The sequence below is a fragment of the Nymphaea colorata genome, chromosome 9 (assembly GCF_008831285.2).
Source record: "Nymphaea colorata isolate Beijing-Zhang1983 chromosome 9, ASM883128v2, whole genome shotgun sequence".
NCBI classification, from domain to species: domain Eukaryota; kingdom Viridiplantae; phylum Streptophyta; class Magnoliopsida; order Nymphaeales; family Nymphaeaceae; genus Nymphaea; species Nymphaea colorata.
This window is the reverse complement of record NC_045146.1, coordinates 3,404,538-3,476,626: the sequence shown is the minus strand read 5'-3', so window position 1 is coordinate 3,476,626 and position 72,089 is coordinate 3,404,538. Positions and strand designations below refer to the sequence as shown.

Genomic DNA, 72,089 nt, shown 5'->3' with positions numbered 1-72,089 from the left:
ATGGATTAGACCCAAATCCAGATCAAAGACTTGCTAGAAATATTTGAACTACCTTTTTAATTTGCCCCAAAGGGCATGGTATAGCAAATCGACCAGAATATCACACAAACGACGCGTCTTTAATTCAAGTCTTATGTGTGACAGATACATGTGCGACACTGGAGTTGAAAGATATACTATATAACCACTCAAGTTACAAAGCAGCCTTTTAACTCTAAAAGACAAAGAGAAAAGGAAAAAGGGAGGATGGCTTCGCCTCTGGCATACCACCATTTACTTTTCTTATTCAAAATTAGTTGGAACTTTTGGGTCCATGATTATGGTGAAATGGGTTGGACCCTTTTGGATGCAGATATCCAACTCCAGCTTAACATTCGTTCTATATCAATCAGAACGGGATCCATCTGCCCCGAGATCCAACCGGTGTTTATGACCCCAGGAATGATACGAATCGTATCGGGTCCATTTCTTCATTTTCTGCACATGATGCCCCGTTTTTGGGTTTTTCAGTTTAATTGGTGGACTTGGTTTGTTCAGAAAACAAGCCGACCCACTTTCGGTATTTCTGCCCCTTGCTTTACGAGTACGATCTTGACTTCAACTTTCCAAAAAGGGAATTTTGGTACCCAATTTTTTTATTATTTTCCTATTGACACATACAAGAAGTGTAAAATAACTGGAAGCATGCAACATTAAGCAACTTGGGATATGCTTATATGAATGGTGAATGAAAGCAATTCTCCACAACTGCCTAGATGAATCGATATAGATACCAGGCAACCCGACCCTCTTAGTTATCAAGTTGGTTTCGGACCGTCAACTTCATATTTGTCAAACACCCAATTTGATGTATGCCTTCATTTGAAACCTTTAATATTTTATTTTTTAGTATGTCAAAAACCATCAATGACATGAGTTTTTAAGAAGCATCGGCAACGCAAGAAAAGTTTTTAATGGAGCCATCGACCAGATGAAAAGAATTTCTAAATGAGTCGACTCTCGCGCATGCCAAGAGCTTTTTTTTCATCAAGTCAAGCCAGCCCAAGTGTCAAGTAACCAGCTTAAAGCTTAACGGCCTGTTTAGCTGGAGGGAAAGGGAGGAATTGAGCAATCCCTTCTTTGTTTGTTTGGCTAATTAAAAAGAAGAGAAAAAAAAGAAAAGAGACAAAGTGTGTTTGGCTGTGAGGGGAGGGAAAAAAAAAGGAAGGAAAAGTAAATGATAGATTAGCGTAAAATCCAATCCCTCCCAAATCGGACGGATTGGAAGGAAAAGAAAAGGAAATGAAGATGAAAAGTCTTTTTTTTCCCATAATACCCATAAGGACCCACGTTTAGAAGAAAAAACAAAAGAAGATTTTAGTCTCTTCTTTCATTTCCATTCCTTTTTATCCAAATAACATTTTTAATCACTTTTTTTCTTTCCATTTCATTCTTTTCCTTTCCCTTTCCCTTTCATGTCTTTTCCTTTCCCTTTCCCTTTCTTTCTGTCCCTTCCTTTCCGTCCAACCAAACAGGGTGTAGTCTGTCCATCACGAGCTGGATACCCACTATCCATTCGATTCGATATCCATATCCTTACTGATAGCCCTCTTAACTTTTTCTTATTTATATATAAGTGTCTCTCAAAAATGAAAAATTTAAACTATTTGTTGCCCCTTAACAAGAAATTGCTAGGCTACCGGTAGAGAGAAAAGGGATAGGAAGAGGGATGTATTAATAATCTTTTGGTAAAATTTTGCTTCTTAAAAAAAAAAAAACAAAAGATCCAACGATATATGTGCAGACATAGAACCTAAGAACAAGAGGAATTTCAAATTGGAAAAAGAAGAGCCGCGAAAATTTGTGATTCTTTTTCTTACCAATTTCATAGTATTTTGTGTGTTCTTACTGTCAAACACCCCTATAATCGGTGACCCGCTTTCCATGATGTGACAAAGGTCTTTCCATAATCGAGGATGCGAAATATGTAGGAATATTTTAAATTGACAACATGGTCAAGAGGGCGCTTTTGGTATTATGTCATTGCACATGCGGAAACGGCTAAACATATAACCTTCTCACGAATGTCAATGGATATTGGGATCCGAAAAGAATTAGAAAAATTTCCAATACATTAGAAAAGTCCAGTGGGATTCCTATAACTAATTGAGTTCGAAGCATGAATTTGGGACATGTGGGATGCTGTGATCTGTTTGAAGGAGTTGAAAAACGGTCATTTAATTTCTCATGCTTGTAATGGTGGAGCAAAGGAGTCAAGTCTTCCGTACGTTAAGTTCCCCAAGATGCTTTTCTTTCATTGCCTTCGGTAGAAAAAATTTTGTCCAAGCTTTGCAATTCCACACTTCTTTCCATGCTTTATTGGAATAAATTTTTATGTCTGACCACTATGATTTTCTTTAAATATGCATACATCTATGTTTTTCAAATGGGCATAGCATAGTTGGTCAGTTTGAGTGTCGCACTAACTAGGCATCCTAGTTCGATTCTCGTGAGTGTTACTTTGAACTACAAATGGTACTTACACATCACTTATCACTTGAGTTGAAGGGTGTTTGGATTAGGAGTCTGATACCTTCAGTCTGCGTCCTACCAGAGTCTTTTCATCCTCATATTATACCTAATTTTTTGTTATTAACAAAAAACACGGCTAACCTTTTTGCTTCGTTTATAAAAGAGTTGGTTCCCGTCAACTTAAACTGGGGTGTCGAAATATCTACTAATAAATAAGTTACTTCCGTCTTAATCTTTCATCAATCACTTGAACTGTACATAAGGTATTAATGTATATTGACTATATCCACGTTATTTATATATACTTTCAGCAACGTAGGTAAGCCTTTTCATCATGTTAAAAATCTCGGTACAATTTTCAACGGCTAACAAACACTAGAGCGTGCACTTTTTTAAGTTTCCCTCCAACTGAGCTGTAGTTTGAAACTTACTCAATCTAGATTATTTAAAGAGAAAAATAAATCTCGGGAACGTTTTTTTATCGAGTGTGAAAACTTTGTCGTGTGTTTTAATAATAGCCAAAGTTAGGTGGTCTTTTTATTATTGGCAACTTTACACATATATCTTCTAATTCCTTTTTTCCCCAACGAACCGATACGCTTCAAATACCGGATCACTTTGGTAGTATTGCAACTCGGTATGGAACGCCCTCAGCCACCAAACTATTTACACCTCATTACTACAGGAATGTCAACCGAAACGGTTCCTAGCTGACATACTTTGTCACTCGCTCAAGGAAGAAAACTAAACCTGCAACTTGTTCCCTGCCCGCTGGTCCTAACATGTGTCCGTTTTTACAAGTAGCCTGCGCCACTAAAATTTCAAACTAGTGACTGACTGCCTACCAACTTCGGCCCAACTAGTGGTGTCACATCCTCCAGTAAAAATGCTCAAGAGCCGAGTTTGATTGGAGCTAGGCCAGCCCAAGCTTAGCTCAAATCTCAAGACTCAAACTTAATCTCAGCCCGAGGTCGAGTTGACGAGATCGAGCTCGGTTTGGCTCTGACAACGCAGATTGACTAGCTCGAGCTTAGCTTGGGCTCGGTTCGAGCTTACCCAAGCGAATACATTGAAGGGAGACGAGGGAACTCAAATTTTGAACCTGGAGTTACTCACCAAGAAAACCATTAGAACAACTTCCATTTTTTAAGCCATGTAAAACAATTTTAACTTGGTCTTTTATCATGAGTTTTGATGAATATAAACAAGCTGAGCCTTCCAACTCATGCACGACTCCTTTGTTTAAGCAAGTTCATTTGTTAACTTAAACTTAACTTGTTTATTAAATGAGTCAAGCTTCAGTTAAGCTTAGCCGAGCAAGTTGAAGTCGAGCCCGAATTGGTTCAAGTGACTAAACATCCCAAGTCTCGGCCAAGTAAACTTGATATAAGGCTACTCAACTACATCACTAACTGTTCTAGCTAAGATCCAAGTGGCTAAGCAGAGCAAGTGGAGGCCTCAAGTAAATTAACTTGTCCAGATGTGTTTGTACATAAAGTTTGTCGTGTTCCATTAGCAGAATATTCCTTTTCCATCTATTATCTAGCAACACAAACCTACATGTAACTTTTAGAAAAATGCATTAAGCGTGTATAGAGATTTAAAAAAATTATATTTTGACCTCTATCAAAATTTTAAAACTATAATTCGGCTTTAGATAAAATATTCTTATCTCCCACATTTATATATCTTGTCCTCTTGCCTATAGGTCATTTTCACTATCGTTTGCAAGCTCTCCCTCTCTTTCTCTCTCTTGATTCATTCATTTATGCAAAGCATGTGCTTCTCAATTTTATATTAACTGTTATCCTACGTACGTTTTATAGTGTGACAGAGAGACACCGTTAGTTGTCAGACGAGCAGTCATGAGTCATATTATTGTCCCACAAACTGAAACATGAAACGGACAAACACAAAGAATTTTAGTGTTGCAGTTTCCTTTCATTTTTTTCTTCCAATGTTACAAAGATCTGAATTCAAACTCAAGGGCCAGGCTACAAATTTTTCATGAGGAGGCCAAATTAAAGTTTTTAAGTTTTAATTCAGATCAAAATATCATTTTTTAAAATTTTTATATAAAACAAGTGAAAATTTTCAAAATTTACATGTAACTTTTTTTTTAAAAAAAAATGAAGTGGGGCCAGGGCCCTACCTTGCCTCCGCCCCTGTTCAGACTCGACTTTTGACCAAACTGCTTCAAAAAGGTTGGACATGAAGAAAAATTTAACATTCCATTGGAAAATTTGATTAGGTTTGGATTTAAGAAATGAAATTCAATCAGTTTGAAATTGAGACTCGGTTTTAAATGACTACCCAATTGGATTTAGATCCAAATTCAGGTTTAAACAAATATTCTACACCTCATATTCATATATTCTGAAAGTGGGTTTTAACATATCATAATGCAGTTCGGATTTGGCTTTATGGAATTGGGATTGTGAATAAAAATAAAATTCGGTTTATTAATCGTATTCAAATGCGAATTTGAATTTTAGTATGTGAACATATGATAAGTCATTCATAATGAAAGGGCACATCCAATCTGAATATGACTAGTTTGTTGAATTCCTACCAAATTTCATATTTTTTCAACACTTTAAAGGCATAATCTTTTTCAGACAAGTTCAATGTCATTCCAAAATTAAAGAGACACATTTGACCAAAAGAGTCATTCAGTTGCTTATTGTTATGTATTGATAAGGATCAAAATGAGTTAGATTTTCACCAGGACTGGATCCAGATCCAAGTGCTAATGCACAGTCCGGGCCTACAGCCCATTGCATAAACTATATAAATTTTATGTAATGTTTAATTTAATCTTTAGGTATCTTAACTAAAATTCAAACAGAAGTTGAGTTTGATAGGAAATCTCATCAACCATACCCTAATTCTCATAAATTGGATACCATTAATCATGTCTCAAATTTGGACACATAAATAAAGATGTCAATGGATTGGATTTGAATCAAATATACACTTAATGTTTCTATTTTTTGGATATTCACATATTCGAATTCAGGTTCAAATATGAATAAAAAAAGTTATATCTGAATCTGATTTTTACATTCATATCCGAGTCCAAATCCAAATTTTGAACTGAATTTTACCAATTTTCAAAATGTAAGAGCATTACATATAAGATATTTGTATAAAAATAAATCCAATCTAAATCCATATCTGAATCCGATCAAATCTTTATATATATCAGAATCCAATCAGATGTCATTTCTTAAGTCCAAATCTGATCGGATGTCAATTCTTAAATCTGAATCCAATTCAATTTCTTAATCAAATATTAAATTTTTTTCTTTATCATATTTTTGGGATCGGTTTGGTTAGATATCTGATTCAAATCGGATATATTGACATTTCTACCCTGAAATAAAGACACTTTATGTTTTGATGGTAGCATTGGATAGCATGTTCCCACATTTTACTATAAAGATATTTTGGTATTTTTACAAGGTTAAATATTTTTCAAATTCCATTTTTGCCCTTATATGGGGCAGGAACTTTAATTCAACCAGTAGTAGTATTTTGTTCATTTCAAGCCCATAATATATGGTCCCTTGTTAGGGGCCATAACTTGTAACCTACTCTGTCAGTAAATAACTTTTATGTTCTTAATGAATACAAGGGTTTAAGTGACATAGGTGTGAAGTTTGAGGGGATTCATTATGTAACCAGATTTTGGATTCGAGTATGACTTTTTCTTGTTCAAATCTGAACAAGTGAGTAGTCATAAAAATCGATATGATTAAGAGTATATCTAATTCCAATCTGTTATGTGAGATGAACTTTATTGCCCATCCCTCTTTAAGTCTTTCTTTCTTATGGTCTCCACATAACCTCCTTCCTAGAATCACGACTCATTGAGAAAATATAAAATTGTAGGCCACTTTTAAAATCACACATAAAAATTTAGTCGCTGATCAGAAATATTCCATGATATGCTTCGAAGTGGGAATATAAGCGCGCATGTTTTGTTCTCAATTGCAGAAAGGGGCTTTTAATTGGTGTATTTGTGGACACATGGATTCCAATTATGCAATGTCGTTCTTCCGCTTTATTCCGAACTTTATCAAACACACTTTCTTTGAACACGCAGAGGGAACCAAAGGCACAAGAATCAATAAAGTCGTACTAAATAATAGGACTAAATGTAAAACATCCATAGGAAAAGGAAGATGCCATACGACCTGTCTCCGTTCCCACGCTACAAACTAACACTGTTCAATTTTAATCAAGGTAAAGTTATCCTTTCAATATATATATATATCAGATCCAAATAAGTGGATCAGTAATTGGATATAACCGATTCATTAAGATCTCAAGGATGGTTCCACACCCCTTAAAAGAAAGGGGAAAGGACAAGATGGCACAGTTGCCCCCGATAATGCTTTTCTAAAGGAAAAGCGTCGGACCATAAATGCATTGGATCTTTCTATGTGACATTCTCTTTATTTTACTTTTCTCCTTATTCAGACAAGTTCTGCCTGATCAGGCAGATGTAGGGATCTGAACAGCTCGGGGCCGACCTTTATTGAGTCCGTGGTATGATCAGTTCAGTTAATTCGGACGACCCGGCGTTTTATGACCAAGCACAGGTCTGACTTTTTGATACTAGGATTGTACACAACAAGCCGAGTCAAACATGAGCTCAAACAGGGTTAGGCTATTATTTCCCACAGCTCGAGCTCGAATCAAGCATTAGAATGTTAACCCGACTTTTACATGATCGATTGAGTCATGTTTAAGTCGTTTAATTTGTTTGTTCTTTTGATGGAGGTGGAGCTAAGGTAGGGTCTACATGGGCCCTGGCTCCATCACAAAAAAAATTAAAAATAAAAATTTACATATAAATTTTAAAAAATTTCACTTGCTTTATATAAAAATGATACTTCGGCCCTAATCAAGAAATTTTAATTCGGCTCTTCCTCATGAAAAATTTTTGGCTCTGCCCTTACATCTGCTGCTATAGTCTATGACGAACATGGCAACCGAGGGCGGGAGGCTGCTACAGAAAGATAGGGGCAGGGGGCCATAGACCTATTTCAAAAAAAAAAAAAAAAAAATCTGCATGTAATTTATAAAAAAAATCATTTACTCTATATAAAAATTTTTGAAAAAATTATATTTTGGTAACGTCAAAAATTTTGAAATTACAGTTCGGCCTTTCTAATGAATTTTTCATTGCTCCTTCCCTGGTTCTGAAAAAAAATTATATTTTGGTGACGTCAAAAATTTTGAAATTACAGTTCTTTCTTTCTAATGAATTTTTCATTCCTCCTCCCTTGACAACCACAACCAATATGCAAGTCTCTGATTTCATTTGTCTCACCAAGAAATCCATAAGGGCCGGACAATTGGGGAGTCGACATAAGTTATCTACGCAGAATCTAAGGCTTCCACTTCCCCTGTTCAGTCCCAAGTTGTACATTTCGGGTGTCAACCTACAAGGTCTTCAGAAAGCCGTATTTGGGCAGTCTATGATTGATTTTCTTGATGAAAAAAAATTTCTTAAAACGGAGTAACAATTATTTGAAATTGACTTATGAGAAAGGACCTTAAATATATGTCTCCTGTGTCTCCTAAGGCCCTCAACATGTGGTTTTTTAGGAGAAATAAGTAGGAGCAGGAGGGCGGGTCAAACGGCCCAACGAACTGCAACGAAGGGTTGAATTCGAGTAGGGTGAAACTGAACCCAAATCCAAAAAATATACAAACACAACAAAATATTTTTAATTTTTTAATGTAATTTTTTTTCTCAATTGGTTGAGATAGGGCCATGGCCTAGGCAGCCCCACCCCTCGGCCCCTAACAAACTCTATCACAACTGCAGTCAGTTGGGCCGGGCGGCATGTGATAGGTACATCCCTCATCTTGATACCGCTGAGAGATGTTGGTATTGGGTTGCCGGGTATTTATTATGATTGAAGGAACTGGATGTTTGTCCCCCTCTCTTCTCTCCCTTCTTTTTCTTTTCTTTCTTTTTCCATAGCATTGAGAGATGTTGGTATTAGGTTAAAAGGTATTTATTATTTCTCTCTCATCCCATTAATTGCGGTCCAAATTGTGTTGCACCTACTGCAATTAAGTGCGCCTTTATCCTTCTATGTCACTCCTTATATGATTGGTGGCATGGAGTTAAGTGGCAAATATCCAAGCTTTCCAAAGCATTCTATTGGTTTTTAAAAGCATGGGCTGCAAAGGGAGAACCTGTGCGGTAGGAAATTAAAGCATGACTTCTTTATTGACAAGCTAGGGCAAAGCAGACCCTCATCAAATTACTTTATGAGGTATTAAACTCTTGTTGGACCAATTATTTAGCCGAAATTGGAGTGCAAGGACTTGGTGGCAGTGACGATGAAGATGAAATATAATACCCATACTTAACTATGATGGTCATAATAGGAAACTGACTTTATTGTCGTATTGGCAATTCAAGGAGAGATCGTAACCGCAGTGCAGCGCATCCATTGATTGCAGTCTAAATGAGTAGCACCCACGACAATCAAACTTAAGACCGAGCATCTTAACCAGCTATTGTGTATTATCTCGAGAACATGAAAAGAAGGGAAGTCACAAGGGAATATCTTTTCATTGGCAGATAGTTTTCCGTCCATGTCCCTTAAATGTGTAAATAGTTTTTATGTTTTTTTTTTAATATCTTTATTTTTTATCGTTATAATGGTATCAAAGCATGATTTAACACTTCCCCTGGGATCCCACACGTGCTCACACATGTGCCTTAAGGAGAATAGATTGTAATACCTCAAAAATTTAGTCATGTATTAAAGATTGTGAGTGATCTTCAATGGCTAATAAAGAGGGTTGTTAAATAGTTAGTTCTTTTGGTTCTTAGCCTTTTTGTAGCCGGAGTTGAAACTGCGAGGGGTGGGTTGCGAGCCGGACCAGGGGTTTGAGCTCAAGTGTTGGTCGGGTTGTTACACATGCACATTAAACCATTGTTTAGCCCAAATGCAATGAGAAAGCATATCCCTACAATATCTAATAAAACATACATTGCTACAGTGTAAGTACTTTACATGCACTACTGCATATATTATCATGAAATTATTAGCTGAATGTATATGAGGCTAGAAAAATCAGAAAACCTTTATGTGCTGCATTGCCGGAAAATCGAAAAACCTTTAGGGGGTGTTTGTGTGACATTTCAAAGCTTGGTTCCAAAAACCAGGTCTTTGGAGTGTTTGGGCGCCAAAACCCAGTTTTGATGAAACTTGGTATTGTAAAAGGGAGTGAAAAACTTGGTTTCCTTTTAGGTTATTCAAAAACCAGGTTTTGGACGTATCACCAAAAAAAAAAAAAAAATCCAAAACTCATTAAAAAGCTTGGTTTTCATAAAAACTTAGTTTTTAGAAAACTGGAATTAGAGGAAAGGGTCATCCAAGCAGCTCCTTAGCGTTCGCTTGCAAATAACCACTTACTAGTGGAAGCGCCATAGTGGTATAACGTATAGGTCGTGATCTGGTGGTCCTGTGTTATGCACTTCACCAACCTAAAAAAGCTAATGATAATAAATGCGATTTAGATATGATGTCTGGAAAAAAATGAAACAAATTTTGACATCCGCTTAAGAATTATGAATGAATTTGAATATAAGAAATGACATCTGATCAGATTTAGATTCAAATTTAAGTAAATATTGGCTGGATTCAGGTTTAGATCAGACATAGTTTTAAATAAATATCTTACACTCAATGCCCTATAATATGATAATCTAAAATCAGATTCAGATCAAATTCAGATTATGAATTCAGATTTCGGATTCAGATAAGACAAATTTTTATTTTCATCTAAATTCAAATACCAAATTGAACCCAAATATATAAATATTAGTCCGGCGTCAGCCTAATAACTTCAAGTTAAAGGAAGTAATTAAAGAGTTCAATAACCATGACACGCCCTTATTAATTATTATGTGATGAGGATTTATATTCTATCAAGCCTTAAAAGAAAGAAGAGGAAATGTTCCAGCTGGTTAGCTGAACTTTGGTAGTTCTGCATGAAAAAGGTCAAAGGAGGACATGCATGCGAGTTTCATTTTTTCCTCCATTCAAATAAATGCTAAACAATAGCACCTCAGTCTCCTATGAAATTTTGATATCATCTTATCCTAATTGCAATTCGTACTTATATATATATATATATATATATATATCTATATATGTATATATATATATATATGTGGACCTGTGAGTTACTACCAGTAACGATTCTGATCTTTCTCTTGTCGCTATTACCTTATTAATGGAGATGTCAATAGATCGGATGTGATTACAATATACTCTCAACTGTATTAACTTTTTCGTATATTGAAATATTCAGATTCGAATTTGGGTTCAAATACAAATGGAGAAAGTCATATCCAAATCTGAATTTGAAATCTGATTTCGTAATCTGTAACCTGAATCCAATTTTTGCATTGACATACAAACCCAACAGATTTTGAAAATGTAAGGGCATTGAATATAAAACATTCATTTAAAACTAAATCCAAATCCGAATGTGCATCTGATCAAATATTTATGTATATCTGAATCTAAATCCAGTATGATGAAATGGTTTTCTTAATAGATTTTTTTTTTCATATCTAATTTTCTAGGAATGGTTGGGTGGGAGGACATCCCAACTTATCCGGCAGTAGAAACGGAAAAAGAAAAGGAACGCCTTTGATTCTCCGCCCTTCCAGTGGAAGAAAGCGAGGCTTACTTTACCTCAAGATATTTTTCTCTTTCGTTTTCTGCAGAAGGATAGCCTCAACCTGAAGAAAGGTATCTTATCATCCCCCTTTTGCTCTATCCAATAAATTGATAAGGACCATGTTCTTCCCTTTCTTCGCCAGCGCTTCGCTGCCTCTTTGGTAATTAGTGGAATTGGCACTAACATACTCCCAGTCTATCTTTTATGCTTTCTGTTGCCATGGTGACTCGACTGCCATTGTTTTTCTAGCTTTAAAACACCTGGATTGCGCAGTTCCAAGTCGAACTCCATTCCATGTAAAGCTTCCACAGTTAGAAAGATGCATAGGGTGACAGCTACAAGGCCAAAATGATAGATGGCCGGCGAAATTTTATGGGCAATGGAGAGTAGCTCTTAGAGTTCTGCAACAATTCGGTCAATTGAAGCCGCGCATGGTGCAAGAAGTGGGTTGTGTTTGTTTCACCACAAATCTGAGGTCGGTGGTGATATGAAATCTGAGATCCTTAGGACCTTAGATCCATGGATTTAAGGTCGACACCACCCCCACCCACCCCTTACCCTCCCCCTCCCTCCAATCTGATTTTAAATCCATAGTTTTTAATTATGTAGCATATATTTAAGGTCCATGCTACTGAGATACTCAATTTGGTTTAGATTGAGAATCTCGCAAACACAGCTTTTTAAGAAATCAGATCGGATTCATATTTCATCCAATCGATTTGAATTTAGATATACATCACTATCCGACTGGATTCGGATTTAGATAATATTTAGTTTTAAACATGTATCTTATATCCAACGCACTTGTATATTCAAAATTGGATAGATTTGGTTCAAAATTCAGATTCCGATGTGAACGTAAAAATCAGATGCGGATCTGATTCGTACTGTGAAATCAGATTTCGGATTCAGATTAGGATATGACTTTATGGATTTCTGTTGTGATACAGAAAAAAGACAAATCTCTAAAATATTTTCAGTTGCACCAGCTCAAGCATTTAGAAAATAAATAGCCGTGCCTATTCTGCTTCTGAATTAAACATTCTTCATTTTTTCTTTTTCATTTTCCTTCATCATGTCAATATAAAGTTTTTACAGGAGCTCCATTCGTTTAAACTCAACTTCGCTTATGTCTTCCTCGCTTGTTAATCTTCAGGGGCATTTTAACATCCATTTGTGGTTTCCATTTTCATTTAAAGAAAAAAAAAATGTGAATCAAGTGACATGAGTTTAAACTAGTTGAACTTGAGTCCGAGTTTGGTTTACTGAGTTCAACTCGAGCCGAGCAATATGTGGCTCGAGCTGAGCTCCAGCTCAGGTCACTCATTGTACATTCCTAATAAGTAGGCCTCTGTGGCCAGATGCCCACAATATTGATATTGCTGACTAAAAGCACATGCATCTCCAATCTGGCCACAAGCATTACAACCTTTTGTCAGGAAGGTGGAGCCATTCTGGGCCAATAATGAAAACTTTTGTCAAGTTAGAATAGATTCCATTCTCCTATTAATTCTGGACGACCGAGACTTCATGGCACAGTCTGTATATGTAAAATAACCACATCATCTTTACCTTACATAACTTTGACAAAGAGAATGAAAAGATGGAGAAGAAAGGCAGAAGCATCTTTTTCTTTCTTAAAAAGCTGAATTGGAGATTTCTCTAGATACGAAAGTGTTTAAAACATTTACCAGGATTGCTTTTAATTCTCTTCAAGTTTCTGTGATTATTATACTGCAGGCATTAGATTTTCTTATGTTTTCTGAGTCTGAAGTATTTGACCAAAATTTTACTTGAGTTTAGCATGTATAGATGACTTCTTGTCGCTTATTGGTACAGACTGCTTTCATTAGATACGTCCTGTAAGGATCTCTTGCTTGTGGTTTTTCACTTTATTTGCACAATTTTAGATGCATTCACTAATTCTCATGGCTTACACAGACTTTCTTTGATTTAAATACGACCAATTAATACCTCGGTTTTATTTAATCAAGATTTCGCAATAATATGGGCCGTCGACTGTTCTTGATTGTTCGAAGGACGGGTTATTTAATTTATAGATCAACCTTGGAGTGATCTTAAGGAAAAGATTCTGACGCACATATGTTGTTCAAAGGAAGAATATGTAATTTGTTCGTATTTGTCTGTAACCATGAAATAGTTAGTAAATTAGAACTTAATGTAAATTGAAGTGGTCATAATCACTTGCATGTTAAATTGCAGAATAGAAAAAGTACAGTAATATTGTGCCAAAGGCATGTCCAGAGGCGGAGCCAGAAATTTCTGGTTAAGAGGGTACTAGTAACAAATTTTTAAATTTTAAAGGAGCATCAATATGTAAATGAGAAAAATTGCTTTGATGTATCAATATGAAAATAAGTACTTTGTGTTTGTGGACAATTGCTCACACCTGCCTCAGCCCGTCGCCTTGATACTTTGTGTAATATGGAGTCGCAATTATGGGTGAAGAAGATATATTGCCTCCCATGAAATGAATTTTGGTGCCAAGAATATATGCAATTCTCCTCACACTCTCTCTAGTGGATCTGTGGGTCATAGCGTCTCAACTTCTCAAGCACAATGCAATGTTATGATGAGGAAGCCCTTCAGTTAGTGCATCAGCCATCAGCACAACTTTCTCCTCGTTGAATACTCTCAATCGATGAAGCAATAGTCTGATCCAATTTATATGCCCAACTTACAATTCATTCCTATGTGAAAGTCTATCTTCATTCAAAGCCCTGTGGTATAAATTGGACTCAGGTGAACTCTCAAAATGCTTTCGTGGATCAGTATTTACATTTTTCACATGAACAGTAGAACGCATGGTGATAGTTTCTTCCATGAAATGAGATTATGACCTGTTGGGTAGTTCAGTTTCTTGGTCAACTTTTGATCTATACTTATTGAGTTGAACTCACTTCCCGTCTGCAACTTAACCTGCATTTCTCTCTTGTATTGACGGCAGAAATAAAGATGCAAATTCCTTTCCTCAAAGCAAGTGATTTCAATGTTGAGGAAGTATATATTTTGAGCCTTAATGTCGAACAACTTATGTAGGTATTCCCTTGTCCATTTATTGGTCATCATTGCTAGTGGCTATAACGTTGTACATATATATCAGGATGATTATACTTTTTCTAGATGTATATGTGAAAGCCTTTCTTTTCCATGGCTTGACTAGGGCTGACGTACCATGGTTTTTTGAGCTTACAAATGTTCTGTGAATCTCTTTCTCAAGGATGAGCAAGTTCATATCTACTTCTTTGCCTAAGTCACATGCCAACAAGAAAGCGTTTTAATGTCGAGTTGGACATTGATTTCAGCTGTAGTTGCATATGAGAGAAATAATGTCCCTCAGGATGTTCATTATGGTGAAGGATGCAAAAGTTTTTTGCATAATCAATTTCTTGTCTTTGAGTGTAAACCTCTACTAACAGACAAGCATTGTTCATCTCAATAGATCTTTTAGGGTGTATTGATAGCCTTCCATGTTAGATCCAATTTTGATCTAGGAACCTTTTTATGTGCATGGGATCTGCAGTGTAAACAAACACCAGATTTTATCACTATGTGAAAACGAGGATTTGAGATCCTCGCTTTATCGCCAAAACTTCAGATTTGATACTGGACAGGAGGAGGCCTGACCTTAAAGTAATGGATTTGAATTTCCCAATGGTCTTAAAACACAATAGTTTTTTTAACCCAAGGCTATCAAACGACCCCTTTGGTTTTTACTTGGTCTTATAATCCACCTATACACATGGTTTTTCCCTTCCAAAAGTTTGAACATCCCTCAGGTGTTAATTTTATGCAGGCATTGAGTTTTTCATTCATGGCATGACTGTAAACTTGGTGTGATCCATTGTCTTCCTTGTACATGGTAGGATCATGACAAGAAGAGAGAGACCTCTAGGAAGTGATATCATTTGGAGAGATACCCTTTCAAGTTATATGGTTTGTCCCTGGTTTAGTCGATGGAGACATGCATAGGTGACAAAACCATCAAGACTGCTAGATAGACAAGTCCCATGATTAGATCTCCTTATATGCTATCCTCATTTAACTTGTTGGTATAGTTTGTGAGTTTAATAGATCAGTGACATTATCAAGTTAACCAGACTTTTGGTTGGTCAGGTTGTGAGTTTAATGGATGTGGCATTATTCTCAATACAGTTTTTTGAGGTCTATAGTAATGAAGATGATATCTTCTATGGAGCTTATGATTGTGAAGCAATACTAATGTGATTTTCATGTATAGTCTCCTCCTCTTCACTAGTCCTTAGGTGGTTCTTGAAAATAAAATGTGCTGTCACTGACAATATTGATGCATCTTCAGGTGCCTAGTCTCCTATTTCTAACATTATAGAAAACTGTAATATTTCTTGCATGGGAGTAATTACCCAGGGAATAAGCCGCCTAGCTATGTGAGGTTCAGTTTGTCAATAACATCAGTGTTCTGCAACCAAATCCTTATGCTTGAAAACTCAACCATTCCCTTCCCCCTTCATAATTTCCAGGGATTTGTTTTTGGTTGCCTCTGGTCTTGGATGTGAGGTTATTAGGTTAGCTTAAAGGTTTTTACATCAAAGGTTAACTGTTTTTCTCCATTTGAGATGCATGGTGAGAATTTTCAAGGGGCAGTTTCTCTTTATTTCCTCCTCCATCCTTTTGAGGGAGGTAGCGCATGGGGAACACACCGATGCTCAAGGGCAGAAGTTGCACGCAGATGAAGAGGGAGGTTGTCAAAGGATGTCGAGGCAAAGGGGCACACACACACACGCACAATATATATATATATATATATATATATATAAAGAGCTTAAAGCCTTTTTTCTAGCCAAAGCTTCCATCTTGTTGGCCAGTTGTGTGTGCCTGTTTGAGAGAGAGAGAGAGAGAGATGCGGAGCTGCTAGACAAGGCGAAGATGTCAATCAACAGCCACCATGGCAGACGGAGCTGCGGTTAATTTGTTCCCTCTATGACTTCCTGCAAGGATCTTAGATCCACACAAGAATCTGAGGTCTATGTATCCAACCTCCTTCATGGATCTCTAATATGTGGATCTTAGATCTGGCTTTTGTTACATCCTCAGAGCTCCCTACAGATCCACGTTTGAATATGAGATATGGAGCTAACAAACAGTCCCTAAGTTAGTTACTTTGAGTCCTTTGCATGGGAACCTATCAATCAACCAACATGATATGGTCACATCACTCAATAAAGCTTTTGGAACATTCACTCGAAAGAGTAAACCATAGGCCATCTCAAGGTGATGTCTAGCTACTTTCTTGTTCATTAATGATGTACTTTTCTTAAGGCATGCAAACACATATAGATTGGTGATCAATGCTATGTTCAGTTTCAATAGCCTTAAAGAGCTGCTTTCAAACTTAATGCCACTTTTAGTCTTCAAACTTTATTTTGGTGATAAATTGGGCTTCAGAGAAAAACTTTTACTTTTGTAAATGCTTCATGTTCTGCTTCCAACATAGAAACCCAAGTCCCTTTTGAAGTGTTATATATGAAAGCTAAAAAAATTACTAGAACTTAGTGTACTATATACGGGGGTAGGGCCCCATCCATCCAAGTTCAATACATCAAACATGTTAAAACATGTACTGTTAGATAGAGGAAGAGGTGGTCTAGATAGATAATTTAAACATGTTTCTAAGCATCACAATTTTCACATTTAAATACATGTCAAAGAAACAACTTGTCTAAAGCATAATTGAAGGCATCATTATGCCTGCATCGAAGCAAAACATATCAATCATTTTTTAATCTGATTGATCAATAAGCTCCTACCTTTTTGTTTGAGCATGTATAGACTAGGTACTTGGATGCCTAACAAATCCATGTCCAAGTATTCGAATCATGAAATTTAAGGGGAAAAGATAATATTGGAATTCAATTATTCAAAAAATTTCCCCACTAGTAATAGTTTTAGAGTCAAGATCAGGTAAAATTTTCAGGACATTATTGATCAAGTGGGTTGCTGCACCATTATCAATAACTAGGTGGTAGTCGAACAGCCCTTTCAGCATCCTTTTTTCCAGCAAGAGTTGGAGAATATGAGAGAGTTAAAGCTGTCAAGCGTGGAATTATAAGAGGGGTTGGGAGCATGGATTGCCTCAGCCTTGCTCATGCTGTGAAGGAATTTAGTCAATTTCTCTACTGCCTAAATGTTTTATGCTTTCAGTTCATTGTTTATAAATTATTATTTGATTGACATATAATCTTATATTAGTCTCTCCATATATTTAGCTGGCTATTCAAATCCAACTTGCACGTCGACACACCTAGATGTGACAAAGGGATGCAATAACAAATGAAAATCCTATGTAGGAGGTCCCAATATCTTACCTTGGCTTCCTTTTATTTGAAGGAGGCCTTCAAAAAAGCTTATGCAAAAGCTCCTCTTCAAATTCGAAAAGAAGTTGGTCCAATGGGTGTCTAATTTGTTGACATATGCAAGCATAATATGTTCAATCATAACTCGGCATTCATCCCTATATGTGATGCACATGTTATCCATTGTTACATCTATCTCCTAAAAGTTGAAATTCTGTGTCGAGATTTTTCTAGACAAATGGGGACAATGATAGAAACTTGCACTTGATGGCACAAAAAACCTATGTAGACCAAGTGAATAAGAAGAATGGGTATGGAAAATGTAAGGACATATTGGCAGACTGATTATATTGCATTGTCAGTGGAGACTCTTTACTACTCAGTTTTATCAAAGGTATATCATACTCCAAAAGCCATTGGATTCTAAAGATGATAAGCTTGGAGATAGATGCTAATTGAAAACAAGTGATCAGATAGATAGGGAACTATTGGAAGGCCAAATCTTGGGTGCATTTGAGGTTAAGATTATGGTAGTTTTGGTTATGATCTCTGATTAAATTTATCAAAGCCAAGAAGAAATTATAATGAGACATTTCCACTTGCTAGGGAGGCCATTAAAGATACTCATTTCAGGGTTTGGCCCATCCAAGCTACATGTCCTTGTCTAGATGTCTAAATAGATGAAAGAGTTTAGAGGAGGGGAGATTTGGGAAAACATTATATTGACAAAAAGATTCATAACTTGGATCCATATAACTCATATTGAAATTTGATTTAGAAAGCTGATTTAATACGGTGTGATTTGCATTGACGTAATAGGCTGCTAAAGTATATGCATAACATTTCATGATATTCTTTGTTACTATTTCTTACTACTTCTTCTACCATTGTAGAAACTTTTGTTGAGCTCAACCTGTGATATATAAAGTTGAGCTTGTGTTGTATTTTGATGTTACTCAAGAAAGGTAAGTTTTTCTTTTTGTCAAAGCCTTTTTATAGCATCAGAATTGAGCCCTTTTCATAGCATCCTCCCTATATCCTCTGTTACCCAAGTTGCCATACTCATCCACTCTCATTGTAACAACATCGTACCAATAAAACTAACTAAAAATAATTTTTTTTTGTTGTGGAAGACACAAATTTTTAGTTTAATAAAAACCCAAAACCTACAAGTCTTCATTAATAAAGAGGTGTTGATGCCTGACCAAAATGTTGTGGTTGGAGATAAAAGAGAGATAAACCAAGAATATACAAAATGAAGGAGGTTGAATAAGCTTCTATGTGGTTGGATTATAGATGCTCTCAAAGGATGTTTTGGGCTTGGTGGTTGGATTGGATAGGCTGAACAAGCATGGAAAACCCTCCAAGAGTTTTATGCCATAGATTCACAAGAGCGTGGATGCTGTTTACTGAAAAAATTGTATATTCATAAGAAGAGAATCTTGAGTACGGGAGAATATATTAGAGTTGTAAAAATTACGTGTGACAGACTGGTTGCAATTGGGAAGCTGGTAAATGACCACACAAAGGTCTTTCTCTTGTTGAATTGCTTGGGAATAAGGTATCAATCCTTTGTAATATCCATATTAAACCCTCACATTCCATTGTACAAGGGAATCATTCAATTGTTACAAAGTCATCAAACCTCAACAACATTGAATCACAACAACCATGAAGTTCAATATCATATTGCCTTTTATGCTAGAAGACAAGTTTTCAATAATAACCAAAGGGGCATAGGAGATCAATCCTTTTCATCTTAAGCAGGAGGTTTTATCTTTATATCATGGTAACCATGCTAGTCAAGCAAAATACTTTAAACTTTAAAGAAGAAGTCTAGAAGGCAAGTAGCAAAAACAATTAACAAAAACAAAGGGCAGCCCCAGATTCGTTTTAAGTCAAACCACACTGTATTGAAATGATGGCATAGGTTCAACAATGCATATAAGACAAAGGATAGAGCCAAAGCACTTGCAGTAGTTTTTGTCATTATGCATCAAGCATGGTTTCCAAACTTCGGGTGCAACATCCCACATAACATCTGATTCAGGTAAGCTCTCAAATTTATCCAAATATAAAGACCTAAGAAAATCATGCATGGTAGGAAGTGGAAGACTACTTGATATCACATATGTTGGTAATGTAGAGACTAACATAAATGATAGAATCTTAATATTAAAAGATGTTTTGGTAGTACAAAAAATTAAGAAAAACTTAATATCAATTAGTCAGGTAATAGTGGACTCACTGTTTGATTTTTGTTTTACTTGTGATTGGTTTCAAATAAAGAACATGGACAATCACCTAGTTGTAGCTGAAGGAAAACAAAGGGGGGCTTATACGTGTTTCAGTGGAGCAATATTAAGGAGGTGAATTTTTCAAATCGGCAAAGAATAGCCAGTCTAGATACTTGGCATCGTCATTTGGCTCATATTAACTATGATGGCTAGAACTATTTGATCAGAAATAGGTAAATGCATATTGTATCAAATAAGACCAAGAGCATCTACGATGAATGTGCCTTAGCAAAAGATTTATGTTTACCCTTTGTAGCTTCAAATAGTGAAACTACAAAACTTGACAAACTACTTGTAATTTATGGGGAGGGGCTTCCCTAGTGGATTCAGTGAAAGGGATGAGATACTATTACTTTTATAGATGATCATGCAAGGTATTGTTGGTTGTTTTCATTAAAAGAGAAATCAAATTTTGATGGCCATTTTAAAACTTTATCATTTTTTTCCCAAGAACCAATTCAACAAGACGATCAAAATTTTCACTTTGATGGAGGCACTGAGTTCGATAACAATAAGATAAAAGAAGTATTAGAAACACGTGGAATTCACCATGTACGTCTTGTCAATATGCTCCACAATAGAATGAACAAGTTGGACACAAACATAGATTTATTACAATATAAAGATTGTCAATGATGTTTTATGCTCACTTGCCACATGATATGGGGTTAAAGATTTCAATGTTGTAGTATGGAAACGAAACAAGACTTTTGACACTCATATTAAACATGGAAATCACCATATGAGAAGTTATTTGGGTGCAAGCTAGAGTATTTTTGTATAAGAACTTTCATGTGCAAATCTAATATGTATCTGCATGATTATGAAAAGAGAAATATAAAGCCACTTCTTTTCATGTTCCTAGGCTACAACTCCTCACATGAAGGGTGTAGATGTCTTCATAGCCCAATAGGGCAACTATACATATCATGACATTACATTTTTGACGAAGAATCTTTTCCATTTAATGTACTATATGTACAAACACCAAGTTCAAATGTGCCACAATATGAAGTTTGGTTTCCAATGAAGAAAATGAGAAGAAAAATTCATAGATTAAAAAGAAAAATTTAGAGGTTCGCCATGAACAGTTTACACCCACTAATGATTTTTACACTCAAATGCATAACACAAATGATATTGTGAATACTAATAATGATAACAATGCTGTTAGAAGTGTTCATATACCTACTACTGAAAGTGAATAGAATCAGGCAGAAAATTGGTTGAAAATATAGGTGCACCACTAGCACAAGGAGGATTGAGATAAGATTCATGCATGGAATTATCAAAGCAAACCCCTGGTACCTGCTATCGTGTTCTCTTTCACCATAAGAATCCACCCCAATAAAGAGGTTATTTCCCATGTAGGTTGGACGTCTGCCATGTGAAAATAAATGAATCCACTTGCCTTTATGCAACTTGGCGTTATGTCAGAGAACGAATGGAAATGTTGAGAACTTTTCAGAAGAGACCTAAGCCCCCGCACGTTAGAGATCAGTCGGCTCTTGTTGGATGATGGCCACCGGTTACCAAAAAAGGGTAGGCTGCTGCCAAGGAAGCTGCCGACTAGCTCTTGGGCAGAAGTTGTGAACATTTCACCGATGGAAGTTGAAGAGGAAATATTGATAGTGGAGGCTAAGAAGCAAGAGTTAACGCCTGTGGTGGTTACTACATGAACAACTATGCAAAAGTTGAAATAGCCATATTCCTGGACCCTATCAGTTGCTTTATTGGTGATTCTCAAAAACGTAATATGCAATACATGTTTATAATGGAGGGTTTGGAATGACAATAGATAGAGATAAAGGACCCGGGTTTTCTTTCTTGGAGAAGGACTCTTTTTTAGATTGTGTAGACAATGAAAACGAACTCAACTTCATAACCAAGAATGGTGTGTGGAAGCTGGGGTGAAGATTCTTAGTCGGTTAAGTTTGTGGCAATTACATCCACCACTCATAGTTTACCTAGATAACTACTCATGGTTTTAGTTGTGCCTGTTACTTGCAAGAGCCACAACTACTTGTGCATTAGCCATGGAAAAGCCATGACCATTAATAACTATGTTGCCTTTTGTTATATATATCTATATTGAATCATGGTTTTGTCCAATTTTGTGTCAAATGAAAAACTCATTAGAGTCATCCAATCTTTTGATCGGACGGTCCAAGTGCTGCCCATTTTATATTTTTATTTTTTTAGAACTTTCACTCCCAGGCACCCTCCCTCCTTGGGCTTACTTTCCACCCTCTCCCATGGTGCCCCTCCCTCCCACTACTGTTCTCACTCTCCCGCTCGTCGGCGGCTCTACTCGGCACCGGCCATAGCCAAGGAACAACGCCATTCACCAGCTGGCCAGCCGGTGTCAGGTAGAATTGTCAGCGGGGGATGAAAGCAGTAGAGGGATAGGGGTCACTACGAAAGAGGCAGGGGTGTGGGGGGTGACATGAGAGAGAGAGAGAGAGAGAGAGATCCATTAAAATAAAGAAAAAAAAAGTTTTGGACTATCCAATAAAAAATCGGACGGCTCTGATGAACTGTCCATTTGACACAAAGATGGATAGAGTCATGATTCAGTTTATATATATATATATATATATATATATATATATATATATATATATATATATATATATAGAGAGAGAGAGAGAGAGAGAGAGAGAGAGAAATAAGTAATTGTAGTATAAAAAATATTGTTTACACTTTTTTAAAATTAGAAATATTAAAAGTATGAGAGCACTCCTCTGTTCTCATCAAAAAGGTTGTTACATATCTAGAAATTTTTTTGGGGCAACAACTGCCACTAAGAACCCATTAGCCTTTCAACTTCCACAATCTGCAAAGAAACGAAAGAAATATACTTCCAATCACTTCAGAATCAACTGAGGTCTCTAAACTTGTCAGTTCCTTCACCTTTTGAGATGTAGCAAACCTTAGTCATTTTTGTCTCCTTTTTCACTGGTGCACCTTTCTTTCTGAGAGTTTCTCATACTGTGCTTAATATCAACTGGTCCCTACAACCCCCTCCATACCTTCGTAGGGAAGATTGCTTGCACAGTTGAACAGGAGACCGCAATAAACACAACCACAGTAGATGTAATTTCAACGCCAATGCAACATGCTAGCAATCAATTCAATGCACCAACCCGAGTTGGTTACAAATGGTTGGAAAGAAAACACACCCATACACATGTATACAAGCATGGAATAAAGGGAAAGTAGATGGCCTATATCCTGCAGATTAGATTTTCATGTCTAGTCTAAATTAGATTTTCATGAATAAATATGTTGAGTAAAGGAACAAAAAGCTGAATAGTTGTTCAGTAGCAACCAGGATTAGCAATGAAGTAGGCATTTCTGTTGTCCTCCCTTGAAATCTATTAATCCATATGTAGATTCTTTCTGGCAAAGTTAAAAATGTGACTGCAGCAACAAGATAAAACAAGGAGAATATGAGTAGCTCTATTGGCAACATAACTAGCCATACAAATTAACCAAGAATTTTTTTCCAAATAGGCAAAATGCAAAGATTAGAATGATGAATATGTGGTATAATTAAATGTAGAATACTCGATGCAAAATAGAAAGGTTTAGCATGTTAACTAGGTGATCATGTATGAAGTTTTACTTCATTAAAACTATTTACATGGAAACATGTTCTTCGGTAACATAGATAAATAAATAAGCATATCAAATTGGTTATTTGCCTGTGTTAACTAAAGCAAAGGCACCTTCAACTAACTTTCTGCAATATAATCGATGACAAAAAATTCACCTGCCTCTTTATTTCAAAAAGCCAAAAAGATATAGTAACCTGCAATTCTGGTACTCTGTGAGGCCGGCATACCACCAAGCCAATTGGCTCTTTCCTTGTTCATTTGAAGGAATTACAGGGATGAAAAAAGTGTTGATTATGATTATGCCAGACAGCCACTAGAGCAATTTGTCGTTCCCCCATTGATTCCATTCCTTGTATTCATCAATGTTATGGAGCAAAAAATCTTGCGGTTTTATCGTACTATCTTAACCCCATAACAAAGATTAATAACTATATATATATGGACACACACACACACACACACTTATACATACTTTGCCTTTGATGATCAAGCACTTAGAAAGCAGGCACTTTGATATGCCCTTTTAGCTAGAATCGAGCACAAATATAAATAGAAACCAATTATAATTTGAGAGGTAGTAATAGATTCAAAACTCACTCAATCCTTTGCATGCAAAAGAAACTATTTTTGTCCCAAATGTATTGTTAATATTTCATGATACTCTATGGGAGATTTCCATGTCAAGGAGCATCGACATAAGCATGTAACTTCTGACATGCAGAAAAGGTCATGTGCAAAAAGAAAAGCTCGCTAAGACTTAAGCGTGCACAAGGATGGTGTGCTGGTTGGATCTTCTGCATCTAAATTCTAATGTAAAATATTGCCATTAGATATGAATACAGAAGATTATATCTGAAAACTTTTCTACTCAATATTGTTGAATCTGATGTCAAGCTATGCATGCTTATACTGGACCCCAAGTTATTTGAAGTAAAGAGCTTGCTTGGGGGTTAGGCCCCCCACCTTTATTCCAACAAAATGGATATATACAAGGGAAGGCCAGAGTAGACCTTAAATATAAGCACAAAGGATTGACCCAACCCTTCCCACAAAAATTATAGACAACCATAGTCTACAAGCTATGCATATACATTTTCAAGTCAACAGAATAATCATGAGGATCATTGGCATGATCCATGATTAGACATCTTATATCAACTGTCGCAGCACCCTACTCCACAAGAATTCTCATCTGAAATTGGTCAAGGCACCCAGTCCAGTTGTTATTTATCCTTCTTCCTTTCAATCTTTGTCTAGTTTTCCTCACTCAATCTTTAATAGGGGAGACAATAACATAGTCACCACCATAATCCTTATGCAATCTGAGAATGCATTCCAAGACTTCCATTTCTCCTTCATGAATCCTTCACGAGCCTTGATAGTCACCACATAACCCATTTGGCCATTATCAACATAGATTAGACCATCTATTTTCGGTCCATGGCTAATAGAAGCTCTAACAATGTTAATTAACATTCTATTTCTGTTCGAGCCAATAGTGTCCACACTATTGAGACCAGTTTCCATCCAAATTCTCAGTTTACTTTCTATCTCAATAGGCCACTTGACAGAAGAAAAGTTATCCATGCAGCTCCTTCAAACATCTCTTTTGAACCTACTAACCTGGGGTTGAAGGCTGTCATGGAAACATCTATTCCTGAGGCACCACAAATTCTAACAAACAATTAAGAAGGTCATCCTTCAACACCGATGCCTCCACTTCTCCATTATCCTAGCTTGAACCCATCTCTTGAATGCATATGCAATTTCACCTTGAGGAAATTTCAGTCTATCGAACTTTGCAGCAATGTACCCCTAAATTTCCTTTGCTCTTTTACAATTTATTAAAACATGAGCATTACTCTTCTCAGCACAATGGCAAAAAGAACAACAGTTAGCTTGGTGAATCCCAGTCTTTTGAATTCTATCAAGAGTTGGCAGTTTGCCTTCACACGCGATGTAGGAGTGCCAGCAGCTCTTGGCCGGGACGTAGCTAGCCCAGATCTTCCTCCACCACCACTCATTAACATCCTGAATGTGAAATTTCTTGATAATCTCACCTGCCTTGAAGCTCGCCTTACTATCATTACTCCAAACTAAACTATCCTCTGTATCCCTTAGCCTATTGTTGGCTGTGTACACTCCAAAGTGCGCAACAATGGCAAGGGATGGACTTTCCTGGTTAACACGAGTTTGCTGACGAATGCTGATATTAACCTCACTACACAACAACACATACCCATTCTCATCAACCCTATTGATAAGGACTTGCCCCGACCAATGATCAATCCAAAGCCTAACTTGTTCTCCATTCCCAACTTTCCACTCAACTTTGTTTTGTATTCAGCTCCATCCTCATCGCAGTCCTTTCCAGCCCCAGTTTGAATTAGGGGATCTCTTGAGTGTCCATAGACAGTGAGAGCTCAAATATTTCTCCTTAAATATGTTAGCCCAGGGGTCCTTACTGGTCAACATCTACTGGCTAGCATCACTCTGTTGACATCCTCCAGCCTTCTTATACCAACTCCTCCTTCCTCTAGAGACAAACACAGTCGCTCCCATTTGACTAGATGCATGTGTCTAGAGCCGTCTTCCTCATTCCACAAGAATTTGGGACAAGCTTGTTCGAGTCTCTTTAAGACGACCTTAGGAAATCTAAAAGTCATCATCCAATAGTATGACAAGGTCATTAACACATATTGGATGAGGCATAGCCGGCCGTGTAGGACAAAATCTGTGTCTTCCATCCAGCCAACCTCTTCTCCACCTTAGTGAGGAGCGGCAAGCATAGATCTTCTGTGAGATTGCCCAAGAATAGAGGTAATCTGAGATACTTCAAAGGGAGGCTTTCAGTAGACTATTGCAATATACTCTGAATTTCCCACATGTGACAATCAACCATAGTTCTAGCAAAAATCATAGACTTTTGCTCATTTACCTTCATACCATCAGGGCATTCAAAATCCTGCAAAATAACTTTTATAGTAGTAATTGTTTTATTGGTGGCCTTGACCACCATAATCACATCATCAGCAAACAACATAGCACATTCATTAGTCCTCACACGCAGATTTTAGGAACAATGATGTTTTTGCTATTTGTTTCCTTGATGAGCCATCTATTGAACATTTCCATAACAATAAGGAAGAGATAGGGGGATAAAGGTTCACCCTGTCGCAGGCCTCGCTGCCCATCGAATTTCTCTCCTATTTTGCCATTCACCATTATCCATAAGACATAGAGGTTACACACTTCATGATTCTAGCAATCCATCTGGAATGAAGTCCCAAAAACTACATCCTATTGGCTAAGAAGGCCCAAGAGACTTCATAAGCTTTCATCAAATCAAGCTTAAGACAACAGCCTCCTTTGTTTCAAAACTCCTTAGAGTTTATGGTCTCATTCACCCACATGATGTTGTCATGGATGTGTCTTCCTTTCACAAAGGCAGCTTGGTTAACATTGATAATACGACTGAGAATGCTCCTCTTTGTGTTAACAATAACATTTACTATGATCTTGCAAATAGTGTTGCATAAGGAAATGGGTCTGAAATCTTCAACTTTAGAGTTATGTTTTTAGGAATAAGGCAAATCATAGTTTCATTGATACTCCTCACCATTATTTTCGACGAGAAGAAGTCTTGCACAACACTCAACACTTCATTTTTAACCATCACCAACTGTCCTGAAAGAAATAATTAGGAAATCCATCCGGGTCAGCTGCACTGTCCTTGTCTAAACTCCACACTACTGTTGTCACATCCTCCTCCGAGATAGACTGTAGAAGCTGTATATTTTCAGAATCGGTGACCCTAGCTTTGTTTTCAATACCCTTGAACAAATTCTCTTGTGCTTCGTTCATAGCTAGGAATTTTTTAAAGTAATCCGTGCATACTTCAAGAATATGCCAACTTTGAACATATTCTATTCCATCACATCCTAGGCTTCTAATCATGCGATTAGCTTGCCTAGATTTAGCAATCGCATAAAAGAAGGATGTGTTTTTACCACCCTCTGCAAGCCAGCATATACGAGCCCTTTGCTTCCACATTACCTCTTCCATGAGGAGGGCCTGAGGAAGCTGCTACCTAACCCTGTGTTCATCTTCTAGCGCACCTTCAATTCCTTGTTCCACACGATCCCTGCAGCCCTCTAATATACTTTGAAGATTTGCAATGTTATCAGTAAAGTTGCCAAAGAAATTCTTATTTCAATCTACTACTGCATTCTTAATCGATTTAGTTTAACTAGGAGACACATCATGGACCACCCTCTGACATCACATCTCCAAGCTTCCAACATCACTTCCTTGCCTTTTTTGTCCATCAACCAAGGCTTAAAGTATCTAAATGGCTTCTTACCCCAGTGATCATCACTAGCATCCCTGCCGTGGTAGATAAGTGCACAGTGGTCTAAACTAGCATACGCCTTAACCTTAAGGATCTCATCCCTCCAATTCTGGCTTGCCACTCATCATTTACCACGCACCAGTCCAGCTTACATTGCATTGAGTCTTGTCCTTGTCTATGGTTCGACCACATGAACCTCTTACTTTTGTCTTCTACCTCTTTTAACCTGCAACTATAAATGAACCGACTAAAAGATAAACAGGAGCCAGCTGAGGGTATTGATTCCAATTTGTTACGGCTACTAAACATGGCGTTAAAAATACCAATAGGCATCACCAGCCTATCAACTCTAGACACAAGGGCCTCTAGTTGGTAAAAACTTTGTAACCTTTCTCCAAATCTTGGTGGCAGATAGACACCAAACACAACAAAAATTTTATTGTCCACTAATCTACGAAAAGAGACACCAACCCAGTTCTGAACAGCGACCACATGAGAAGCTTCCATCTCCTACTCTTTTCACATGCTAAGACTCTAACAACACCATCTAGCCCCTTGGCATTAGCCACATATCTATGTGTGATATCTTTCCTTGATCATCTTCATCCTGTGAGTGGTAATCATGGAGTCTAGAACAAATCCAATTGAGGGTTTGAACTTGTTGAAGATAAGACTCAATTCGTGCTATGCAGACCTATATTCCAACTAAAGATTTTCATGGGTAGGAGATCTCGATACCTTACTACCAGTATTATCAGTCCTGAGGACTATATCATTATCATTCCCTTCATTACCCTTGTCTTAAAGGAGTTCCATAATGGCATGGTTCATATCTTCATTCACCTTTTTCCTTTTTTGGAGCCATTACATTTGTGTGCAAGGGCATCTTCTATATTAAACAGTGTTATAGGAGGCCGACCTTTCTTTCCCTTGCTAGCAAACCTTGTAGACTTTTGGGTCCACCTCTGCATCCCCTTATCCACCTTCAATGGTTGAAGCCTGCTCGGACCCTTCCTTCTTAGACAAGTCACCATCCTTCCCCTTAGCTGATGAGGAGTCCTTGGACCCAGATGTGAACCTGAACCTCAATGGGCTTGCTTGATCACCAACGCTGTTACCTGCTAGCTTTTTAATACTAAAAAAATGATTAGACATCCAGCTTTCAGTGCTTTCAATCTTTCTTTCCTCGCCCTTCACAACTGTAGAGTTCTTTTTTCCTTTCATCCCTCTTTTATTATACGCCTTGCACTTATTATCGCCCACCTTCTTCACCTCCTTCTGTTGACTAGAGGATCCACCCCCATCTCCAACAGTGCAAGATGGATTTGTACCCAGATCTCGATCAAGTTGAGTGTCATTCCCTTCAACCTTAACTAATTGATTACTAAAAGCTGCAAATTTTTTTAGTATGAAGTTTCCACCTGCCAAACTCACTTCTTTGAAGGCCTCCTCTAGCTTTTTTAGTCACTAAGACCTTTTTCCAGACCTACTCCTCTGCAACCGGGTTCTCAGCTATCCCTCTATTCTTGCACACATCCTCATAGTGAGAGGTTGTGCAACACACATGGTAGAATCTAATTTTAGATTCATAGAGCACGTCTTGTATTATCTTAGACTCCCTTACTTCCAGCCTGATTTTGGGCACAGGTTGAAAGTTGAGAGGAACTTTAATACACAATCTAACCAAGCCAAGCTTGTCCCTATGCAAAGTACATTCATCAGCTCTAACAAAGGATGCACCTAGACCTTGTGCAATGGCTTAAAACTATATGAGTTCCAGAACAGAACTGAGAGCCGAGGCAGATGAATCTACAGAGGAATAGATACCTCCTCATGCAAGCGTAACTCAGATCCTGGAAGTAAGGAAACGGCCCCTAACAACCCATTTTCTGCACAGGACCTCCATGAGTTCTTTCTCAGAACTCACCTGCAAATTTTTTTAGTATGAAGTTTCCACCTGCCAAACTCACTTCTTTGAAGGCCTCCTCTAGCTTTTTTAGTCACTAAGACCTTTTTCCAAGCCTACTCCTCTGCAACCGGGTTCTCAGCTATCCCTCTATTCTTGCACACATCCTCATAGTGAGAGGTTGTGCAACACACATGGTAGAATCTAATTTTAGATTCATAGAGCACGTCTTCTATTATCTTAGACTCCCTTACTTCCAGCCTGATTTTGGGCACAGGTTGAAAGTTGAGAGGAACTTTAATACACAATCTAACCAAGCCAAGCTTGTCCCTATGCAAAGTACATTCATCAGCTCTAACAAAGGATGCACCCAGACCTTGTGCAATGGCTTAAAACTATATGAGTTCCAGAACAGAACTGAGAGCCGAGGCAGATGAATCTACAAAGGAATAGATACCTCCTCATGCAAGCGTAACTCAGATCCTGGCTTCCACTGACTAGCAATAAGGAAACGGCCCCTAACAACCCATTTTCTGCACAGGACCTCCATGAGTTCTTTCTCAGAACTCACCTGCAAATTTTTTTAGTATGAAGTTTCCACCTGCCAAACTCACTTCTTTGAAGGCCTCCTCTAGCTTTTTTAGTCACTAAGACCTTTTTCCAAGCCTACTCCTCTGCAACCGGGTTCTCAGCTATCCCTCTATTCTTGCACACATCCTCATAGTGAGAGGTTGTGCAACACACATGGTAGAATCTAATTTTAGATTCATAGAGCACGTCTTCTATTATCTTAGATTCCCTTACTTCCAGCCTGATTTTGGGCACAGGTTGAAAGTTGAGAGGAACTTTAATACACAATCTAACCAAGCTAAGCTTGTCCCTATGCAAAGTACATTCATCAGCTCTAACAAAGGATGCACCCAGACCTTGTGCAATGGCTTAAAACTATATGAGTTCCAGAACAGAACTGAGAGCCGAGGCAGATGAATCTACAGAGGAATAGATACCTCCTCATGCAAGCGTAACTCAGATCCTGGCTTCCACTGACTAGCAATAAGGAAACGGCCCCTAACAACCCATTTTCTGCACAGGACCTCCATGAGTTCTTTCTCAGAACTCACCTGCACCAAAAATCTCTCATTCCCAATGACAGAAAATTTTGGGCAAACGACATTCATCCAAAGCTTACGTAAGGTCTAAAAAACATACTGATAATCCATGCCCGTATTTGTTCGTCCTCCATAGAATCCAACCACTATAGCAAAACAGTACATGTCCTCCATTTTTTGATACGCTTCAGTAGGGAACGCCACCATAAGTTCATCTCCAGACCTATCTATGGACACCATCGGACAGTCGTCAAGTTCTGTCTCTTGGCTGCCAGCAATGACATTTGCCCATCCCTGTAACCCATTCCTTTGAGGAGTGGCATCAGCACCACCACTTTCCTACTGAATACGTGCCTCATTCAGTTGAGCCATTGGAGCCTTACGTCGATCTTCTTCCATTTTGCTCCGGTGATATTTCTCGCACATGTCTCCATCCGCTTTGGTGGTTCCAACAGATTTCCCCACCTCAGGAAAGTCGACCCGATCATCCAGGTCCATCTACGTCTCCATCCCCCCAGCGAGCTACCCGTGCGTCTCCATCTGCCTGCTCGTCTCCATCCCCGCGGTGAGCACCAGGGGTTCCCAGTTGAGTCCCCTCTTCCCCACGCAACGTCCTACTCAGAGCTTCTCTCTCCATGCCCCCATTCTAAACTTGTGAGGGCAACCCCAAGTTATTTGAATATTCATTCTTTGTTTCACATCAAAATTAAAGGTTCGTTCAGGTCACATTTTGATTAATATTTAATCTAGCTGTTATTCAAGATATTGCTAAAATCCAATGCCAAAACTCCAACTGAAACCAAAATTAACAAATTTGGACTTGTTTCATGTACAAAACATTACTTTGCAGTGGTTATAATCTAATATTTATTTGGCATGTACATGTGCCTATGAGCTTTTCTGGTTAAGTGGTAAGCATAAAATATTTAATGAGTACCAAAAGATAAACACAAATGACTACCCACTAAATGTGTGACACAACAACAGCAAGTTCGGGAAACTCCTTTCTTTCCTGCTAACACAATCAGTAATAGCTGGTTGGACAAGCTCTCTCATTGCCCACAACCAACAAATTTCCTAATTCAAATATTACCGAGAATGAAGAAAACAGCTCACAAAGACAGTCTTATAAATCATTGTGCTATAATAAATAAAGTTTATATATCTTATGGCACGTACTTTGAGATAGCCATTTCTACGTCTTTTTTCTTCAAAATGTATGCAACAAGCAGAAAATCTCGTTTGAGTTTGTAGCACTTTATCACTCGGCTTCTTTAATGGAATCCCCTCCAATAAACCAAAGGAATAAAAATTTCAGCATCACATTGAAAGTGAAGAAACTTTGGAAAAAAAAATCTGATTGAGAAAAAAAAACTGATTTTACTGTATCAATATCATGTTATGGGGCTGTCCACATCGTGGGTCAACAAAACCATGTTACAGGATAATGGAACAAGATGAAAAAAAATTAAAAACTGCTTAGGAGTGAGATCAATACCTTTACAACGGGAATCCTAAATGACTAAAGAAAAGAGAAATGACCAAAACAGAAGGGGGACGGTGGTTTTGGGCAAAATCAAGTTGAATGGAAATATGACTGAAAGGATAAACTTTAAGTGAAGGTTGTTGTTTACTATTGCCAAAATGCAAGTAGATTCAAAATAGTAGAAATAATAGCATAGATTAGTATCCAATTAAGAATGCTAAAAAAGATTCGGAGATCAAGGAGATGTCAAAATAAATTAAGAGTATGTCCCAATCTACTCCTGTAGCCCCTTTCTTCAAATCCCTAATCTCCATCGCCATTTTCTCCAAAGCCTCTTCCTTATTCCTCTATAAGCATTTTTCCTCACTCTCTTTCCATCTCCTACCATTGTCTTGTCCTTCCTCCTGCTTTCCAGTCCTATGTTCCACAATGCAACTAATAATAACTCTCTCTCTCTCTCTTCAGAGAGAGAGAGAGAGAGAGAGAGATACATGAGCCAGCTGAAGATATCTTTGAGGGAGCACGTGCTAGGCAAAGGAAACCTGAAGTTTCCTAGAACATAGAAGAGGAACTCCTACAATTTCATACCCTAGTCGATGACTCTGACATATTGTATAACCCTGTCGAGAAGAATTCAATATCCACTCTCGATCTTGATCGACAAGGTTTTGGAGGTGAACCCTCTCTCAGAAACCTCAATTTAGGTTTCCAACATCGAGCAATTTTCACATACATGCTCCAAGCCTCCTCTTATTATTTGGCATAAATATTTTTTTAAGCATCAAAGATGGTTGGGTCGATTTAACCATAAATCTGATACTAGTTTTATCCATGGTGTCATTCGCCATAGCCAAACCCTAGGTAGTGTCTGTGGCGGATGGCATTTTTTGTTGTAGTGCTTGATGTCGCCCATTACAGGTCAGGAGATTGTTAAGGCAATTTTCTCTATGAAGAAAGTAAAGTGTCTAGTTCTTTGGTTATCCAATAGATTTTTTTTAGAATTATTGGAATATTGTAGGCCTAGATGTAACTTTGGCAGTTAAGGATTGTTTCAAAATAGGTAAATTGATATTAAAAAAAAAACCTCAATCGTAGCCATCTTGTTCTTATTCCCAAATTCTAGGGGCTTCAAACATTAAAGAATTTTGCTTTTTTTCATTTTGTAATTGAATCAATAGGCTTATCAGTAAAGTTATGGTCGAAAGAATGAGAGGCCAATCTCACATCGTATTATTCAAGACCAATTCCTTTTGGTGCATGAACTTGTCAATAGCCTGGATAATTGCCAATCTCTTCTCCTTGAACTTGATATTTCAAAAGCATATGATAATGTTAGATGGTCTTTTCTGCACTTTGTGCTATAAGTACTGGGGTTCGATGAAGATTGGGTGCACATAATTATGACTTGTTCCTCCTTTCCTTCCTTCACTTTGGTCATCATTGGTGGACATGGTGTGTTCTTTGAAAGTTGCAAGGGGCTTAGACAAAGTGACACCATGTGTCCCTTTTTTGTTTTAGTCATGGAAGTGTTATCTAGAAGACTCAGATGGGAACAACGTGCAAAAAATATCAATTTACCTGCTTTTGTGGTACTAAGTTATTCAATCCAGGCTTATTTTATGCTAATAACATGATTCTTATGTTTAAAGCTAAATATATCTCTGTTACGACTATTAAGATGACTCTTGATGAAGTTGGCCATGAATTTGGTTTGCTTGTTAATCCTTGTAAATCAGTTGTTATTCCTTTTGGCATGAAGGATTTGAATTGTAACAGGTTAATTGAATGCTCTGGATGGTCTAAGGCCAAACTTCCAATCTCTTATTTGGGATTGTGTCTCTTTGTTGGGAAATTAAAAAAAAAATATTGTTTTGATTTTGAAAGGAAGGTGGAGAATAAATTTCTCGCTTGCTTTTTTGTCAGGCAGATTATGGTTAGTAAGGTACATCCTTAATCAATCTATTAACTATTGATTGATGTCTTTTAAAATTCATATTGGTGTTATCCAGAAGTTCATAAAGGTATGTCGTTCATTTATATGAGTGGTTGTAGAGAAAGTCCCATTTTTGAACTAGTCGGTCGTCTGTAAACCGGTCCAAGAGGGTGGCATGGGCCTTCTTGACCTTGAGGTCCTTAATAGGGCCCATATGATTTTTCTTGCTAATACTATGTGGGCAGTCTTTTTATGGAAGCAATACTTGTCAAGAAGAAGCTTATGGTTCTCAGGATGGAAGGCCATCATATCGTGGGCTTGGAAAGGTATTTTGTGGGGATGGGAGGGCGTAAGCTACCTATTTTATTGGTCTATTGGCAATGGTAAATCTGTTTCTTTCCGTACTAGGCATTGTAATTGGGGTATTCTAACTCATATTGTTAAAGATGATAATGTTAATGTTTGTTATATATTATTTGGGCATATCATTCATGAGGTTCTTTCTTTTTATTTTCAATAGTATTGACTGTCCTTGGATAAAATTCCTATTGACTAATGTCCAGCTGAATGCTAATTGTGATGAACTTCTTTGGGCCTCTACATTGATTGATGCTATGAAGAGAATGCAGATTTATAACAGAATTAGGCAACCAGTTGCAAAGGATTTAGAAGCCCTAACAATCTGGAAGTCCTTTAGTATTCCTAACACTTGTTGGCAGTGCTATTAAAGGTAAATTAATTACACTAGACTGTCTCCATAAACTAGGGTTTTTCTCTATCTAATAGATGTAATGTTTGTAAAAGATTGCAGAGACTATTAATCACTTATTTCTAAATTGTATGGTTGCTAAAAGATTCTAGTTTCAAATTGGACGTTCTTTTGATTGTCAATTTGTTTTAAAACCCTCCATGTCTGAAATGTGGGCTTAGGGGAGAATGAACAAATCTAAATCAAAATGGATTAAGAACTATTAGTTGGCAGCCTTGTCTCTGGATGTTTGGTACATCTAGTGTCATAGAAATGCTACTCTTTATGACAAGAATACGTGCTATACTACTAATCTTTTGGTGGCTTATTGGGAAGGTCCACAAATATTATGTTGTAGTCATTGTTAGGATGCCCAATGGGAGAAGAAATTTGTTTGTGTTTAATCTCTCACATAAGGCTAGACCCATGGTCATCTCTTGTTAAATTTGACTGGCACCTTTTGTTTGTAGAAGAGATAGCATCTTAAAGAGACTTGTTTTGATCAGAAAATTTGTTTTGCAAGTTTATCTTAGGTTGCAATTAAGTGGTGCTATCATCCACATGAATTTGTTGTTTACTATCATCTCCTGGTTTTCCTTTCCTGGTGATATTTTCTTCGCACGAGTTCAACAATAAGACTTTTCAAGAACCTAGACACAAATAAAAAAGGACTTTCGACAGGAACCTCCTACGAGGGTTGGATTGGGATTAGAGTAACTTCACACTTCTCGTGCATCGACTGACCCCAATGACCCTATCGCTGGAAAATAGAGGGAGGAGAACAATGCTGATCGACAAACCGTAGAAGGCAAAGGAGATCCATCACTTCACCAAGATCTTGATCTTAGGTAGGTGTGGTGAAGGAAACCGTCATTTAAGCAAATTATGAATGGGAGGAATCGAATAATCTTCCAGACTAGTTGAATCAAGATGTCAATTGCTGAAAAATATTGTTGATTCCACCAGAAGTTAGAGAATGCCTTCTTTTCCCTTTTGCTGGACTATTATTGCCGCCTTGACAAGGGGAATCCCTCGTCCGAGATTGCATTTTCTCTTTGTGTTTGGTGACCTTCGATGTCAATGGTCATGGATGAAGAGATTGAGATTCACCATTCTACCGTAATGACTATTTTTTATATGATTAGCATCAAAAGAAGACATGGAAATAGCTTGAAGGCCGTTGAAGGATGGGTGGTAAATTCTTCATTGTTAATCGCTAGCATCCATGCATGCCCTTAAAGATCGAGGCAGATGCTCGTGTGCCGATGTGGGTCAGACTTCTAAATCTTCCAATGCAGATGTGGAACAGAAAGGTTCTTGCAGGAATCGCTAGATTGATTGGTGGAATTCTGTTTGATGTAGATATATTCACGAAAGCTTGTGCAAGATATGGTTACGCCTACACTTTAGTCTCAGTTTCTTTGAATTTCATACTAGTAGGATCTGCATGTATGTTGGATGGAGATAATGTTTTAGATTAATAGATTAAATATGAAAGTAGAAGTAAATTTTGCAGTTTTTGTGGTTTTACTTCTCATATTTTGGCTGCTTGAACAAATCGGCCATCATCATCTAAGGTGCAAGACTCGGCTCCTTCAAGTTGGTCCAAAATTAAGACTGCTCAAAGGAAGACTAGGCCTCAATCTAATAATACCCTTTCAATTCATTTGGCTAGTAATAAATTTAACATATAAGGAATCCAGATTCAGTCATGGAGAAGCCGATAGATCATCTTGACTCTCATGAAGATTTGGAACCTGATCATATGAAACTGATTACTCATAATTTGGTGGTCATGGAGAAAGGCAATAGAACTCCTCCATATATTGGGAATCTGTCAGAATCTGAACTAGGAGAAAACTCAAAAAATATGGAGAACAGCTTGTTAGGATCTGGTCCTAAACCTGATGTTTTGGTTAAAAAAAGGAGATTAGATTCAGACTGGTAAACCTAAAGCCAGCATTAAGAAGGGCAATATGATGGCAAGTAAGAAGAAAAGAAGGCTCAAATGTAAAGATGTCAGCCAATTTAAGAAAAAAGGGAGTTCAGGAGCTGGTATAGAGAGTCATGTTATGGAGGTATCGATGGATCAGGTGGATGTTAACCTAGTGTCTTTAACAAACATTAAGCTGGAGATGTAGGTGGATCCTAGTCTTGTCGTTCCATCTACCTTGATGTCTTCCGACAATATAAAACTAACTATCTTCTTTATGAAGGTTATTAGTTGGAATGTCATGGCATTAGCTAATGCAGCCTCCATCAGGGACCTATCTAATTTGATGGAGGAGCTTAAATATATGGTTGTGTGCTTGTATGATACAATGTTTTCTGAAAATAATCTTGGGAGAGTTGCTAAAAGATTTCAGGACTTTGATTTTTGAGTCCAAGATAGATGGCCGATGGTAATGGGCCAGAACTGTAGTGGGTTGAAGCAGCAATGAATTTCTTTTACAAATTATATTGGATCTTTTGTACTTTTTCATCCATAGATGATGCTCTGTTCTTTGATGTTGTAGCCACTTACTTGCATATTAATTTTCATATAAGAAGATGTCAATTAGTAATGTTGGGAACTATTTTGGCTAACAAGAATACCCATACCCTTGTCTTGGGAGATTTTTACTCGGTGTGAGGTGCTTTTGATAAAATGGGCAGACAATCAGCTCTTAATGCTTGTTTATCCTTCAATGACTTTTTTCAGTTTGCTTGTTTGGAAGAGATCAATGATACTAGTTCTTCTTTCACATGATGTAATACAAGAGATCCAACAGGTTTGGTCCATAGCAAAATTGACAAATGCTTCATTAATGGTTGCTAGAGTGATGTTTTCAATGACACTAATAATCCTTTATTGTTCCAAGAGCTTCATCCAAGCATTTGGATTTTTATTTCAGATTGCAGGCATAGGCATGTTCCTCTTCTTCAATCATTGGAATTTGCTGCCTCATGGTAAAGCGATTATTAGTCAAATTTGGGAGGTGGACTGTCCAGGATGTCCTATGTTCAAGCTGAATTTTAAGCTGAATAATGTTAAAAAATTTCTCAGCCCTTGAAATAAACCGTGTAAGGGTAGGCAGATCTGGAGGTGATTAGACTTAACAAGAATTGTTTAACATCCACAACTAGCAAAAAGTAGGATCGAGTGACTGGTGTGCTAGAGAACAGAAAATCAGGGATAATCTGGCTCAAGCATTAATTGCCAAAGAAATGCTATGGAAACAAAAGGCTCATGTCCGTTGGCTAAGAGATGGTGACTGTAACAATTGTTTTTTTCATAGGTGTGCCAAGAATAGAGCTCGAAAAAAAGACTTAAAATCCATTATTATTGGTGCTGGAAATTTTTCGGACCCCTCTTAGATTTTTGAGGCCTGCACTCACCACTTTAAAGTTTAAACATTTCTTTTCAGAGGATAACTCTATAGGTATGCTTCCATGTGATCTTTGAGCTGGTGAATTGATTTCAAATGAAGACTGATAGATTACTTTTACCAGTCACAAATGAAGAAATTCATGCACAGTTGGAGCAAACTCGGATTGCTCTCCAACTCCGGATAGCTTTCTAAATTCCTTTTTCCAAAAGTATTGGGGATATAGTGGGACCTTCAGCCATCAATGGCATCAAAGATTTTTTTATCGAAGGAAAGATGATTAGGAGAATTGGTTGAAACCATATATTATTTTGATTCTAAAGAAAGATGGTGCGAGTCATATTTGTGTCTTTCAACCCGTAGCTATTGGCAATTGCATTTTAAAATACATCTCAAGGGTTATGGTCGAAAGAATGAAAGTCATTTTAACTGAAGTGATGTTGAAAGAATGAAAGTCATTTTAACTGAAGTGATTTCTAGTTCTCAAAGAGTTTTCTTAACGGGAAGGAGCATCCACCATTCATTTTTGTTAGCCCATGAAATGTTACATTTTATGCATCTAAGATAGTCCTCAAGTATATGCATGAAATTACATTTCTCCAAAGGCATACGATAGGGTGAATTGGAAGTTTTTATAAAATGCTTTTATCTATCTTGGTTTTCATATGTGTTGAATTGAGAAGATTATGAGAAGTGTATCAAATGCCTCTTATGCCATGTTAATCAATGGTACAGAAGGTGTTTAATTTGATAGTCAAAGGGGATCCTCTATCTCCAAATGTATTGTTAATAGTTATGGTGATTTTTGTAAGGAGAATCAAAGCAGTCATATGTCGAAAGCAAGTGGGGTTCCTTTCCTTTCTAGGGGTCTGCCAGGAGTTGGGGTTGTTTGTTATGCGGATGACATGCTCATGTTTCGTAAGCTTTCTTGAAATCCTTAAGGAACATTAATGCATACCTTTATGAATTTTCAGTAGGTTCTGGGATGGATATTAATTCAGAAAAATCTCTATTTTTCCCTTTTAAGATGAAAATTAATGAGGAAAATCAAATTGGTTCGCTATGTGGGTGGGACAAAGGTAGTTTTCCCACGAGGTATTTAGGTTTGCCTCTTTTCTTATGATCTAAATGTTAATCATGGGATCCTTTTATCATAAAGACTCAAAATAAGTTGAGTACTTGGAAAGAAAAATTCCTTTTTTATGCTGGCCGATTAGTTCTCATTAAGTCTATCGTTGCTGCTTTGCCCACATATTGGCTTTTTGCCCTTGAATGTCCTTCATCGGGCATCAAAATTTTAGAGAGTTTGGCTTGCACAATAAGGGGATATTCATAGGAATATCATAGATCTCATCTTTTTTATTGGAAACTCATATCTTTATTGGTTGCTGAAGGTGGGGTAGGGATAAATAAATCTTTCTTAGCCTTCTTAGGTTGTTTGGCTTTGCAAGATGAATGGCTTTGTGGTTCCGTTTTTCATTAGAAATATTTGAGAAACTCTAGTGCTTGGGCAACTAAGGTTCCAAGGAACAGTTCACCTCTATGGTCAAACATTTTCAAATGTTGGAAATCTGTACCCAACAAAAGTCTATTGGATGGTTAAGACTAGTGCTCTGGCTAAATTCTTGTTGGACCCATGGAAGGGTGAGCCTTTATGTGACAGATTTATGGAGGAGGAATTTGGAGATTTTATTCATGATCTCTCTTTACCAGTCAATTTGGCACTTCACAAGTATAGAATGATACATGTCAGATGTAATGTAAAACTTGTCCTTCAAGACTGCAACAATGTTTCTCTTTGCCAAGACAAGGATGAGTTAATTTGGAAGGAAGATGGCCAAAATGTTGGTCCTAGACGTCAAATTTCAAAAAGAATAGAGGTTGGGGACCTGTTATTAGAAGGAGGAAGGCCTTATGGGATTCCAAATCTCCTCCTCATGATTGTTGGCTTTCTTATATTTGCAGTTATGGGAGACTCCCTACAGAATGCAGAGCTCAAAGGAGAGGAATGAGTTTAGCTTCTAGGTGTGTTTTTTGCAAGGATAATATAGAAACCCGACATCGTGTAATATTTTGCTGTTCTTTTTCTCATTCGATTTGGAAGCATACTTTATCCTGGTATGAAGTGGATTTCCTTCCAGGAAAAGATTTTAGCTCTATCTTCATGTCGTGGATCAGAAAGAAATTTAAATGGAAGGAGCTTATATCCTGCTGGGTTATGTGTTTCAGTTTGACTGTATAGGAAATTTGGTCTTTTCAAAATCTAGTTATTCATCAAGACATGGTTAAAAGTATTGATGAGGCAAAAATGGAGATAGGATCTGCACAGAAGTTATTCTAAATCAATTAAACTGGAGGGATTCTTTCAAAGAGGCCATCTCCTTATGGTTTAGAACTCGTATTTTCTCATCCATTTTTTATCTTCCATCTTCTGTAGACTAGTGTTTGGAAGTTGTAATATCCAAGATTAAAGGCTTCAGGTCTTCCAGTGCTTTGGCTTGGAGGGGAGATAGTGCTGAAGCAGCTATAACTCGACTAGCTTATAAATGAGTTGAACTCGATTTCAAATGTATGCTTGAAATGTTAAACAAGTCGAGTTGAAGTTATAAGAACTTAACTCCACTAGACAATGAATATTGAATTATAATGATAAAATAATTGAATAAGTAGAAATCAAGTTAAACAAGTTAATCGAAACAAGACATGCTTAAGATAACCGAGTTAAATGAGTCGAATTTGAGCCCAATGTTGTATTGTCGAGTTGAGGCCTGAGCTTGTTTTGTCAAGTTTTCTAAGTCGAATCAAGCACGAGCTGGCCCAACTCGACTCAGTTCGTGTGGGCTCTTCTACTTGTAGACTCCTTTTAATTTTTTTAGGGAGTGGGATCAGCCCCCTAAAGCTCTTCTTTTACGTGAGGTTCACTCATGATCATTCTTTTTGCGTTTATCAAAACGGTGGCCTATACACCAATTGGACATTAAGAATGTCTTTTTTTTCATCGCACATTTGATGAGCCTACTTATATGTATCAACTACTCTCGTGTCAAACCCACTCATATAAAATAAAAATGAATATGATAAAGCATATATCTGATTCAAATCTGATCCGTTGATATCCCTATTCCTACGTATTTAACAATCATGCATCATCATGTATATCCATCGCAGTTGCAAAATCAAGGTGGACCGAATCAAAACTCAGTTTGACCCGATCCCTTTTTGGTTTTTAGAGGTCGAAATCAAGTCTAATTTGGTAGTGTATTTCAGTAGACATTCCGTCTTGCTTTGTAAATTCAATTAGGGATCTAGGCTGATCCAGTTCCAGAACTGGGTCCAACCATCCTATGAGTAAAAGCTGTCAAATTTGGGGGGTACACACACATGAAAAAATATAAAACTATCAAAATTACTAATAAAGGGTACGTTAATACTTTTGAAATTGTTGATCTTTTAAGATCTCGCTATGGTCAATATATGAACATTTTGGCAACCTTTATTATCTTCTGAAATCCGGTTTCTAATTGTACTTCAATCATTTTACGTTATATATGCTGTTTATTTCATGTAATTTTCCCTTCTAAAATTAAGGGCACTTTTAAACCAATAAAGTTTCTTCCCCCTTTAGTATATGTACACGCTAGCGTTGCCACATACATTGCCCTGGCAAGGGGGCATTCGGTTACGTCTAACCTAATCTCATAATGGATTTTAGATTATGTGAAACTCATGGATTAAGAGTATAATCTTTCCTTTTTGGTATTTAGTGAGATATTTTGAATTTAAGTTAGGCCATGATTTTAGCTTGAAATTTTGATGGGAATCATTTGCCACATTAACAAAAGGCCCCCACATCAAATTTATGAATCTAACCTTATGTTTGGATGGAGGGAAAGGAATAGATGGAAAGGAAAGGAAGGGAAGGGGAAGGGAAGGGAAGGGAATGGAATGTGGAGGGAAATGATAAGAAATGAAAGGGAATGATCATTCATTCATTTCCCTTTCAATCTCTCCATTTTCGAGGAATTGGAATCACATTCAAAACTCATTTCCATCTACTTCCTTTCCTTTCTTTTTCATTGCACCTAAACACAGTTATTAGTTTTCTCTTCCTTTCCCTTCATATTAATTAGTCATCCAAACATAGGAAGGTTTTTATTTTCATTTATCTCCTTCTCTCTCCCTTCATCTAAACAAGCTGTAAGATTTGAATAATCAAATACCCCCTAAATAAAACTAACTTAAATATTTTATAACTTGAGAGTGCAATATTCTCAAGTAGCTTGATGATTTTATAGGCATTTTGGTAACACATGAATTCGCAAAACAAGTTGCGAAGTTTTAAAAATTTGAAACACATGCAAATTTTATATGAAAATTATGTTTCCGTGTGATTGCTAGTTTTTTAAAAGGGGAGTCCCTACAAGATTGGGTGCCTTGGATCGGATAAGGATGTTCTTAAGACCGAGTCCGATATTCCGGTTCGATATCGTACGGGCGTCGGCAGCAAAAGGTACTCCTTGAATTGAGAGTCAAAGAGGCTAAGAGCAGCTGTATTTCCAAAAACCTTCCTTTCCCTTCCAAGTGTGCGAGGCAGCCATGGCAGCCGCCTCCTTCCTCCTCCTCCTCCTCGCCACCACCTTTCTCCAACTCTCATCATCCTCCCCACTGCATGCCCACCCTCTGACAACCAGGCTTTTCGACTTCAAGCAAACCGTTGATCCGCCTGGCTCCCCCACCACCTTCTTTGAGGTAGCAAGGCCCGTCAAAGTCCCACGAGAGCCCCCTGCTCCTCCGCCCTCATACTCCAGCACGACTTCGGCTACACCTACGGCAAGCCCCCTGTTGAGGCCCAATACACTCCTCCCCAGGACTGCCCATCTGCTGATTGGTCCACAATTGTGCTAGAGTGGTCTGCAACAAGCAAAGGAAGGCAATTTGATAGGATTTTTGGAGTTTGGCTTGGTGGGGTTGAGATCTTGAGAAGTTGCACTGCTGAGCCTAGGCCCAATGGAATCTTTTGGAAGGTTCAGAAGGACATTACAAGGTTTTCTTCTCTTCTTAAGCAGAATCAGACCCTCTCTGTTCACCTTGCCAATATCGTTGATAAGACTTATACTGGCGTTTACCATGTCAATGTTACTATCCATTTTTATGCTGAGGAAGGTGTTGGGAAGAGGTTGGGTTTGGGATCTGTTTTGGATTCTCCTGCTGACTTGATCCTGCCCATATCTAGGAGTCCACCACTGAATGATGGGTATTGGTTTTTGGTCCAAAACTCAACAGATGTGCAGCAGAAACAGTTCAGCATACCCAGAAATGTGTACAGGGCAGTGTTGGAAGTTTTTGTTTCCTACCATTCTAATGATGAGTTCTGGTACACGAATCCTCCAGACGAATACATTCAAGAGAACAATTTGAGTAATGTACCGGGCAACGGAGCTTTCAGGGAGGTTGTGGTGAGTTTGGATCAGAGAGTGGTGGGTGCCGTCTGGCCATTCACTGTGATTTACACGGGTGGAGTTAATCCACTTCTTTGGAGGCCGATAACAGGGATCGGCTCCTTCGATCTCCCATCTTATGAGATAGAGATCACACCGTTCTTGGGGGAGATTTTGGACAAAGAGAACCACACCGTGGAGTTCTCTGTAACTAATGCTCTGAATGTATGGTATATTGATGCAAATTTGCATCTTTGGATTGATGGTGGCCTTAAGAAGACAAAGTGCAAGTTGCTGAGTTATGATGCGCCACCTGCACGGCATAGTATCTTGTCAAATTTTAAGGGTCTTGATGGGATCTTCAATACAAGCGCGAGCAGATATATAGCAGCAACCGGGCGAGTGAAGACATCCCATGGGAAGATTAATGTTCATACTATCCAAAGGTTTGGTTACAGAAATTGGATGAAATTTAGCAACACTGGGAGTGCTCAGACTGTGCGTCAGAGAATCAAAACCGATTCTGGTGTTTACTTCACGCTACCATCTGATGATCTATACTCGATTCAGTTGATCAGAAACTATCCACTCTACCTTTATACCAATCTTCAGAACCAGGTCAATGAAAGTTATACAGATGTTACAAGTGTATCGCTTGGTTTCAATGAGAATTCTTTTAGAGGTGAAGAGTCTGGATTCTCATCCAGTTCACTTAGAAACACACAGGACGCAACTGGTTATATGGCTGTACAGGGAAACTTGGTCAAAAGTGGATTAGGAAGGACCAAGGAAGTCTACCGTTACGAGAGCAACCAGGGGTGTTATTTTAGAAATGTGAGTAGCAGTAACTACACCATTCTCTATGATTATTCAAGCCCTCTTTGCAGCAGAAGGTTGCCACTGTGATCAGGGATATCGCCAGTGGAGAGGCACACTCTCCATTGAAGAGGTCCTTTTTGGCATCTTATGGAATATCCCGTGGTTTGCCTGCTTTCTTATTTGTTTGTTTGGGGGCGGGGAAGGGTGTGTTTCTAGATGGGATCTCATACTACTCTACAAGATTTGCACAATGAAACCTCAGTGGATGTCTTATTTCATCTCCAATATAATGGACAGATACCAGCAAATATGAATAATCAAAAGGGTTCCCATTCTCCTTTATATTTGTACTGATTTTGTCATCTGTCCCTTCTTTTTTCTGTTCAGCTTCCTTTTATTGTTTGGTTGGACATTGGCCGCGCAGGTTGGTGAAGAATTAGAGTTGTGTGTCTTACTCCATAGACATTGACATTGTAGTGTTCACGTTCAGCATGATCAGGACGATATGCCCTGTTTAAAAAGGGGTAAATCACTCTCTTTACATCTATATGCATTCAATTAGAAGCATGAGTCAGGTTTCCACAGAAAAATGGCTTTACAAGGAAGCGAACTCAATTGGTTTGTCCTTTTCAATAATCCATATAGCTTTCAAATGAAGGAAGAAGTTACTGTTTCAAAGCACATTCAAATCATATAACTGGAATCACTTCAGAATGAACATATGGTTCTTGTTTGAAAATCTGTGCATAATATGGAGGAACCTATTAAGAAACCATTTATTACTTAGCCTTTTCAGAATCCCTGATCATTTAGTCGAGCTTGATTAACCGCTGTAAGCAATGATCAATTCCTTCCACAAGCAGTAACTAGCCCTTCAATGATCTGTGAACGTTTCTCTTCCACATTGATGCTGTAAATTTTCTTGACTTCTAATGTTAGTGCACATATAGAGGAGATAGTGATCTCAGTTATTATGGAGGATAAGAATCTCATTAATCTCATGCATGATATTTGATGACAAAATCTCTGTGCTTACACATAATTGTCAAGAAAGTTTTACAAGCTAATGTTATATATCCAACTCATCAGCTGAAGATCATGGCTTACGGTACCTGTATCCACAATTGCAAATCCTATGTCATTTTCCTAATCCAGATCAATCTGGTAAATCATGATATTAATTAGAATTTCCTGAGTTTTGCTGCTTTTGTCGACATGACTGATGCGCATTCACCAGTTTCTGAACATGAACTTTCTGACATGACGATTCTGCTGATAAAGGAAGTATAAAATGGGATTATAGCTTAGCCTCCTATGTATCTCCATGTTTCTTAATGTTTGCTTCTTGTTCTATTTCTAGAACACTTGATACAAGCATTTCCCAAGTTCTTTTGCTGTATTGAAACAAAATTCTTTTCTTACCTTTCCCTCCTCCAAGCAAGTGTGCTTCTGTTTCTGTATGTATAACTTGACCATGATTTAAAAAAGCTAGTCAAATATACCTTCTGAGAATCAAAGACAGAATGACGTTGACAAGAAAATGGATGTTAACAAATCATCCATCTGATCCTTGTGTTTGGGAAAAAGATATACTAAGTCTCTTGGTCCAATAGAAAGGTTCGTGAACTGAGAAATTATATATAGAAGAGAGCAGTTGCAATGGGTTCACCATCTTCTATGTACAATATATTTTGCTATACTTGCTTTAACATGACTGTCCATAAAATTTATCCCATAATTAGGATTTCCTAACTTTAAAGTACTCTATCTTTTAGTGGAACAAATATTTTTTATAATTTCATTAGGGCAGAGGATTAAAAAGCAAAAGGTTTTACTATCTTTACCAAATAATTATGTCATACAGAGGTCTTGGAGTCTGTCTAAATCCTGCTTACCGATTCAGAGTACTCAAATTAAGGACAATGCTTTTGCTTTAAATGGAACTCCCCTTTAAATAACTATGAGTACTAAGAAAAATTGTGCTTTACAAAATCCATGAAATCTGCTTCCATTTAAAGGGGGAAATATTTGACAGCATTGTTCAACTATAGAGCAAACTGTTGGCAAGCAGAGAAATGCTTATATAGATGAATTAGAGGGCCAATGGAACGATTTCAGTAACCTGGGGGATTTTGCAATTACTATCGTACCAAACTCTAGCTTTCCATGTATTTAATTGGTCAGAACCTTATCTTTTTGCACCCCCTGTTACAAAATACAGGTAACTGAGAAAAAGAAAGCTCCTCGAGAGGAGGACGGTTTTTAAATTTTCATTGAGAGGAAGGGACAAAGGCTACCAGGGAAAATATGAAATTTGACTTAATTAAAAAGCTTAGCTTCTTAGCCAAACGCCCGTCTCCTGGGCTCTTGCACTCCTTTTTTACAATTGTCCTCCTGGGCTCTTGCACTCCTTTTTTACAACCGTCCTCCTGGGCTCTTGCACTCCTTTTTTACAACCGTTCTCCTGGGTCACTCCTTTTCTACAACTGCGTGGACTGGATGGAGGTACTTCAAAAAGTCTGACTCCTCCTTTCCTCTGTTTCTGCTGGAGTATAAAGGAGCTTCCAAACTTGGGTGGAAAATGAGATACCCATCAACTAAAGTACAGCACATCTACTATTTGTAGTTTAAAGAAGTATCACTCACTCACTGATGACCGACATGTCTAAAACTATGAGAGACAAATAGAATATTATCAAAAGTAGATTAGATTGTGTGGAGTCAAAAACCAATGGTGTTAGATTTTGGATCATCAACAAAAATTCGTGGTCTTTTCTTCAAAACTCACACAATGTTTTGATTTTCCAACTATATCTGAATGACTAAATTAAACAAATGAAATGGCCAGACGGCCAAAAAAGCATCCCTGTCTGGATGGAAAACTCTAAAAGCCCAAGGTCTAGTTATAACTTTTTTTTTTCTAATTCACTCTGTTGCAGGAATTCATCTTCTGTGAGCATGATAACCGCATTTTTGTACCCGCAGCTTCATATTTATTGTATTTAAAGATACTCACTTTCCTTATAAACATCAAAGTTACAGCCTTCTATTTCACTCTCTAAGAAACCTGGTTCGTTTTGTATGGATGCGTAAGGCAGCTTCATATTTCACATAGTTTTTTTAATAGAAGAGTTTCGAATCCGATAACAAGAGATAAGAGTTGGAAACATATGAAAGTAAAAGCCCAACTATCAAACACACACAAAATAAACAGAAACTAAGGCGCCTTCTCTCTCTCTCTTTTTACACAGCCGCTACGCGTTCCCCGCGCCAGGTCAGCTCGCGCTGTTGGTTCGCTTCCTGCCTTTTGTCTTCAAACTTTGTCCAAGGAAACTTGCGTTTGGCCATCCTCCTCTTCTTCATTTTCATGCCCAGGAAGTCGCCAGGGTTCTGCAAGATGCAAATATTGATGGCAGTGACAATATTAACAAGCTGTTAATGATTAAGTCTATTCAATGAATTTATTTCAAAGATTGGAATTTTTTGTTGCAGGAGCCCAACAATGGTTTCAAAACTTTCACAAGAACCAAAATATAGTTTTTAAAATTTTTATATAAGTTAATCTAAAAGTTTTAAAATTTATAAATAAATTTTTTATTTTCTAAAAATTTGAGGGAAGGCCATCCCCCCTCTCCTACATAGTATTCCATGAATTTATCAGTCTTTCAGCCATATTCATGAAACGCTTAAACGTCTCTTCTTATGTTTGAATCTTCTCAATGCAAAACCTTTGAAAACCATTATATATATATACACTATTTAACAATTTACCTGGAGACAGAGCCCATCTAGAATGTCACATATGGGGTAGTCGTGAGGGCAGCAGAAGTCGGAAACTTCGCAGCAAACGGCATTTTCGTACTCGCAGCAGCCATAGAGGAAGCAAATGTCCACAAACTCAAACTGGCAGCAGCATGTCTCACCAGGATTACAGTATGATCCGTCACCACATTGTTCAGGGGAAGGGCTCGGCGGCGGTGGAGGTGGCGGGGGCGGTGGTGGTGGTGGTGGTGGTGGTGGAGGAGGAGGAACTGATGGTGGTGGCGGTGCAGCTGGTGAAGGGTAAGGGCTGGGTGCCGCTGATCCTTCCTTGGTGGGATAAGAAGCCATGGCATCTATAGCACATTGTCCATATTCCAAGTCTGTGTTCCTCTTTATGTAAACATAGCCATTGTCGCCCCAAGAAGTTCCCCACGAGTTCTTCACGATCCAGTAGTCCTCGCCACCTTGTGATCCATAGCCTACAATCAGGACCGCGTGATCGATATCGTCGGGATTGTCGGAGCAATCGCCGGCGTAGACCCCCTGCGTCATTTACATATTGTTTAACTCATCCTGTTCATCTTTAAGATAGATTCATGAGGAAAAACTCAGGCAACTCAGACACTGATTGAAACCACTGTAAGGTTGAGAGTTGGTCCAAAAATTCAATTGAATCGTTCAAAGAATGGTCGAGTTTGCAGTTTCTATATTACAAAGATCACATCTATAGATATGGTTATCTGAAAAAAAAGAATGTGATCAAGAAACTTGAAAGGTTCTACTACACAAGATTTCTTCTCCTCAAATTCAATAAGGGGAATCAACTAGGCGTGGCTTACACCAGTGTAGAGCTGGAAGTCCATAGAGGAGCCGTCGATGCCGACGCTGACAGGCTGACCAACGACTGCGCATAGCAAGGCACTTTCATCTTCAGGGACATCTTCATATCCATCAATGCTCACAATTTTGCGCTCTTCCTGCAGCCAACAGATCAGTACTCTTCCAATTAGAAGAAGAAAAGAAAAGGGCTCGGTTTCAGGTAGTTAGATTATATATATATATATATATCAATCATCTGGTTTTGTGGGAAACAATTATAACTTGGTTAAACCAGCAGCTATCGTGTTGGTAGAATATGTGGACTGAGTAGATATTAAAAATTATTTGGAATATTCAGATCAACTTTATTAATAGTTCAAAAACATATAAAACTATTTTTAAAAAATTGAATTCCTCAAAAATCAGTTTTACACATGACACATTTGTGAACCATCACTCAAGTTTATCAGGCAGTTTATAATTCATCCTATATAGTTTTGTATATTTACTTAATATACACACATGCACACACATAAATATATAGGACATAAAATATATTAACTAGGTAATCTGGGAGCTAGATAAAATATTCAACATAATTAATTAAGAAACTTTTTCAAAATGCACTTAAAGAATTAGCAATACTATAATATAAAGCACATCTAACCTTTTCATATTGTAGTTAAAAACAGCCATTTTCCTATGAACCCTAGCTTGTTGCTAGCTTAAGCGCAGATTAATACCATACAAGACTAAAATACCATTAGTAATGACTAATTATCATATAGACTGTGTAACTTTGCTGATTATATTTATGTTAATAAATGAATAATTATATCCAAATATCATAATCTTCCATTAAATCTAAACATAATCATGTGGTAATTTTTTATGTCAAAAAGTTCAACGAAAGTTGTCTGTATTAATAAACTTAGGCATTTTCTATGGTATCAAATATGCTTTGATAATGTGAAAGCTTTTGTTTATCAGATCAACTTTATTAATAGCTAAAAACATATAAAAATCTTTTTTAAAAAAATAATAAATTCTTCACGAATTAATTTTACATATGACACATTGTGAACCAATCAAGTCTGTCAGACAGTTTATAATTCACCTTATATGGTTCTGCAGAGAAACTGAAATCCTCCTGCCTTATATATATGTATATATGTACTCAATTTGAGATAAAACCTATGACAAGATTTTGTTCCCCAAGTTTTACCATCTAAAAGTCTGACTTAAGAAGATGAGATGTGAATCGAGGAGTTTACCTTGGTAGTATTACATGTTCCACTTTGCCCATTGACGCTGGTGTAACTGTAGTCGGCCTCTGTGTCGATACCTCCATTCTGCATGACCCACTCGAAGGCGTAGTCCATATATCCTCCCTCGCAGCCATAGTTGGTAGTGTCACAGTCCACCAGCTCCTGCTCGGAGAGGCTGACCAGCTCTCCGGTGACGAGCGCATTGATCCCTTCCATGGCGCCTGTCGATGAGAACGCCCAGCAGCTTCCTGATTCCATCGTCAGTTTATAATTACCATATCAGTTGCTTTTGTCCTGGATCACCTTTTCTACCAATTCTTTTGGACTATCAGGATAGCATCATATAGGAACATGATGACACCGTACCACATATATATTAACTTTATAATTGTCGTTTCGGCTGCTACGGCCCAACGCATTTCCGATACAGGCCTCATATGGACAACTAAATCAGTGTTGTAAATAACGGAATTGGTGCCGTATCGGTCGGCTCACCGACCTGTATCGGCTTTGTCTTTGCAATTTTTTCAATTAAAATATAATTTTAAAAAAGATAAAAACATATAGACCTGTATCGGCTTCACCCCATACCAGCAAAGAGCCGATACAATAGACATAGTATCAGCTGGATCGGTTTTTATGAGACTGCTTGGAAGGCCAAGTGGTGACTCGGAAGATTCTGCGGGAAAGGATGTCATTCAGATACGATATAACCGCATAAACAAAATAGAATATGTAAAAAATTTTGACATCCCATTAAGAAATTAGGATCAAATTAGAATATAAAAACCGACATCTGATCATATTTGGATACAGATTTAACTAAATATTAGTTGCATTCAGAATTGGATCGAATATAGTTTTAAATAAATATCTGGTATTCAATGTCTATAATATGGTGTGAATTTGGTTTGAAAATCAGATTGAGATTATGAATTTGGATTTTTTTTTTTTTTTTTGGTTGAAGTTTTAATGTGAATCTGAATCCGAACATTTATAGATATCCGACAAAGCGAATATGATAAAATATATGTCGTTGGTATTTGCATCGTTTCCTGTAAAGGAACGTGCTTGTTTGGAGGCTTGGAGGCTGTGCATCGAACGTCATATCGGCGATGTACCAACATTGAGACGATAGGGAGAGCGGTCGATCGTCTTCAATGAGCGACAAAATTCCCCGGAAAGTTGTAGAAAAGGGAATTTCACCCTATCAAACGTCATATTTAATTTAACCTTGGCTTTTTAAATAAAAGATGTATAGAAATAGTAAAGAACAGTTGCAATCAAAAAAAGAAGAAGAAATATTGCACAAAAACAAGGGAATTTCGAAGGGTGACCCGCAAGAAAAACATGCCTCGATGCGGTAATAACTCGTGGTAAAATGAAGATATTTTCAGAAACCCAGACGATATTTATGCTTGAATGAAGCTGCTGTCGTGTCAACGTTGAGAGCGACAGGGAGAGAGAGAGAGAGGGAAAGAAGCTCGGTACCGCACTCGCCCTGGTCCTTGACGGGGGTGACGATCCCCTTCTTCCTCCAATCCAGAGACGCCGGAGCCACGCAGGACGCCATGAGCTCCCTCCTCCTGCTCTCCTCCCCCCACCTCTTCGCCGGTCTCCTTATCCTGCTGGTGTAGATCGCCCTGAACTCCTCGTTCGTCAGATCCGCGAATCGGTTCAGTCCCACTCTCTGGCTGTGCCCTCGCTTCTCCCGATTCCTCCGATCAATGTAGGCAAGGTTCTCGCTGAACGCCCTGAACCTCCTCTCTCTCTCCCCCTCGCCCAGATACACCTTCCCGTGCCTCCGCCTCCACCGCTCGAACAGGGCCGCGAGCCTCTCCCCCGACGCCAGGTCCGCCGACTCGAACCCCACGATGGAGGCCGCCGCTCCTCCTCCCCAGGCGACGACGGCGACCGACGAGAGGTAAAAAGCCCAGAGGGCCGCCACTGCCAGAAGCTCCATTTTCCGGCACCCCATCCTCCCGATCAAACTCCTGCGCTGTCCCGGCGCTGCTGCTGCTACTCTCGTCCTTCGTGCTTAAGTAAGCGACGGGCTGCTCTGTGCACGCTGGATTTTTGGGGATTTTTCCTTTTTTTTTTTTTTCTAAGCCACAATTACTAAAATGTGCAAGTGATGTTCGTCAACGACTCAACGGCAAGGCGACCTCAGTTGCCCTTCGGGAACTTAAAATTACTAAAATACCCTCCATTAATGTGGGTTTTGAAAATGCCCAATTTGGTGAAAATATGTTTACCCAGCTAATTTACAATGGCTTTATAAATGGATCTGAAATTAATCATAATCTTTTTTACGTTTATGGATTCAATACATAGGATTTAGATAGAACATCTCATCGTACCATTACGAACAAATCGAATATGAAAAAAATTAATATCCGATTAAAAAATCAAAAACATTCTGATAAACATAAATATTCTATTGGATTCGATTTAGTTTTAAATAAATAGTGCACATCCAATGCTTTTAGATTTTGAAAATCAGCGAAATTGGATTCAAAATTTATACTCGGACATGATTTTTTTTTTGTTCGTATTTCAATATGTGAATATCAAGAAAACAAAATATGATTATGGTATATCTGATTCAAATCTGATCTGTTATTATAAGTTTGACCCGAAACTAAGATGGTAGGAAACATACTTGGAGTTTTCAAATGGCTCATTTTGCTATGGTTCAAATCTGCGATTGTTTCTGGTTTGAGCCGAAATTCTTGCTTGATTACAAGACAAGAAGAAAACCAAGGTTCTTTCTTAGGTCTCTTACAGTTCAGTCTTCCTCCTCACCTTTTTCCTTCTTTTGCGTTTTCTGTTCATCCGTATAAGAGATGCCAACAAACTGAATTCGGATCGGATATAACTACTATTATTATCCAGTATGCAGGTTTATATATAAAATATATATATATATATATATATATGTAAAGTTAAACCAAATTATTAAAAATTAATAAATATCAGTATCAATGCCAGATCAGATTATTTATCGATACTAATGGCGAAAGATATATAAAGGCGGATGTGGGCCCATAAAAAATTTATTGAAAGACTTCAAATTACAAAAATTGCGGCATGCCTTACTGGCATCAAATTTTTATTGGCAACAGAATTCAAAGAACAAACCACTTAACTCCGGAGTTGGAGAGTCCAAACTAACGTTCACACCTATCATACAAAGGCTGTTTGAATCATTTTATAGTTTGAATGAAGGGAAAAGAAACCCTTTTTAGACTTTTGTCTCTTAAATTTGATGACTTAATAGTCAACGCCGATAGTCAGTTATGTCCATGCTCAGGAACTTTGAGGGGATTCCAGTAATTTCGGCCCTAAATTTTCTAAGAGGTTCTGGTAGCTTAATTCCTACCAGTCTTTCTCCCCGTTCCCTTGACCTCGTTTAGCCAACAGCCATTGCTTCATTCTCTGCTGATTTTGTTTGTTGGACTGCAAATTCTCACTTAACTCCTTGCTTGCAAGCGATAAGGTATTTTATTACCCTGAATGAAGGTCAAAATTTCTCTCTTCTTCTCGGATCTAGATCAAGCGATAGGGACAATTTTATCTCTCTGATCTTTAACGCGAGCAAGACGAGTATTTTATTATCCGAATGAGGGTCAAAATTTCTCTCTTCTTCTGATAAGGCCAATCGTATCCCTTTGATCTTTCGGATGAGTAAGGCGAGTATTTAACCCTCCAAATGAGGGTCAAAATTTTTCTCTTCTTCTAAGATCCAAATCAAGCAATAAAGGCAACTTTGTCATTCAATGTTTTGGGTGAGCAAGAAGAGTATTTTATTGTCCGAATGAAGGTCAAAAATTTCTCTCTTTCCTTGGGATCGAGATCAAGAGATAAGGGCAATTCTATCTCTTTGATCTTTCGAGTGAGCAAGACGAGTATTTTATTGTCCGAATGAGGGTCAAATTTTCTCTTTTCTTTTAGGATCCAGATCAAGCGATAAGGGCAATTTTATCCCTTTGATCTTTGAGCGAGCAAGACAAGTATTTTATTGTCTGAATGAGGTTCAAAATTTCTCCAGATCTGCGTTGATGGTGAGATGATGTGTCTATGGTGCACGTCAATTAATAGCTGCATCCCTTTATGCAGCAATCCCTTATTCGAAATGGAACTAGCAACTACCCACCATTCCCACCAATGGGCCAACACGTCGGGGATTCTAACTTTTCATATGGGTCTACTAAACAGGTTATATTTGGTTTACTAGATCCAAATTGATCATATATGCACACTTTAATATAACTTTTCTTTGTTTAATTAGATTCTTTATGAATCAGACCCGGTTAACTATGTTTCTTTGGGCTGCAAATAGTATCAAACATTACGCTCCAAGTTGAATAGATCCAAGTTTAAATATATACGAGTATGACTTTGAAGGTTTTAGGTGGAAGGCAGCTTCTCATAAATAAACATTAAAAAAATATACCTAATTCGATTAGACTTAACATAGTCTAAATTAAATTTAATTTGATTAACTGCATTCAAATTGAAGCTGAAACTTTTTCCCAAGTATCTTTTTGGAGTTCCTTCCTCTCGTAATTTTGTTTGCTTCCCCACGTCCTCGACAACCGACACGTCCACACCAACGCAACATTGATTGGAAAAAGGTGCCTTTTTGGACCTACCTTTGTTCATAATTTTCAAAAACTATTTTTTGAAAGTTGGGTTTAATGGAAATGTAAAATAAAGGTTCGAAATAAACTTGTATTAATTACACAGTGGAAAAGGTTTGCTAGAAGCCAGAAGGGGCAAGAACGCTATTTAAGAAGCTAGCATTTCAAAAAAAAAGCTATGTTTTGAGTTGTTTTTTACATTTTATAACGCTTAAAACCATTGCAACAACAGTCCATTTGGTCAAGATTTTTAGCCACAAAATGCACCATTTACAATAGTTTTTAACATCCAAAAATGTTAAAAAAAAAAAAAAAAAAACTGATACCGCTATAGACGTTGGTCGGTTTATTTCAATTTTTTTATATCTAACCCATATATATGTATGAATACATAAACTTTCTAGAGTGACAAGAAATTATTTTGAGAATATGATTGTGCTTTAATTAACACTTTCTAAGATATGTCTTCCACTAATTTTTTTCCTTTTTTTCAAATTTTTAGTCATTGAAAATTCTACCAACCTCAAGCATCGGAAAGGTTGTTCATAATAAAGCAGTTCGTTCCTAAAACTACCAGTCAATCTTTCTTGACGAATGAATGTCATTTTAGAACCTTTAACTCAAAAAGTCATCTTAACAATTCAAAATTTCGCTTGAGAACGCTTCCTTTTGAAGAAATTGGTCACGACGTGATTACGTCATCTGTTAACAAGGTTCATAAGACAAGCTAGATATTTACATTAAATCTCAATACATAAGTATGCAAAAAGTTCTTTTTTCCTTCAAAAAATATCCAATAATATAAAAAATTATGCAGATATTTTATTGATATATGTGGATTATTCTTTTCTATATCAAATATGCATATAATTAATATATACAGTCTGCTCTTATGAGGGTATATATATATATATATATATATATATATATATATATATATATATATATATATATATATATATGTGCGTGTGTCAGTGTGTGTGTGTGATGATTACGACTATCTAGAGTTACCTACCTATTTCACGGATGCAAATGGATGGTTGAGAGAAAAATATGAAGAAAAAAATATGAACAAATACTAAATGACAAAGGTACCCATCACATTTTTCCTTGTTTTATTTTAACCACCATCACTTGGATCAGACTATTTTAATTAGATAGTTGGGTGACTAAAAAATGTCAATATATATATATATATATATATATATATATATATATATATATATATATATATATATATATATATATATATATAACAGTCATCTAATGAGTCATTCAATCTAACATGGTGGATAGTTAAAAGAAAAACAAGAAAAAAAATGTGATAGATATTTTCATCATTTAGTATTAGCTCATACTTTTTTTTTATCAACCATCTATTAGATGGACGGCCCTAATTAAATGGTTGGGTGGATTTGTAGATGCCCTATCACTAGATCAAGGATAAAAACCACACCATTCAAATTTGATTGCTTTTTATATAATCTAACGTATAGATATGAATTTAATAATGTGTTAATGAGAATCATACATTAACTCAGACAACTTTTTAGTTTAACTATGTTTCTTTTAGTAATAAAAAAGGAACGGCTCTTATGACACCAAATTTTTTATAGTAGAAAAATAAGTGTTTTCCTTAAAAACAACTTGAATTGAAACATGTTTTATACGGAATCGGTATTTACAAATAGTTTAAAATCATTTTTGACAAGAATTCAGAAGGTCGGTTTTTTTTTTCTTGACCTAAGTGGTACTTGGGTCATTTCTGTTTTACATTAATCATTTATGCAGTTGGTGTTTTTAAAAATGCATGTGATCATGTTACTTGAATTGGCAAAACGTGAAAAAATGGTAGCAACCAAAATTTACTTTATCTTTTTAGAATACTAGTTATTAGAATAAAAAAACCGTTTGCAATTTTTAATTTTAATTCTAAAAGATTGTGAATCGACGAATCAAACCAGAGACTTGCCTTATACCAACCAGCCTAACTAATGACTGTCATCAGCCAGTATGACCATTAAATGTGCGTTGGCCGTTAAATTTAAAAAGTGTTGCAGCTGGTTATATGCATCAATCACCCTTGTGCATGAATTTCCCTGTATTAAAATTTAAACTGACCAGAACCTCCTAATCTGTCAAAGCAAAGGCCCTCTATAAGGACCAAAAAAAAATGATGGAAAGTGGAAATATAAAAATCCCCATAATGCTCATTTCCTTTCAAAATTGGCTGCATGACATTGGTGCATGTGTATCAATGTGGCTTCTCTCTCTCTCTCTCTCTCTCTCTCTCTTCTTCTTCTTCTTCTTCTTCATCATCTTCTACTTCTAGAGACCTGTATGCCCACTGACAGCCTAACAACCTTTGAGAACTACATTCTTTTTAATAGTGATTTTATTGACTAAGTTGCATGGTCCTCTTATACAGCTTTGATCAGCATGTGCTGGTGAAATTACGATTACTTTTCTTCATTTTTTTTTTCTCGTCCAATCATTCAATATGTCAGTCTTTATGCTTTATCGTCACTCTTTTGCACTTATTTGCTTCTTTTTTTTTTTCATTCTTGACGTTGACATTGTGTTGGCAATTGGAGGACCTGCCCTCCAGCTGATATTTCCATGCGGTATTGAAGTTATGTTGATAATAGTTTTATTTTATTATTTATCCACCACTAAAAAGGTATATGATCTTTGGTGGCACCCATAAATGTGTCACTAAATGTTTTCAAATGCCACTGAAAACCCCCAAGAAGGTTGGGAAAATGATTCCCTTCAGTGGCAAATTGACCAAATGCCATAAACGGGACACTTCTATGGTGTTGGAGTAACGGCACTGAAAGTTTTTCAGTGACATATTATTGCCATAAACGGGACACTTCTATGGTGTTGGAGTAACGCCACTGAAAGTTTTTTAGTGACATATCATTTATGTCACAGGAGATCCTTTTACGGCATTAAAGTAGTGGCACTGACCGTTTTTCAACGACACTTTCATCATGCCATAGTTACGCATTGTTATGCGCCGCTGAAGGATTTTTAGTGGCACGCCATAGAAGGGAGCTCCTCAATGGTCCGCCATCTGCCTTGCATCATTGCAAAGATATTTCAATCACATTGCATTGGTATCTTTAGACATAACAATATCTTCAACAGTATATCCAACACTCGGGAACCATCTAGCATGAATTAGTTGTACCTACTATTCCACAAAACCAAAAAAAAAAAAAATTTATTTAATTTTCACTTTTATATAAATATATGTCTACTTATTTAATCTTAGCTTGTTTAATCAAACATAATACAAAATAACAAGGATGATTTATCTTTGTTTATCAAACACAAAATACTCACACCGTAATGACAATCTTTTCTAGATGCACACAAAATATTTCCCACAATACATATGCATGTGCAACACATTAATTCTTCAAATCCATGTTCTTATTTGGATTACTGTTACATTAATGAACAAAGTGATACATATTTCTTATAGAGAAATATGGTGAAATTGTCAAAGCCAACATTAAAGTGAATTAAATGCTTTAACTTAAGCAGTGCAGAAGGGGAAAATAAAAGTAAAAGAGAAGAAATAAACCAGATTTCGAACATTCAAATTTGAAGGGGGCATTTGATATCTTTGGATATGAGATCCCATGTGATTTCAGATCATTGGGAATCTCATGTCCATGGATTTAAAGTCATACCCTCCTTCCATTCAACTTCAAATCTAAGTTTTGGTCATAAACAAAGGGTATTTACATAGTGAATCGACCCATGGATAGAGATCTTAAATCAACCTCTAATATAGTATTGAAGGCCATCAAACACACTCGAAAGGATTTTTCTTGTTCTCAAGGAATGAGGGATGTGGGAGAGAGAGAGATGGACAATCACCTTCTACTGCATGAGTGGTTAAACTAGTATTGAATTGGTTTCAGCTTATTGTAATCACCCCAAATTTTTCTAAAAGATTATGATGTTTTATCCAAGTGCCAAACTCAAATTTAAGCACAAGATTCAAATTCAAAATACAACTCTTAGATCCAAATTAAATCCAAAATACTACTTTCAGATCCAAAACCTAAGTTTAAATCCAAATTGATCATTTAAGACCCATTTGTTCTTTCTTTTGACAAAAAAGTCTCCTTTTAGAATGTGATTTTAGTCTTTTTGGGTGGACAAGACCAATTTTCCCTTCCTTTTGACAGAAAATCTCCTTTTAGAGGGTGATTTTAGTCTTTCTGGGTGGACATGACTCATTTGCCTTTCATTTTGACAAAAAGTCTCCTTTTAGAGGGTGATTTTAGTTTTTTTGGGTGGACAAGACCAATTTGCCATTTCTTTTGACAAAAAGTCTCATTTTAGATAGTAATTTTAGTCTTTTTGAGTGAACAAGGCTAATTTGTCCTTTTTTTGGATAAAAAATCTCCTTTTAGATGGTAATTTTAGTCTTTTTGAGTGGATATGATTTATTTGTCCTTTCTTTTGACAAAAAGTCTCCTTTTAAAGGGTGATTTTAGTCTTTTTAGGTCAAAAAATTTAAATTTAAAGTTTTGGTTCCAAAATCCTCTATAAATACCCCCCACTTCTCCCATCTTGGGCAAGATTGGCCCTTGGGAGAAACTCTAGTGTATTCTCACTTGAAGACTTAGAGTTTCTCTTGAGCTCTCTCTTTCTCCCTCTTTCCTCACCATTTTCCTCTCCAACTTGGAGCAAGCTACAACCCTCTTGAAGGCATCATCTTGGAGCTTCAAGGGGATCTTCAAGTGAAGGTGTTTATTTTCTTTATGTCATTTTTCATTAGAGGTATGCAATCATCATCCCTCTCATTTCTTTTTTTTTTTCTCATATTCATCTCTTCATGGCCCAAGGAGATGACACTCAACCTCTTTTTAGAGACAAGAGGCTACGCTCAAGTGCACCGGGAGCATGATAAGATGAGATAATATTTTATTTTATGATTAAATCATGCTCTTTCAAGTATTCTTGTTGTTGTTATTTTTCATTAATATGTTCTTATTATTATGTTATTCATTTTTCTTGAACATAGTCTTGTTGATTGTTTTCATTTTCTTTTCTCATCTTCATCTCCCCATGGCCAAAGGAGATAGCACTCAACCGCTTTTTAGAGACAAGAAACTATGTTCAAGTGCACCGGAAGCATGAAAAGATGATATGATATTTTATTTTATGATTAAATCATGCTCTTTCAAGTATTCTTGTTATTGTTATTTTCATTAATATGTTCTTATTATTATGTTATTCCTTTTTCATGAACATAGTCTTGTTGATTGTTTTCATTTTTTCTCATCTTCATCTCCCCATGGCCAAAGGAGATAGCACTCAACATCTTTTTAGAGACAAGAAGCTATGCTCAAGTGCACTGGGAGCATGAGAAGATGAGATGATATTTTGTTTTATGATTAAATCATGCTCTTGCAAGTATTCTTGTTGTTGTTATTTTTCATTAATATGTTATTATTATGCTATTTCTTTTTTTTTCATCTTCCCTTCTCATCTTCATCTTCTCATTGCTAAAGGAGATAGCAGTCAACCTCTTTTTAGAGACAAGAGGCTATGCTCAAGTGCACCGGGAGCATGAAAGGATGAGATAATCTTTCATTTCATGATTGAATCATGTTTTCCCTTTTATTGAATGTAGCATTGTCTTCCTTTATTCATTTTCTTCTCATCTTTATCTCTCCATGGCCAAAGGATATAACACTCAATCTCTTCTTAGAGACAAGAGGCTATGTTCAAGTGCACCGGGAGCATGAAAAGATGAGATGATCCTTAATTTCATAGTTATGTTATGGCCTCCTTCCTACTTGAATCTTTCTCTTCCTATCATCCTCTCTCTCTCTCTCTCTCCCTCTCTCTTTCCTTCCTTGAATATTGTTTATGTGTCACTCATGCATAGTTGTTTGGTTTTCCGTCTATATGTGAATGTATGATGAGAATGAGAGTATGACTTGAGGTTCTTCGTTTTTATCTTATTATTAATTTTTGAGGTTGAAACTTGTCCAACCCGGGAAAACCTTCACGAATATGTACATGTTAAAAAATGCATTCTCATATCATTGCATATAAGTTTTCTTCCAAATCACCCCATTATGAAACCTAATGAGTGTCTTGTAAAATTGCTTGTTTTCTTCCATACCCAACGGTAGAAGAAATATATCCCTTACAACAAACTAAATAACAAAATTCTATGCTTATATAAATCATATTTTACAAAATATTTTCAAAAGCAATCTTCTAACATGGCCTTAGGGACTTAGCTTAGACTCTTGCATGAGTCCAAGCTTCCCTTCCGGCCCACATTAAACTTGAAGTTGGTAGTCTTAAGTTATTCCTTGATTTTTAATCTTGTGAAGGCACGTATGTATATACATATTATATATATCTATGCACACGTGATGATTCTCCCATCTTTCTCTCTCTATGCTTTCACTTTTCATTTTACAAATTTTCATATATGCATGAATGTGTATGCAGATGTGCTCTATTTCCACTTTTTCAAATATTTTATTCCTCTTTTCAAGACAAATATCTCCGCTTACAAAATTTCTTATACATACCCATATATACGTATGTATATTTTTCTTTTCCTCTAAAACCGCTCTTCTTTCTCTTCAAATTAATACATCTTTTTCTCTTAAGCTTTCATATATGTGTATACGTGATGACAAGTACACATATATTCTCTCTCTATCTCTCTCTCTTTCTTTTCATAAGAATGTTTTATCTCTTGTATTCTTTTAATATTCTCCTCTCACAAACTTTCTATTTACCAACTTCATTAAGACCACAAACCAAGTAATGACCTAATATTGGAATCATGCTTGATGGTCTACAATCCCTAACCCTTTTCAAAAAAATTTCCTTCTTATATACAATAATTATAACAACGAAATCTCAGATATATGTTGTGGTAGGAATGACTTTAGATGAATGTTGTGGTAGAAATGTTTTACATTCTTTCAATCATATAGGATAAATGCATCCATGCATTCTCACTCACTTTATTTCACTTATGATCACAAACACCTCTCTAAAAGAACTTAAGCAAGATGAGATGAAGCTCTAGCTAGGTGGTAACTGAATTAGAGGAACACTAAAGTGATTTCAAAATGATTTCACAAGCTTTTCAAATGATATTTACTAGTTCCACTTTTCCTCAAAACATTTCACATTTTCAAGCAACTCTTCAAGAACCTTTTCAAAAGTTTGAAACATCAAACTTTTAATATTTTCTACACCACATATAGAATAAAAAAAGATGTTTAAGTTAAAATGAAATGCATCAATGATAAACATAGCCATTGAGTTGATTACTCCTGGTAAAGGCACCAGGAACAGTCGATCCTCGTACCGAGGGGCGAGTCCATTTCTTTCCTCTTTCAAAACAAAACCTCATTTTTCTGGAACACCCCAAAACCAATGAAAATTTTGAGATGCACACACTTATTGTAGAGATAGAAGAAATAAAGAGAGATAAAAAGCAAATGAGAAAGAGAGAGAGAGAGAGAGAGAGAGAGAGAGAACTATTACAGTTATAATGGAATGGGTGTTACAAGGGTATTTTCCTCATCTAAGTTGATTTATTTCCTTTCATTTTCCTTTGCATAGCTAAACAAACATGATTTTTTGTATTACCTTTCATTTTCTTTCTTTCATGTCCAAGCAGACTTTTCTATTAGTTTCTTTCGTTTTTCTTTCTTTTCTCTCCCCCCAATTTTCCCTCCTTTTCTTTTTCTTTACTTTCCATCTATTAAAATAATTTTTGTTCCGTCCATCCAACAAACGCTTAGTTTTTCCAATAAGCTTAACTCTAATGAAAATTAGATGTGGCCACAGGAGGAGGCAAAAAATTTTCATTGCAGGGGTGAATATAGTTTCAAAAATTTAACAAAGGCCTAAATACAATTTTTCAAAATTTTTATATAGAATAATTGAAAAAATTTTAAAAAATACATGTAAAATTTTCCCTTGGCTCTCCCCTGGATGTGACTCATATTTCTACCTAGCTACAAGGTAAGATCCAACAAATATAATGTCATTATGCCTTTCATAGTGAATATAATATGTTACATTGAATGTCATTACAATGTGGAAAATAATGTTATTATTTGTATAAGATTGCTTACGAGCTATTGATAGAACTCATATTTCTCCATGAGTACCACTTTAGTTGTAATAAAAAACACGCCTACATTCAAAATGTGATGATGGTAATGGAATTTCATATGAAATTTCATTATGTAGTTGCTGGTTGGAATAGATCAACATCTGCTTCAAAAGTATTGTTGTGATATTGATGACAATGTATATATGTCCACTCATAATACCTAAAGTAATAGTACTTTCTATCTAATAAATTATCTATTACCTCTTTTTATTTTGGTATGTCATATTTAAACTATAATTTATGAACTAACTTGTTGGCAATGGATCTCTAGGCACAGTGGAATTCCTAACTCCATATTTCAGGATTTTGGTACTTGTTTTGCATAATTCAACTTGTTTTGCATATTTTTTATACTATAGTTGAGTCACAAGAAATGCAATTTGAAGACGATAAAAATGAAGGTAATGTTGGATGACACTCTAAAACATATTTTTAGAGTCAAAAAGCTCCAAATAGCTTTTTTAGAGTGTTTAGATGATATTAAAAGGGAATGAATTACCTTGTCCCCCCAAGTTCTTAGGTGTGCCATCCAAACACACAAACCAATTTTTTTTAAAAAAAATTAAGAAACAAATTTTTCATAAAACCAACTTTTTTCAAAAGAGTGGGTGTCATCCAAACATGCTCGAAGGCCTTCTAGAATTGTATGCAAGCAGATGACAATGAAGAAAATAGTAACAAGCTTCATCTTCATGGCAGCAACAATGCATAAAGGAAAGAAATTAGGAAACAAATGTGGCATCATAGTAGTACAGATAAAACCTTCAAATTAAATGAAGCGAATCTTGCCATTGAGATCTGTCAAAAAAATACAGTTTTCTTGAAATCAAATTTTTTTCTTCATTTATCTCATTCTAAAAAACTTTGAATCAAAGATCCTCAAATAACAAATCTTAAAATATCCATGCCAGGGACCCCTAATCTGAAATTCTAAGATTTGAGACCCCAAAACCTCAAATCAGCTTAGATCTAGGGTCCAAAGATATCCAATGTAGTCTTTGAAAATTTTTCAGAACACCAATTCTCAGGTCTTCTTATTGTAGAAAATGTTGTTGTACACAAATTTTGGCATCTTACTTATGGTGATGTAACAAAAGTTGTGATAAAAGCCCTCATGTTAGCCAATCAAGGGAGAGCCCCTTCTTCACAGCCTTTCTCTCTTCACCCATGGCCTTAAAGTGTTTCCCAAGGTTGTGCATAAGTAGAGAAGTTTTTTAATTAGACTCATGGGGAAGATCATGTCAGCTCTCTAATCCAACTCTGGTGTGGATTTTCTTGTCTTCCTCTTCAGATTTAGGATCCACACATGCATCCAGAAATTTTTTTCATTCTTCTGCTTTGCCCTTTGATTTCTCTGGGGTCCTGTAGCGGAAGAACACAAGAAACTTGCTAGAGTTCATGCACTGCAACAATTATAACATTCAAAAATGCATCTGGTCTGGGGTTTCCTAACCCACTTTGCACTTGAGTTATGGAAACTGTTAGCAGACAACCTTTTTCTAATGCAAGCAAGCCATTTCAAAATCTTGTTTCTCTTCTATTTTGCCATCTCCTATCAACACTGCATAAGCCAATTTATTTAAGTTTTCACTAGTTAAGTTCATTTTCAAAAATCTCCACAGCGAATCAAACAAAAACCAGCACAAATTTATTAAAAAAAAAAAAAAAGTCAAACTGGTTCCTCTACCGGACGGTCTCCATTCTTCAATATTCATCGTGAATAGTTTGCATATGTTGTGTATTGTTTTTCATTGATATGCATAATATTTTAGTTATTTTTTTTTAAATTTTGTCAGTAGTTTTATAAATATTACATAACTCATAGATTTGTCTGTGAAGCTTACGCTTCAATTAATGTCTTGTCTCGCCTGGCTTCACGATAGACTCAGCGCCTAGCCTCGCCTTATTGTCTTTTACAACATTGATTATAGGTCGCTAGCGGGAGATATCATTAGAATATCAAATTTATGGATTTAAGATCAGAACCAGCCCCTCTCCAAAATCCGACTGGTTTTTACTTGTAATATGAATTTAAGTAAGACCTATGTTACTAAAATCCTCGATTTAGACAATCTTTCAAAGCATTCTTTTCTATGCATTTTTTTTTATCTAAGTTTGTAGTTATTAAATGCAACCTAATTTCTATGCATTTTTTTTATCTAAGATCTGAAGTTTTCAAATGCAACCTAATAGACTTTAAACTTAAACTCCATAACAGACGATGGCACTTCAGAAATAAAATAGAACTTCAGGCACAAAAATCGAACCCGACGGTTGGAAGCCCCTCGTGTCTAAAGACTCTAAACCCGCCGCTATAGATTTTGAAAACATCACGCCTTCCTCTGCATTTCTCGTCCGAAACGAGGCGCCGGAAAACCAATTTCTCCCCGGATTCCGTCCCTCTCCTCCCTTAACCTGCAGGCAGCGACTGGAGACTGGAGGAGCTCCTGCCTTTGGCCGGGAGAAGAGGAAAAACCGCCCTCACAGATCCGTTTGCTCTTCTTGGGGGTGCTGCTGGCTTGCTCTTCCCACCCTCTGAAAGACACCGATTCTCTTTCACGCTCTCTGTCTCCTTGCCTCTTCGTTCCCGGAAGTCGGTGCAGGAAATCTCGCCTCACCGCCAAGAAAAGCGAGCTAACAAGACCCAAGGGCTGGTCGGCGGAAAACATCAAGCCAGTGAGAATTGACCGTCAGTCCCCGATGAAAAATTTCTACAAGAACCGATTCAAGAGGTTGGTGAGCAACGACGAAGACAAAGACGACCCCTCATTCTGGTCGAAGACCCTTCGCCCGCACCCGCTTGGCGAGTTCTCTATCGCCGTCCTGCAGGCGAGCGAGACCATGGAGGACCATGCTCAGGTCGAGACCAGCAGGCACGGTACTTTCATTGGCGTCTACGACGGTCACGTTGGCGATGACGCCTCCCGATTCGTCGTTGAACATTTGTTTCCTACCTTTGTGAGTGAGTGCCTTGCCTGTCTCTATCAATTTCAACCGTGCTGGTGCTTTTGTATTCTTTTGGGCTTCGATCTTGCTGACTTTTACGGTTAGGAATCTGCATCTTCCCCCGATCTTCATTAATCCAGCGTTATGTCGTCCCCGATCGTGAACTTCGAATTCATTTCTATCGGAATTTTGATCGATATTTAGCTTCGATTGAGATTTTTTTCTTGCTTACGGAAACTTTAAGCGATTTATTCACGATCTCTTATCTGGTTCCTTATGCATCGTTTCTGAGGATTGTTGTTTTTTCTTTTTCATCTGGACTCTGTGTCTCCTGATTGTCGTCAAGAATTAGTTCAATAAATAAAGAATCTGTTCGAGTTCCATGGTTCTCGGGCTATCTGGAAAAATTGGATTTACTAGGGTTCTAGATAATTGCTCTCTCACTCTGTCTCGATGTAATTTGAGCCGGCGGGCAATGTGCGTCATGAGCATATCAAAAATATCAAGAACTAAAAGCTGGTCTGGATCGAGTCTGTATATTCTGCAAATTGGATTAATATTTTGAAAAAATACATCCGAATAGGGATTTAGTTAGCGTTCAATCCATACCCACAAGTCTAATTCAATTGTTCTGGGTAGAAATTGAACTTCCGTTGGGACTAAAAAACGGGGGAAAAAAAAAAGAAAGCTGGAATATCAGAAGGGATGTACAAGGATGTTAAACATGATAGTGGTTCCCTCTCGGGTCATTTTACTACAGTAACCCACCTATTTAATTTCAGGGATTGATTACTTTTCTTACTTCTATTAATGATTCTAGCTAATCTGGAGTCCTATATTCGTGATGTTCGGTAATTAATTTGAAATTCATTATGTTCCTAAACATGGTACTACACTAACCCACCTACTTAATTTTAGGAGTTGATTACTTTTCTTACTTCTATTAATTATTCTAGGTAATCTGATATCCTATATTCGTGATGTTTGCTAATTAATTTGAAATTCATTATGTTCCCGAACATGGTAAGCGAGGTCGATGAGAGAAGTTAAGCGAGGTCAAAGTTTCTCGGTTATCAAAGAAAAATGTCTCTGTATTCATCCATAGGTGCCACTTTTCTCTTGTCAGTTAGGATAGAACCTGCCTCTTGTTCTTTTCTATTTTTTCTCTCTGTTCCATGAATGTTGTTGCTTTAACAAATGTGTGCAAGTTACTCGATCGAGATTTCATTTTCTTGACGATCTTTCATTTGCTACGTCTGGGATCCGTTTGTGTTGTTGCACGAAATGGACTGTCAGAATTTGTCAAGGAGGGAATGAGCGTGGGAGACGCCATTAGAGAGTCCTTTAGTTCAACGGACGAGGAGTTTCTGGAGATGGTGGGGAGAACGAGGGAAGCGAAGCCTCTTATGGCAGCAACCGGTTCCTGCTGCCTGGTGGGAATCGTTTTGGCCTGCGGCACCGTCTACGTTGCCAACGCAGGAAACTCGAGGGCGGTGCTCGGGGGCTTCCTTGATTCGCATATCCCGAAGGACTTCGTTGTCGAGCAACTGAGCGAGGATCACTTGGCCAGCACTAGCGACAGCGTGAAGCAGAGCCCCGTCTCCCCTGCACAGCTGGGAGATCCCAATATCGTCGAGCTGAACACCGGCGCCAGGGGCTTCGTTCAGGTCACTCGCGTCCCCTCCCCATCTCTACCTTCCGCGGTTTCATCTCTACCATCTCCCATGAAAATGAAACGCTGTTCATTCTTTCCTCTTTTTCATCAATTTCAGGGAACCAGGGCCATTGGTGACGCATATCTGAAGAAGCAGGAATTTTCTCTTCAACCCGAATATCCACGTTTCCGACGTCCGGAGCCACTGACGAGACCTTTATCAACCGCAGAGCCTTCAATACGAGCGCACTCCCTTCAACCCAACGACAGGTTCTTGATATTTGCATCCAGTGGCCTGTGGGAACATCTCAGCAATCAAGAAGCTGCTGAAATTGTTCTTCGCACCCCTCGTGAGGTATACATGATCTTCAGCAATGGAGCATGCAGCTCCTGGTTTCTCCATATATGATCGGTTATAATTCGTTACTCTTATCAGGGAATCGCAAGAAGGTTGATCAGAGCGGCTATTAAAGTGGCAGAAAAAAAAAGTGGTGTGAGATACGCTATCATGAAGCTGCTCGGCGAGGGGGGGCGACTTGCATGCCATAACGACATCACTGTTGTGGTTGTTTACACAGACCATGAGATGATTGGCAGAGCTTCTGTTGATACCTCCATCACTGGGGCGTCCATTAGAGGGTTCATCGACGCTGAGACGGCATCAGACTTCTCATTGCTGGATGAAGTTGAACTGATGAAGTGAAGGATGACGGTGGCTTCCATATATAGTTGGAACTGCTGCAATCACAATATTCGAGTGGTGACTTGACTTCTCTTTTCTGACAAGAATTTGGCAATCAAATTTCTCATTTACATTCTTTTTTCCGGGGCAATTGGCCAGTTTCTTGGTTGTGGCTTTACGATGACCTTCTTTTCATCAGCTGATGCGTTCTGCATGTACCATTTGGCATATACTGTAAATGAATTGTTCTGTGGAAGTTCAAACTGTTCATATATAGTTTCATGAAAAAATGGATTTCTTTTCTTGTGTAAGTCGTTACTATCGCACGCAAATTCGTATGGTGCATATAACCAGGTTTTCTTTATAATCCTTTTACTTTTTTCGATTTTCATTTTTAACTTTACAAAAAAGTTTTTTTTCAGTATGAATTGTGGGTATTTTAATCATTAACAATACTAGCGTACGTAAATTAGTGAGCCATATTGGCGCATATAACCAGATTTTCGTTTGTCTCATTTATATTTTCACAAGAAATATTTTATAAGTTGATATGGATCATGTTCTATAGGTTGGAAATGACGAAAATGTGCCCATTGATTAAATAGAAGGCCCTCATCAAATAAGATCAAAAGTGGAGCTTGAAAATTTCCCCCTCATAAAATGCCAAAGTGCCCCATGAATAAAAGGTGAGAACAGTTATACCATGTTAGCTCCATAACATGGAAAGCGCCTTCCAATAAAATCATACACTTTATATCAAAACACAATGTCATAAACATATGTAAACATATATATGTAGGTACATACAAACGTATACATAATCACACATACAACCACCTCATGATGTGTAGAAAAAAAAACAATGCAATGTTATTTACATGATTCAAATGCTATCTTACGTCAATAGATCACATAAAATGTATTCAGATAATATTATTATCCATTTGTATAAAAAATATCATTTATATCTGATAGATGATATCCAAGTACATAACAAAATTTTCCAATGAAAGTAGTTCATATGCAAAACATGTGGCGAAGATCAATGTCCAATGTTGTTCATCTTTAAACCCCCTAAGATGAAGAATAATTATATCAACTTTAGATAATGAATATGTAAACCGCCGATCAAATATCTAAAGTACCTCAGGTATTGACCAAATCTTCCAATAGGTTCAGCTTATCAACTTAAGTATTTGCCTTTTTCAACAAGACTTGATTTTATTGTATTCACTCTATTGCATACATCAACCACATATTTTTTCAGCCAATATTGCATATCACTCATTCAGTTGACTATGAGCTTCACAAATAATTGTGAAGGTTGGACCCTTATTCCACATATCTGAACTCATCTACACTTTTCCTTCCCATAAATTGTGAAAGAATATCTAGTGGAAATGGGACATTTATAGTGCCTTTAGGCAGCTAATAGATAACATGATCTAGTAATATGCAATGGAACATGATATGTAATAATCTACGCAGTCATAATTAACAAGGAACATTCTTGACTTACATTTACTGCGTTTGTTTCAATATTATGATAATGTTCTTGTGACTTGGCACTTGATGGGCTGTACACGAGCCAAGTGAAGCTCGAGATCAGTCAACTCCACTAGACTTGACTCGACTCGACTCGACTCATGTATTGCTTGGCTCGAGCTCGAGTTGAGCTGTACAAGGTCAGCTCAAGCTCAAGTTCATAAAGTGGGTCCCGGCGCAAGCTTGACTCGTTTAAGCTTGTTTACCAACTCCCATATGATTTGATCTCTTTCATTGGTTTTAAGTTTGGAAATCATAAAAAAAAAGATAATTTAGATTAAAAAAAAAATAACTTAGATTAAAATAGCTTACTCGACTTTAATTGAGTCGAGTCCATGTAACTCGAACTCGACTTATTCATAAGCATCAATTTTCAATGAGCTCAAGCCCAACTTATTTACAAATGAGTCAAGCTCAAAGTTTTGTTTAACCGAATGAGCTTAAGTTGGCTCAACTCATTATACAACGCTACTCACTTGAGGTCCTTGCAAGCAAAAGAAAAGCATAAGTAGTTACATGACAAACACAAACTATTGTTAGATAGGATAACCCACCCAGCATGTCTCAATTTAATCTTTACATATTAGTTAATTCCTAACTTATGGTAATTTCATGCTTTTGAATGCACTAATATATTCGGGAATTTGACCAGAAAGCATATAATCCCACAATATTCCACCTGATCATAAGATTTATTTACTTCCTAGTAAATTCAAGAACCTTTCTAGAAAATTTGTTCACTTAACATAGTGTAGTGTGAAATACATTTTCAGCCAATTCATTTTTTTATTTTTAGTGTAATCAAAGTTGCTGAAGATTCTCTTGTGAGAATCTTACTGAAATGTATCGGTTTGATTTACAATGATGTTCCAAACTTTTTGGTTTCAAAACAATAGATCATGAAGACATAGTTACATTTGTTTTGTGGAAGTATTGTAGTCTAAATTGGTGTCTCACAAACATCACATTTATATGAAGCATGACTTATAACAACTTCAGCTATTTCTCCCTGTTTTGCATCTTCAACGAGACCTTTCATGAGATTGAACATTGACATGCTTCATGCAAATGCAAACTATCAATGTTGTTCTTCAAGACTTTCAGGGGTTGTTTGGCAGTAGGAATATTTTGAGACTATTCTACAAATTTGACCTGAAGATTTCATACAATACATGTTTCTAATTATCCATGAATGAATTTCAATCTTTGAGGCAGATTTATGCAACATTCACATAACATTCTTGCTATCAAATGACCTCTTGGGGGCTGTTTATATGACAACATAAAACCTAATTTCGCCTCCAAATTAAAACAAGGCTTTTTCAAGTGTTTAGGTGCTACCAAAATTTGGTTGTTTATCAAGTTACTGATGAAAATTTTCATTAATGAACCTATTGAAATTTGCAGTTTGATTGGACCCTACACACCAAGTTTCGTATGTCATATGCAGCCGACTAGAACCAAAAGCTGCAATACTACAGAGCTGTAAAGAAGGAATTAAAAACTCTAGCAGTGCTTTTTCCCTTTAGAGAAATATAAGCATGTGTAGTGTTTGGCACAACAATACATATAAAGCACGAGTTGTATGAAACCGATCATCTCCTTAGGAGTGTTTTATGGAAACTTAGATAGACATTTGATGAAAATGTCTCTCAAGACAATATTGATGAAGTAGCTTAGAGATTTTTTGGCAACAAATGTTATTGTGCCATGAATCTACCCCCAAAAAATGAGACAGATTTATCGAACATTGTTACAACAATGTGTGATGAATATGCCTCTCTTTTTTGGGGTAGATTTATGGGATAGTAGCATTGTGTTACTATTGTCAAATGGTTCCTTAGTGCCAAAAATATGACCATAAAGATCATATTTTTAAAGTAAACAATTGAAGAACAATTTAAAGTGCTAAC

At 37.1% G+C, this 72,089-nt stretch overlaps 2 protein-coding genes and 1 pseudogene across 2 annotated transcripts; 2 read left to right on the top strand and 1 right to left on the bottom strand.

Annotated features, from left to right (window-relative positions):
* Positions 1 to 42,952: 42,952 nt before the first annotated feature.
* Positions 42,953 to 45,008, top strand: LOC116260116 (peptide-N4-(N-acetyl-beta-glucosaminyl)asparagine amidase A-like; annotated as a pseudogene).
* Positions 45,009 to 47,769: 2,761 nt separating this feature from the next.
* On the bottom strand, positions 47,770 to 52,543 carry LOC116260118 (low-temperature-induced cysteine proteinase-like). The gene is made up of 5 exons (XM_031638210.1): positions 52,007 to 52,543; positions 50,522 to 50,763; positions 49,268 to 49,405; positions 48,438 to 48,971; positions 47,770 to 48,056 (listed from the first exon to the last, which is right to left on the bottom strand). The coding sequence occupies exons 1-5, from the start codon at positions 52,491 to 52,493 to the stop codon at positions 47,910 to 47,912; spliced, it is 1,548 nt and encodes a 515-aa protein (XP_031494070.1). The 5' UTR covers positions 52,494 to 52,543; the 3' UTR covers positions 47,770 to 47,909.
* Positions 52,544 to 65,751: 13,208 nt separating this feature from the next.
* Positions 65,752 to 68,652, top strand: LOC116260210 (probable protein phosphatase 2C 43). The gene is made up of 4 exons (XM_031638363.2): positions 65,752 to 66,311; positions 67,592 to 67,962; positions 68,068 to 68,304; positions 68,386 to 68,652. The coding sequence occupies exons 1-4, from the start codon at positions 66,050 to 66,052 to the stop codon at positions 68,650 to 68,652; spliced, it is 1,137 nt and encodes a 378-aa protein (XP_031494223.1). The 5' UTR covers positions 65,752 to 66,049.
* Positions 68,653 to 72,089: the final 3,437 nt, after the last annotated feature.

What these genes read in the sequence shown, in the direction of transcription:
- LOC116260210 (XM_031638363.2), top strand. Translation starts at nt 66,050, where the DNA reads ATGAAAAATTTCTACAAGAACCGATTCAAGAGGTTGGTGAGCAACGAC. An exon ending in TTTGTTTCCTACCTTTGTGA is followed by an intron (nt 66,312 to 67,591) that starts GTGAGTGCCTTG and finishes ATGGACTGTCAG; the next exon opens with AATTTGTCAAGGAGGGAATG. An exon ending in GCGCCAGGGGCTTCGTTCAG is followed by an intron (nt 67,963 to 68,067) that starts GTCACTCGCGTC and finishes CATCAATTTCAG; the next exon opens with GGAACCAGGGCCATTGGTGA.
- LOC116260118 (XM_031638210.1), bottom strand. Translation starts at nt 52,493, where the DNA reads ATGGGGTGCCGGAAAATGGAGCTTCTGGCAGTGGCGGCCCTCTGGGCT. An exon ending in GAACATGTAATACTACCAAG is followed by an intron (nt 49,406 to 50,521) that starts GTAAACTCCTCG and finishes TGTTGGCTGCAG; the next exon opens with GAAGAGCGCAAAATTGTGAG. An exon ending in TAGATGGGCTCTGTCTCCAG is followed by an intron (nt 48,057 to 48,437) that starts GTAAATTGTTAA and finishes TGCATCTTGCAG; the next exon opens with AACCCTGGCGACTTCCTGGG.